The sequence below is a fragment of the Salvelinus namaycush genome, chromosome 22, assembly GCF_016432855.1.
Source record: "Salvelinus namaycush isolate Seneca chromosome 22, SaNama_1.0, whole genome shotgun sequence".
NCBI classification, from domain to species: Eukaryota; Metazoa; Chordata; class Actinopteri; order Salmoniformes; family Salmonidae; genus Salvelinus; species Salvelinus namaycush.
In genome coordinates, this window is record NC_052328.1 from 22,950,098 (window position 1) to 23,022,186 (window position 72,089).

Sequence of the window (72,089 nt, forward strand, 5' to 3'; positions counted from 1 at the left end):
CAAATGGAGCTGACATGGATAGACCACTTCCTAATTGGCCAATTGCTCAGCACTGTTTCTGGGGCTTGCTGGTTTAACAAGTGTGTATGTTTTCCTCTCTGTCCCCCATACAGCACATCAATGATCTGCTTTAAATTGACTCCTTTACTAGGGTAGATTCGAAAGATTTGCAGATATTAAGTACAAGGTCCCAGGTGACCCAAAGTGGTTAAGTGACCCAATGGGCAAAACTGATTGAATCAACGTTGTTTCCGCGTCAATTCAACAACAAAAATCTATGTAATGATGTTGAATCAACGTGGGAAACTGATTGGATTTGAAAAAAGTCATCTGTGTAAGGGAATTTTGTAATTTCTTCACCAAACTTTTAACCTAAATCCAAAGACATGGTGAAATGGTTAGTTGATTTCGCGTTGAATTCACATTAGTTGACAATTCAATCAAATGTAAATCAAAACTTGAAGGTGAAATGTCATCTGTGCCCAATGGGGATGGTGCAGAAATAAAACAATTGCACAATGAAATACATTTTTATCTATTACAGTACGACAAAACAACAAGCGCAAATGTGACCTGATCCATAATGTTGGATGAGCCATGCAAATGAGTGTGTAGAACTGGCTAAGCCAGGATCCTAAGCCAGGATGCTCTTTTATCAGTCAGCTTCTATCCCACCATGTGGCCCTTACTGCTATTTTAACCGTCAGCTTCTATCCCACCATGTGGCCCTTACTGCTATTTTAACCGTCAGCTTCTATCCCACCATGTGGCCCTTACTGCTATTTTAACCGTCAGCTTCTATCCCACCATGTGGCCCTTACTGCTATTTTAACCGTCAGCTTCTATCCCACCATGTGGCCCTTACTGCTATTTTAACCGTCAGCTTCTATCCCACCATGTGGCCCTTACTGCTATTTTAACAGTCAGCTTCTATCCCACCATGTGGCCCTTACTGCTATTTTAACCGTCAGCTTCTATCCCACCATGTGGCCCTTACTGCTATTTTAACCGTCAGCTTCTATCCCACCATGTGGCCCTTACTGCTATTTTAACCGTCAGCTTCTATCCCACCATGTGGCCCTTACTGCTATTTTAACCGTCAGCTTCTATCCCACCATGTGGCCCTTACTGCTATTTTAACCGTCAGCTTCTATCCCACCATGTGGCCCTTACTGCTATTTTAACAGTCAGCTTCTATCCCACCATGTGGCCCTTACTGCTATTTTAACAGTCAGCTTCTATCCCACCATGTGGCCCTTACTGCTATTTTAACCGTCAGCTTCTATCCCACCATGTGATTATCTGATAGCAGTGCAGAGACCTGGGATTCTGTGAGGGGGCTGGTGTCGAGTCCCACCCTCCAGCAAGTGGCTTTACCCATTGACCCCATCCCCAATAACCTCTGTATTGTCTCACGATGAGAGGTAAGGTTGTCAGTAGCCCCTGCAGGATACATACATAGAACAGGCCTACTGAAAAGGTTTACCTAAGATCTTAAGAAAGGAAAATGAGCTGCAATAAATGTCAATAACACTTACAATGTGTCCGAAAGCTGCAGTGTTTTGAGCTGTCTTTCAATATCAAGCCAGGTATGAATGTCAGTGTCAGAATTTCTAGTTTTAAAATTGTTCTGGAATTTCCAGGCTATTGTGATAAAATGTTTCAGTAATGTCTAATTCATTTTTAAAAGTCCTACTATTGGAATAAGATTCTAAACATGGAGCCAAGAAATGCATGGTCCATTCTGACAAACACACACACACACACACACATACACAGCCACACACCTTGCATGAGACACCTTGCTAATCTCTCCCCTGTGAACCGTTACTCATTAGTTCGACTGTCTTGTGACCTTCCCCGGTGACCCCAACTATCACCCTAAAAACGATGGGAATGCCCTCTGCCAAAATACCTATAGACTTCTGCGTAGAGCATGGCTTACTGGCCGACCAGTTCCAAGACAGATTGTTTGGGGTGCAAAATTTGTCAGGAGAATCCTGGGCCTTGGGCACTACTAATTACTTTCTAATGTAACAACGATTCTTTTGAAGAGCTGTTTTCTCGCTGACCAAATCTCTTTAAAAGCATCCCCGGGGCGTGATGGAGGCTGAACGGGAGTGCGCTGTGGCAGGCCGCACCAGGGCCAGAGGGGAAGCTCAGGTTACGCTCTGCCTGTCGTGATGCATCGTTCGTGGGACACCCAGGCTCCAGTCCCCCCCCCTATCCCCGTCCCTCCAGCCAGCCAGTGGAGCTACTGTATATAGAAACTCTGACACCAGTATGGAGGATGCACTCTGCACATGAAATCTAACACTCAACTAATGGTTACAAATGTGTTTCAAAGAGATCCCAGGTCTCCATATACACAAACTCACTCAGCTAAATGTGCATGTACACCCGCACCCGCACCCGCACACGCACACACACACACACACACACACACACACACACACACACACACACACACACACACACACACACACACACACACACACACACATTGGCAGACAAACAGGGATTTTATGATAGGTGTTGCTGAACTGGGGGTGCTTTCAGAGAGCCCTTCCTTAGAGAGATGAGGCAGAAGAAGAGCAGACAGTTTAACTGTCAGCTGTCAACTCTTCAATTAATACTGTAAATCAGTATCAAAACGGTGGCATGTAAACTAATTCATATTTGCTTCAGTTGTTGTAAACAGCAGATCAATGATGAGATAATTCTGGATTGTGTTACATCAAACGCAAATATAACCATGTTATAACACAAGGTACATTTCTGATTGACAATTACGCTGTTATGCCTACAAATCGAGGGACTAGAAATTACAGGTGGGTTTTGCTTTGACTGACACTCCACACGGATTTAAATTACCCCCTGCCTTCTTTTTCTCACCCCTCAAAGACAATGTATTCCCTTCTAGGGGACTGATCCCTAATTAGCTGTCAGGTGATAGTGTGCTACTCTGATTGTGTTCCCCAGTGCTGCAGGGTGTATGGTCAGCAGTCAGTCTCAGCCAGCAATGACAGATAGTCTTTTTGTGCACTACACCCCTGGAGGTAAAAGCGACCACTTAGTTGTTTTAAAGGTCACCCAACCCTCTGTATTAAAAAGACCGCAATATCAAATCTCATAACAAACAGATAAGAGCCAAGCAAAAACAAGGAGCACTTGAGGGTTTAAAAACTCTCGAACAATAACACTGAAATGAGGAAAGTCTTTCTCTTCAATGGGAAAATATTTAAATGATGTATTTGATCCTTCGGGAGGAAAAAAGGAGAATAAAATTGTTTGGCTTTGCTATACCTTGCTATGGTCAATAAATTATTTAGACAATTCAGTGATTATGACAAAAGCTAGCCAGACCCTATCAAAGCCCACCACATACATGTGAAACATATATTGTGTCATATATTTCCCAGTAATAGGAGTATCCACTAACTAAACAGGACAGGACAGGACGGAGAGGTGTTCTCCGATATGAAATATATGATATCTTCCTGTCTGTATTTCTCCAGACAGACAGTTACTGTGTCAGATAGTGTCAGGACCTCATCTGAAGGTCATGTCATCAGCAGGGTGTAAACGTTAGACCCTTTTGTGGTTTGGGCAACTGTACATGACCGCCCGCGGGAGCACTCTTTCCCCCTTTTTAATCGGCGTGTAACAGGATTGTGTAGAGCCAAACTGTCTGCGACACTTCAGCACTTAGAAACGGAGCCCCTCAGCAGCACCGGCCACAGCTGTGGTTGGAGTATCGTTCACCAGTTAGAAATGAACAACAAGAGGCCTGCTGGAGTAGACCAATACCTGCTTGTTTATATTTTCCCTCAGCGTGTTATTCAGATAAGGCATTGGACAGATGTGATTGTAAAACTATACAGAAATAATGTGTAAATTAATCTCCATATTATTTTCATAGCAGAATATAGATAAAGCAAAGAATTATGGATAAAGTCTGAGAGAATTATCATACCGATATCATTGTTTGTTACATTTGATTTCAAAATCAAATATACATAGAGTTTTTTTACAAAGCTGTTTTTTTTGGAAGGCATTTTTTTGGACCTTTTCATACGTCCAAAATAGAAATCTATTTCCAGTGATCAGGCTGCTTTTCACCCCTATGGTCAACATGCTGTATATGTCCTTTAAGTCATAAAATGTTGACCCTTTCCACTGGTAGAAAATCTCACAGCATCAAGGTATGAAGTAACATTTACAAAACAAACAAGCATGAAAAAACAACAACAGGCATCTCCCTGTCAGCCTAGTCGATCATTTAAGGGAGCCGGGAAAGCAAACTTAACAGTTCTAATGCCCCAGCCGAGAAACTTAATTTACCAATTTGCGGGAAGACAAGATGGCAGGAAACAAGCCAATTTGCCGTGTGTGCAGCGCACAACAAACCCGAGCCTCGCTCCCTGGCCTTATGAGAGGTAATTATCCCTAAAAAGGATGCCATTCTGTATTAAGATGAAGCTGCATCAAAATGAGAGAGGCAGCCTCATTACAAGTAATTATGAGGGAATTAGAAACATCATTTAACTAAACGAGCAAATAATGTCCAGGATATTGAAGAAGCTGCCTGCACTTCTGCCGACTGCTGCAAGTCCCATTACAAAAATTGTAGGTCTTTAATAGAATAATGACATGCTTTATCTTCCCTACTCCTCTCTGGGAGAGTGGGTCCTGGAGAGGGAGGGGGGAAAGGAGGAGAAGGATCTGAAACAACTGTTGCAGGGCTGTGGGCTCTTATGGATCACTCTGAGTGAATGTCATGAAGCCTTATAGATAATTCCCCTTTTAGACATACAAATGGAAAATGGAGAATAGAAAATGATTGTGCACAATGGCCATTATAGAATGCTGAATGTCTGAATGACTGATGGCCCTGCATCTTGACAAAGCGCTGTATTTTAACAGATTTTAACATTAATCCTTTAATTTACCTGAGACATTTCAGGAAATAATAGCCAATTTATGATCAACGTTGCTTGACAAAGAAACACTACACCTTTACCATGTAAACCTCTTGTTAAATAACAGGCCTATTTTCCAAAAGAAAATCCCTCATGTGTATTGTGCATCTAAGCATGGGCAAAATGGCAGATTTTTATTTTATTTGGAGAAGGGAGAGGGGCAAACACAATTTCCCTCCAGCCCCTACATTTCCAGTTGATATAAAACAGAATCATGAAAAATCACTTCTGGCTCAAGCTCTCCTTTTTAACAATTAGGCCATAAATACAGGGAGCTGGTAAAGGGCAGCGGATGACAGGCCTGCCTCAAAAACCTTGTTATGCCTTCTTCAAATTCATTTAAGGAGCAAAACAGGTCTTGAGAGTTGTCTGGCTTAATGCATTGCGATCGCTTTTAAAACTCTTGTCTGGAGGCAGCCTCATGGCCCTGTATCTCGTCAAGGTGCTATGTTTTATAACCTTTCCTTCCAATACTATATAAAGGCACACACGTCCCCTCTGTAAATCAAATGCTGGCTAATATGGGACTGAATGGGTTATGAAAGCAAATGAGGACTGAATTCCTGAATATTATTGCTTATGGTTGAAATCATATTGGTTGCAGAATGGAAAGGATGCATGGTATTTCACAGGGCCAGCCCTGGGCATAAGCGACATAAGTGGTCACATAGGGCTCCCTGGGGGCCCATGATCCATGACCCCCTAAATATATATATATATATATTTATGACATTGGTATTCTCTCAACCAGCTTCATGAGGTAGTCACCTGTAATGCATTTCAATTAACAGGTGAGCCTTGTTAAAAGTTAATTAGCTTATTTGAGCTGTTCTTGCCATAATGTGGACTTGGTCTTTTACCAAATAGGGCTATATTCTGTATACCACCCCTACCTTGTCACAACACAACTGTTTGGATCAAAAGCATTAAGGAAAGAAATTCCACAAATGTACTTAAAAAAAAACACACCTGTTAATTGAAATGTATTGCAGGTGACTACCTCATGAAGCTGGTTGAGAGAATGCCAAGAGTGTGGAAAACTCTCATTAAGGTAAAGGGTGGCTACTTTTTTTTTTTAAATGGTTACTACATGATTCCATATGTGTTATTTCATAGTGTTGATGTCTTCACTATTATTCTACTATGTAGAAAATAGTAAAATAAAGAAAAACCCTTGAATGAGTAGGTGTGTCCAAACCTTTGACTGGTACTGTATATATATATATATTCTTTAGGAACTCAGTCAGGGTCTCAATGTACGGTTGAGTTAGAAAAGTACAAGGTGCAATTTCTAAATTTGGTTGTGCATCCGCAATTTTCCTCTTGTTATATCAGTCACTGAAAGTCACTCAATTAGCCATTGTCAGCAAAAAAAAATGGATTGGTAAGTTAGTCTAGGCAGCTATGTAAACTTGTAGTATTCATGGCTGAATTACCAACCAGGCACGAAGGGCACATGCCCAGGGGCCCTGACCTCCAGGGGGCCCCCCATTGATTTTGTTCGTCACTCTCACTCAGCTATCATATTAACATGGCATAAGTCATGGCAAAATGTGAAGAATTTCAGGAAATTAGCTTTAAAACTGCACACGTTTGTCTTGATTGTTGATCCCCTGTGAACGAGAAGAAACATATTAGAGTTTGAGTCTGGAGCGTCAGCAATTCTTAGGTGCCGAAACCTTTTGTTGTATGTCTCCTGTTAATATAACTCTTTATGTTCATGCATTTTATGATCGATAGGTTTTGTTACACAGGGTATATGTTTAAGTAAAAAAAGTTAAGGCAAATCCAAACATATGCAAATATTTACCTTGTTTATCCTCCGTGATTGAAGAGGGGTACATCTTACTTCCTGGTTGGAGGTTTGATGGTCAAACAGTGGGTGCATTCCAGCGCATAGTTTATTGAGTGTTATGGGTAAGCTAAAGTATCTGTTTATCCCATGTTCTATTTATGCGTAAAGCATGTTGACCACCGTTATTGAAGTGTGCAGAATCAAATCCAATCCAATTGTATTGGTCGGGTACACATATTTTGCAGATGTTATCATGGGTGTAGGGAAATGCTTATGTTCGTAGTAGAGGCATTCATGGGACCAAAAAGTTGGACCGTTCCGAAATGGACCTGGGGTTTTCCCATTCGGACCTGATATGCATAAATTAATAAAAAAATATATAGATCGGACCTGAGGACAACGAGACCCGTTCCATATAGACCTGGTCAGCTCCAGACCCGGTATGATCCGATCTGAGTGAGGAAGCAGCAGAAAAGTCAATTTTTAAGCTACTTTGTTAGCCGGAGCTGATAAAGCGCGAGGGAGAGAAGGTAGAGAGAGGTGATGCTTTAGCAGAGGCCGTGCTGTGTGTGTAGGCTACTGTGAATGTGAGCGAGTGACACAGGTAACGGATAGGAGGGAGGGAGAGACGAGACACCGCAACCGACCCAGACCCGTGACATTATTTAGAATTCTGGATCCGAACCTCGGGTATTCAGGTGCAGGTGGATCCGTGAAGACCTCTAGTTCCTAGCTCCAACAGTGCAGTAATACCTAACAAGACAAAACAATACACACACATCAAATAAAAAATTAAGTAATTAAGACATAGAAATATTAGAACGAGCAATGGCAGAGTCTGGAATATAAATATATATCTGTATGTGATGGTGTGTATAGACCTCATGGACAGTATATGAATAGAAAAGGTGTGTTCAGCAGCAGTTATATAGGATAAGCCTTGACTAGAATACAGTATAGACATATAAAGTGGGTAAAACAAAACAGTATGTAAACATGATTAAAGTGACCAGTGTTCAATGACTCTGTACATAGGGCAGCAGTCGCTCATGTGCAGGGTTAACCGGATGGTAGCCGCTAGTAACAGTGGCTAATGTTCAGGGCAGGGTACTGGGTGTAATATACAGCACAGGTCAAAAGTTTGGACACACCTACTCATTCAAGGGTTTTCTTTATTTTTACTATTTTCTACATTGTAGAATAATAGTGAAGACATCAAAACTATGAAATAACACATATGGAATCATGTAGTAACCAACAAAGTGTTAAATCGAAATATATTTTAGATGATAAATTCTTCAAAGTAGCCACCTTTTGCCTTGATGACAGCTTTGCAGACTATTGGCACTGTACACCGAGTGCACAAAACATTAGACACACCTGCTATTTCCATGAATCCAGGTGAAAGCTATGAGCCCTTATGGATATCACTTGTTAAATCCACTTCAATCAGTGTAGATTAAGGAGAGGAGACAGGTTAAGAAGGATTTGTAAGCCTTGAGACAATTGAGACATGGATTGTGCATGTGTGCCATTCAGAGAGTGACAACTGTGGGAAGCATTGGATTCAAAATGGGCCAGCATCTCTGTGGAACACTTTCGACACCTTGTAGAGTCCATGCTCCGACAAATTGAGGCTGTTCTGATGGCAAAAAAGGGGGGTGAAACTCAATATTAGGAAAGTGTTCTTAATGTTTTGTACACTCAATGTATGTATGTTTATGATCTGAACATGTGTATATTGTAATTATTGCCTTTTCAATGTTCATTGATCATGGTGTGAAGTGTCCTTTTGTCATTGGTCAGATGCATGATGGGTATGCCTATTTAAACATTTTCTCTATGCCCCATGACAAAATGTGTTGAACTGCAGAAAATAAACTGTAAAACGTAAAAATGTCCGTTCTGCCATCAAGAGGGGGGCCACTCAAATGTTTTGGCGGCGGGGTGGAGGTCCCCCAACCAAATCTCACTTTTGATTTTTTGTTTAACCTTTATTTTACTAGGCAAGTCAGTTAAGAACAAATTCTTATTTACAATGACGTCCTACCCCGGCCAAACCCTAACCCGGACTACGCTGCGCCAATTGTGCGCCGCCCTATGGGACTCCCAATCACGGCTGGTTGTGATACAGCCTAGAATCGAACCAGGGTTTGTAGTGAAGCCTCTAGCACTGAGATGCAGTGCCTTAGATTGCTACGCCACTCGGGAGCTTAGGGCCTCCAAAAGGCTACAGCCGGCCCTGGTATTTCATTAGGAATGTAAACAGTAACAAATGTCAGTTTTGATGTTTGAGGTGGCACAAATGTTGTATATTAAAACCAACATAAAGTTATAATGATGGCATGACACTTTGTTACAACCATGTCAAACAAGGCATTGGTTTTGTTTGTATTTCAGAAAGTGCAGTCTAACTTTAACATAATTACACTAGAATGCAGTCATATGCCTTAACAAATTGTTTATAGTTTAGTATACATTTTAGGACTGGCACATGGAAAAAGCTGAGTCAAATGTAAACATTGGGAAACCTGTAGATAGTTTCCTCTAGGGCTGAAAGAAATATCTTGGGAATCCTTCAGCCCATCCTCTTCCCCCTCAACTCATATAGGCTCTACAATTACCATTATTCTTGCCATAAATTATACCACAAAGTGAATTGCACTTGCTTTTCACTTTACCAGGCAGGTTTGATGAATCCTAAGGCACAACACATCATCTCAACAAATCTTCACCGCAATGCCAGCCGCTGTCTCTTTGCCATTTAAACCACTTCAAATCATTTTCATTGCCCCACTATTAAAATGTGTAATTCATACCTGCCATTTGCGTGATACATAACACAAGCCGCTCTCACTCTCTTTCACTCTCTCTCTCTCTCTCTCTCACTCTCTCTCTCTCTCTCTCTCTCTCTCTCTCTCTCTCTCTCTCTCTCTCTCTCTCTCTCTCACCGCTCAGTCTCTCCAACCTTTTCTATCTCTCTCTCCTGTAAATCAAACAACCCCAGGTGACAGGTCATGCAGATTTCCCACAAGTCAGCAGTGCGCAAACATCCATCCAGGAGAGTGGTGTATTACCGTCAAACCTGATGGCATTATGTACGCTGTGAAACTAATAAACAGCTTCATTCACCCAACGCTATTGCTCCTTTTCATGAGCGTTCTGTCTCTTTCTCTCTTTTCTCTCCCTCTCCTATCTGTCACAAATTCATCCAGCTGCAACTCTCCGCCAGCATCAGAGTTAGCCATAAATCACTTCTGTTGTCTAACGCGATCCATTTGCCCAGAACACGGGGCGGCTGTTGCAGAAATTGGGTCAGGAATAATCTGCAGGGCAACAGAGCCTCTTGGGTAATGTAGCCATTAGCAGAGAGAGAGAGAGAGCGAGAGAGAGAGGGAGGGAGGGAGGGAGGGGGAGAGAGAGAGAGAGAGAGAGAGAGAGAGAGAGAGAGAGAGAGAGAGAGAGAGAGAGAGCGAGCGAGAGAGGGAGGGAGGGAGGGAGGGAGGGAGGGAGGGAGGGAGGGAGGGAGGGAGGGAGGGAGGGAGGGAGGGAGGGAGGGAGGGAGGGAGGGAGGGGGAGAGAGAGAGAGAGAGAGAGAGAGAGAGAGAGAGAGAGAGAGGGAGGGAGAGAGAGAGAGAGGGAGGGGGAGAGAGAGAGATCCCTTGTACGCTGTAAGCTATGACATCCAAGAAAAGCTGGCTGATGACACTGTTTTATCACTCCCCATCAACCACAGGGTGTGTGTGTGTGTGCCTTTTTTGATTGGGCTTATTAACGTAAAAGCAAGCAAGTACTGTAGCCTAATAATGTAGCCTAATACTGTAAGAGCAAGAAAAGATACAAAAGGTACCAAGAAGATAAAAATGACAGAGTTATTTTCAATGTGCTACATTAAAAAATACATGTTTTCACCCTCTAGTCTAAACACTCTAATCTGTTAAAAAAGTATTTTCACTGTAACCGATACAGTGGTGGCTCGCTTGAAAAAGAAAAAGCATCACACAACAACGCAGTGAGTCTTGAACTTTAACAACAGCACCACTTATTAAGTTTCCTCCAACAAGGCTAGAACTTCCTGTATTGCACACTTCAAGTGTCAGAATATACAACCTGGTCTCAGAGCGTTTCGTATAATTTTGTACATTTTTTTAACCTTTATTTAACTAGGCAAGTCAGTTAAGAACAAATTCTTATTTTCAATGATGGCCTAGGAACAGTGGGTTAACTGCCTGTTCAGGGGCAGAATGACAGATTTTTACCTTGTCAGCTCGGGGATTTGAACTTGCAAGCTTTCGGTTACTAGTCCAACACTCTAACCACTAGGCTACGCTGCCACCCCACATATACAGGACTCTCCATTTAGTATGATATGTTACGAATTACAGTTCGTAATATATGTTACAAATTAGCTAAACACACAATATGTTACGAATTTGCTAAACATATGATATGCTAAGAGCTGAGAGTCCACTAGACTAGGTGTTAGGGGTTAGGGTTAAGGTTAGGGTATGTTTAGGAGTTAGGTTAAAGGGTTAGGCTTAGGGGAAGGATTAACTAAAAGGGTTAAGGTTACGGTTAGGGGAAGAGTTAGCTAAAAGGGTTGAGGTTATGGTTTGGGGAAGAGTTAGCTAACATGCTAAGTAGTTGCAAAGTAGAAAAAAGTAGTAAGTAGTTGAAAAGTTGCTAATTAGCTAAAATGCTAAAGTTGTTCGTGATGAGATTCAAACTCGCAACCTTTGGGTTGCTAGACATTAATGTTATACACTGACCAACCATGCTATTTTCATGTTTTGCCTTAGGTAACCATCTTTCTTACGTAACCATACCAAACATAACATATCATACTAATTTGAGGGTCCTGGATTTACATTTACTATGTTATGTCTAGTTTATGAGACCAGGCTGGAATATCCACCATGGCTCTGATTGGCTGCTGATGGTGTGCATCTCTCTCCCTCCCCCTGCAATGTGTTTAGCAGGCCACTGAGTTGACCCTCTCGTAAGTACAAATGACACGTTTCACATTGGCTAATTTTCCAAAGAACTGTGATGACAGATGAAAATAAAGAGTATGTATGTCTTAGACAGGCAACATAAATAGAACCAAAGCGTTTGACACCATCTTATCATTATGTGCCCATGTTTGAGGAGAAGCAGCACATAAACCCATCTGCAGTAATGCTACAGTGGCAGGCTACACCTGAAACCACTTGTATACATAGATCATTTTGAAACTGTAAAGCGTTCATAACACTTTGTTGTTAATAACCCATGGTGTTAGTATTATTGTTAGCAGGCGAATGAGTACTTGTTACAACAGACCTATGAGGCTTAACGTACAGTATAACATTGTTCAAATTTGGCAAATATAAGTTGAATATGGAAAAACAGTGATCCTACATTGTTTTTAGGCTACCAGGCAACCTAGATGTTTTAAAGTTTTTAATGTATGAATTCTGGTCTACTGGAAGCTTTTGCCACAAGCTAGTAAAATGTTTCAGTATCGCTGTTCACCTTTAGAGGCCTAGTTAGTTGCAGAGTCATATGTTTATAAGAGAGTTTGGCCAGCTGGATGTCATGTTGATTGAAACGTCCATGGCAGAAAGTTTGACAGAAAACAGAACAAATAGTTTTTACTTAATAATCCTTGAGCTGCAGTGTGAATATATATATATATTTTTATCTAGCCTGACCATTGTACAATTAGGAAATACATTTTTCCATCCCTGATTTTCAAAGACTGGATTGAATGCCACAAGAACTAAATCAGGAAATGTACAATAAATCCAAACCCACGTTTCATTGATATAGAAAATTTATTGAATGAGTAGTTTACTTGGTAGGCCTATGATTACAATAAAAACAATGACATTTTCCCCAAATGGAAGCAACGAGATTGAACTTCCCTATCCCCAAATGTATAAACCCAATTTATTCTAGTAGCTTAACAGATGAAGGTAGTTGGACGTCTTGGACCTCAATATTTCATATTCACATTCAATTGAAAACGTTTTTTTTTTTATGCATCCAGAATTCGTTTGGGAAACATAGTCCACTTGATTACATCTGTATTGCAGTGGCGAAATTCACCAATTTAACGTGTTAAACGAGGGAGAACGCAAAATCAAGGTACAAAATAATGATTATACACATGGTGTATTTTATACATTTAGATACGTTTGTTGCTTCCTGTTAAACATACAGTTGCTGCATAATAAGAAATATATATTTTCAACAAATAAAGTGATATAATAGACATGAGTTATGCCAGACATTTATACGAATGTAGGCTACTGTAGTGTGTTAACGTGTTATGTTTGTGGACTCTCATCACAGGCATTAAGTCAATATTCAATCTTGTTATACAGATTGTACAATGGTAACCCTGGTAGGCTGCTGCCAGGGTAGTATAGTGGCGTTGGAAAAGCGATAGATCTTGGAACTGGTACCCGGAGCAGGGAGCTATCTCTAAAAACAAGCGGCATTCCGACCAGTGTCTGTGCGGAAGCGTGTGCCATGTTCGCGGCCTCCAGTTCCGCCGACAGTTGTCGCTTCCATTTGTTCCTGCGGTTTTGAAACCACGTCTTCACCTGAGTTTCTGTTAGCTGTAGACTAGATGCTAAACAGGCTCGCTCGGAGCTGCTCAAATACCTCTTCATATCAAACGTGGATTCGAGCTGGTACACCTGACTCCGCGAGAAGACTGTACGAGTCTTCTTCTTGGACGAGTTGCTCTGCTTGTCCGCACCGTCTGTCTGTCTCTCGGAAATAGGTGACATTGGATTGCATGGTCTCTCTTGTTCCTCTTTGTAATCCTGCAGCAGAGGCTGTGTCAGGTGCGGTCGCCGTGCAATCCCGTCACGGACTGAAATAAGTCCCGTTGTTGAACCTGCATTAAGGAAAAAGACCAGTATATATGTGTCGGAAAGAAAAGAAAATGTGTCAAAATATTTCAACAAACTGATTTCCCAATGTCCTCCTCGGTATCATCTGTAGCCTATCAAAATTGACAAATGATGTAGGCCTATCCTCAAGATAAAGCATCGCATAAAGATACTGGATGCCTTAGTCTATATTGCCTTTAGATCAGCTTGTCAATTTTGTGTCTCAAAATGTTGAATATGTCTCAAAGGTTTCACACTTATTTTTCAAATGCTTTGTGTTGGTCTACCCAAGTTGAGAACATCCCTGTTAAAACAATAACATTATTCGATACTCAGTACAAGAGTTCATTAAGTGTGAACTTTGACTCATTCATCGGCAGTGGAAAGGTTGTAAGTGTTCTTTTAAATAAACAATTTAATTTTGACTATGCCTGGTGCACAATATTAATTAAATCAGGTTACATTTAACGGTCAATTGACGAAATGCAGTCATTGTGAAAAAAAGGTTTAATCAATTAGCAGACTCGATTAAATTTGGAATGACGGGGGAAACATCCTGTTAATTATTTGACCTTTCCCCTGTTCGCGGATGTAGCAGTAAAACGACACATTAAACAAAGTGAAGTGATAGCCTACCCACTATCTGCAGTAACAAACATAGGCTATCTAAGTTTACAAGCTTAAACTGCAACACGTACTAGGCTACTTCTGCCGAAGGTTATCATAAATACGTTTATCATTAGTCCTAGCCTACTTTACACTATTGTTGACCTATTATTAGGCTACAATAATAGCCTAATAATACAAATAATAATAATAATTGGTCTAGGCCTAATACTAATAATGTCCCGTTAGATACAATACATCGATGTATACATTATGTAGCCTATTTCACCTTTTTACTTTGGAAGCCTATATTTTCGAATACAAAATGTCATCGAGGGAAATAAATACAAGCAAAATCTAAAAGCAACAAATAATTAGGCCTACATTTTACGCAAAACACAAATTACATTCAGTGATCTACTCACCTAAACATGAAAAATTTAGTGGTTGATGTCGGTTGCATGGCTCGCTGTGACCACGATCCGAACAGAAACAGTCTGCAGAGTCCTCCCCACCGCTGCACTCCTCTTCTGAAGACACCGACAGCGAGCGCTTCCTCGCCAGCTGCAGTCCCTTGGAACTCTCCTTCACCCCCGACCGTGGCTTCTCCGACGAAGTGCCCAATATCGACTGAATAGTGAAACTGGAAATTGGGGCCGACGAGCACTTGCTTCCGCTGTCTTCTGTGGTACTCATTCTCGATTCATAACAGTAAGATTAGGCTATATCTTAGTTTTTGTGTTATTTTTCTCGTATTGTTGGTCTGTGAATACTCACAACTCTTGCGTAAAATAGTTTGGAAATAGTATTTTTTAGAAAACCGTTTTTAGAAGTTGAGGGGCTTGGGTTGTTTTTTCCTGGAGCTCAGGGAACATGAATGTATTCCTGGTCTACATCCACGCGCTCTGGACTAAAGACAGTATTGTGGCGTTGCCTCATTTGCATGTAGGTAAGCTCTGCGTGGGCCAATCACACGCTCAAACTAAGCCCGGAAATTTCAAACTCATGTCAAGGTTCTGAGATAGGATGAAAGGAGCTAAGGACAAATAACTACAGGCTGTCGTTTATTCGAGCATATAGCCTACGTCCCTTTTTGAATCCGATAGTAAAGGTAGACAAACAGGCATAATGGAACAAGCACATCACAGATGTTAGGCTATTCATTTACTTCAAAAGGCTACATATACAACAAAATACGTTTTGGCATAAACATAATATTAATCGCCTTTTGTTTAGAAACTGGTGCAACATGTCTCTTATTAGGCTATATCAATTCAATTGGACGTTTTGATTGAAAATTGACAATATTTTAGGCAATGGATTTTGTGTAGGTAAAGGTTTCTAATTCACGAGTCTTATATTGTGTATTGTTGTGCTTTGTTTGTTTTGTTTTTGTGTGATATGTTGACAACTTGACATAGGCTTACCTAATATTTGGGGCTGACTACATTTTAAGTGGACAATAGACTGGAGAAATGGGAAACAGGTGCAACCATGTTTGTCGCCATTAGTCTTTCAATGAGGGAACATCAGTGATTTTTCTTTTCCTTTTTTTCAACCACAAGTATTGCATATTGTGTTGATGTAATTTTACAAATTAATATTTTCACATATATTGCAAGACAACATAATAACAAATTATTACACTATAGTAGACCCTTGTTATTTCACTGCAATACTTTTTGAAGTGAATGGAGATAATATATTCTACATGTTTTACATCGGCATGCAAATTGATTTGGTCATGACTCTCCCTAAGTCTATCTAATATAATACTCAACAATTTAAACCTTTTCACTTTATATAGTGTAAAATACTTGATTTGCGATATTCCCTCAAATAACAAACCTTTATCCCTAACACACTTAGCTCAAATGGTATAATAGCATACCATTGACACACCCTCAGGGGGGAATACAAACCATGTTATCTGTACAGTCAACTGTAGACACAAGTAGGGGCCTACTACACAATGACCTCATGGAAGAAATGGCATGTATTCTATTAGCCTTGTGGATGGTAAATTGGTCAGATAATCCAACATACATTCCTGGGTGTTGTTCCTGGAACTAATATGGAACCCTAACTATTTTATCCTGAAAATAATAAAGTCATTCCACGGCCATTATCTGCGATTAAGAATTAATTTGATCATTAGGCCTACTGCAGCTAATCTGCCTCGCGTGGAGTGGAGGCCTGCTAATTGATTGACTAATTGATTGGAGGGTGGGGGCGCGCCCCCGCTCCCCATCTCCCTCTCTCTCTCTGACGGTGTCTGGTGGGGCAGCTGCGGGGTTTGAGTTCGTGGTTCTAGCACATTATCCCTCGTTACTTCTTTCTAAGGGACCCTAGACACATAACAAATGGTCAGCTTTAATCATAATGTCAGGGCCCGAACCCTCGTGCTGCTCCGCCTCGGGATGGGATGACGACCCCGGCCTTTCTCCCTATTTTCTGTTCAATATTGTTTTGTATTGTGGTTTTGGTTAATCCTCTGATAGGAGGAAGGAGTAACGATGACGATGGTGATGATAGTGAAACCCATCTTGTGATTGTCAACACGAATTTAGCCCAACAGCAGTTAAACGATTTTAAGAATGCATGTGCCCATCAAGATATAGGCTACATTTAATGGGGTAATATATGAATGAGGGCAGTCACAGATTGCACTGGATTTAGGGTGACTACACATAAATGCGTGAAATCTCCCATTACAGTTAAATGGGACGATTTATACTGCTATTTTCAAACAAAGACCTTTGTCAGAAGCAGCAATGTCTGTTTAAGCTTTATTTATACCCTTATATCATTATCAAGAAATTATTACATAATTAATCCGACACTTGAATACCAATTAAACTCCAGATGTTGAAACAAATCTGAAGATATATTTTCATGATGGCCGATAGGCCTATATCAAAAGAAATTAGGCCTAAATGGCGTTATCATTAACTTTAAGCCTATACAATATATGCCAAACGGTAACGTGTCTGAAGATCCTGAATTTACCCCTCTGATTTGCAGAAAACATGTTCAGAAACAGCATGGCGCGGTCTAAATTCGTGCTCTATCACAATGATAGGTGTTGTATGGCAGCCCTACTGCAATAACAGAACAAGATTTTTACTATGAGAAAAAGGTCTTAGAAAGACAGATGAAGTTATGAGCAGCTTTGATCTAAGAATCAAGCTTCGATAAATATTAAACAAAGACCCCTACACGTGTGTATTATGATATATGACGTGTCCAACTCTAAAATAAGGAAATTACCAGAGAAAATGATATCAATAAATTTTGTAAGTATAAACGTTGATTATGTTTCGATTTTCATTCAAGGATCTGAGCCCTGCTCCTTTTTTCAAATCGCAGAGAGAGCGAGAGAGAGGGTGTGTGTGTGAGGGGGTGGTCGAAGCGGTCGTAAGAGCAAAGCAGAGCGCGAGCCCTGGAGGTGTACAATTTATGTAATCTGAGGTTGGAAATGAATTGGGTAATTTATTGGAAAACAGAAAGTCAAGAAGATTGGATCAGTATAGCCTATCCAAGGGCTCCTATCCATCAAGTTCCAATTAACAACCTCACCATTGAGTTTTAATGGCTTTCCAATTTACTGCCCTGATAGACTCATCAATTCCTCGGGGAGAAATTAAGAAAATCGACCGCCCCTTGGCGTTTCGGTGTCATTCTTCACAGCAACTATATGTCAAATTAAAAACACAATTAAAATTTAAACTGTTCCAATCAGACGGTGCCCCGCAACCTATGTTTCACTTAATAGAACTTTGATGAAAATCTGATGCTTGCATTCAATCACGAAAGCAAATGGGATACTATTGTAAAGAAGATTTCCGTTTCCTAAAAAATAAGTAAGTGTCAAGAATGTGTTGCATTATTGGTTCTGCGGTTTCTATAGGCCATAACAACATTAGATTCCCTAAAAACACGCCACTTCGATACAGCTACGACTTTTTCGTAGCAGGATAGCAGAACGTACGCAGCAGGTTAGGATAATTAACATAGCAGGTTAGGGGAAAGGGTAAGGGTTACAGAAAAGGGTTAGGGTTGTGGAAAATACTCTACTGCTACGAAAATCACTTGAATCGGAGTGGCGTGTTTGTAGGGAGTCCCATTACAATCCCATATATGTCTAAACTGATGTTTTAGTAAGATGATCAAATGTGCCCAATTTGGCAGAGCATTCATCCAAACTTGACAGCAAGCACTACACAAGACATCTCCTCATACATATCGGAGTTTAGTAGATGGATTTGAAGCATCCGCTTCTCACCTATAGGCGTAGCCTATGTAAGAACATATGAATTCATTTGCATAGGAAATGTGTATATATTTGAAATGATAAAAAGTATATTTATGTAATCTATGTATTGTTTATACATTACCACAAGCCTGCAAACAATTGAAAATATCGAATATATGTTAAGATCAATTAACGTTTGCCTAGGCCTATATGAAGTCAAGTAATTGCACCAAAATATCTCCACAGATTTTCGCATGAATCACATGCGGGAACAGATGCCCAGGGTTTCAGGAAAGGGCTGAAAATACTTCAACTGTTGTCACTTGATCAAAATTGTAGGCCTAACTGGCACTATAACATTTGATGGGCCCTGTTTAAAATCAGCACTCAACTTTCTATTTTAATGTAATATACTGAGCCGCCCGCGGTTATGTCCATTGCCCCGTTCCTGCAAATGTATTTTATCAAATTTTTGCTCTCGCCCCTTCTCCTTTGCATAAAGATGTTCTACAAATGGACATTATCGAGTGGCAATTTTTTTCAATTCATGCGCGCAAATCAAGGTCATGAGCGCAACCAAAACTGCCCGTGAACAATGCCCTTATTTGTAACAATATTTTACAGACGTTTGCTGATCAATATCAGCGCGGGGAAGAACACCATATCAATCTATTAGTTCTCTGTAATGGGTTCGTGATGAGTTTGCATGATATAATACGTCAATACATTAGTGATTATCAGACGATATTTGAATGCGCACTTTGTATAGTGGTGCGGTCATCATAGAGTAGCTACTGATTTGTTTTCGATAACTGCATTAGAGACAAAAGCAGAACACGACCTTTGAGGCAAAGAGTTGACTGGTTTCTACTCAGATGGAGGGAATGCTGAATAAAATGATAAAGTTATCTTCAACAGTAATTACATATAGTCAACTCTTTGCATTTTGATATTGATATTATTCCACCTAACATTAGATAATACATTTGTGAACTATGTCGCAACTTTATAGGCTAATGTTGTGTGTCATTTCAGCCAATTTATATCGTCCAAAATAAATATAGGAATGAGTGACTGACATTAAACAGGTGAAACACGATTTAACAAAGTACATTTCCTTATGGATTAAAAGGAAAACGTCAGTCCACAAAATATCGTTTGAGGGTTTGAGGGGGGAGTCTGCGTCAAGCTTTATCGTGCATAGCCTATAGGCTATCAAAACTTTTGAACTTCCTAAAACCTTTATGTGGGCCCATGGTGATCGAAATACTTTAGAAAACTTTTTCACAAGATACCAAAGGTTTTCTACTCAACAAAAAGGTAGCATATCTATTCGAGCATTTGCAATGCTCCACGTCAGAAACATTCCACAGGTGAATTGTAGGCATGAGCACTACGGAGACATTGGCATAGGTGTGTGAATATCTTTTATTTCACCTTAATTTAACCAGGTAGGCCAGTTGAGAACAAGTTCTCGTTTACAACTGCGACCTGGCATAGACATGTATGAGACCAAACTAAACACTTAGAAAATGAAACCGAATTGAGCAAACCCCAATTCTCTATCTATTGCTGATCCATGTGAAACTACATAGGAAAAATAAACAATACAACCATTAGGTGAGAGATGAAGGGCACATTTGGTGGGATAATTAGCCTACACCCGTCTAGTGCACCATTACCGAAGACGGTCATAAAGGCTGCATCCACAAGTAATATGAATATTGTTGCAAAATTTTAAAAAAATGTTTTTTTAAATTAAATGTTAAACATGAACCTATAAGGAGCTACGCATGCACACATGCATGCACTTACGCCGTACATACGCACGCACACACGCACATTTTAGAATAGCCTAGAATTAGGCAATTAATTTTTCTCTTTTGAATAGACCACATTGCCCCATAATTTCGTCAAGATGGTGGCAATTACGCATCTAATTGACCGAGCCATTTTTTATGTAAAACAACTTTTAAAGTGCATAACAGCAGGTTGATTACGCACCTGCTTATGTTCTTTATTCGTGTAATAATTGATGGGACTCCCAAAATAAGCGCGTGGTTTTCGGGTAGGCCTACCTGTATTTAGTTCTGCAGTCAATATGGATGACAAATACAATCTGCACTATTAAGTAATAATCATAGCAAATAAAAATGGGTTAGTGTGTGGGTTTAGCTAGTTTGTGAATCTGCGCCAATGTATATGCACAATGCATCATGCATAATGTTGATTCCTTCAAACTTCATCTATTGTCCTTATGCTACATGGTATAGGCCTACTCACCACCTCCAACGTGTTTGTTCCAAGGATAATTGTTTCAATATACTGTATATAATATGCCTGGCATCTCAACTGAAATAATCTAATTCAGTCAACAACTGCTATGGCAGTGTGTCTCCGAAGAGTGTAGGACACGTGGTCTGCTCGAGACCAGTAGCACTTGTAATTAGATAGGCCCAGTCAAGCCTCTGTAAAGGGAATTGACGACGAATATCCTCTTCTTTGTATATGCCAGGAGTATACTGATTTCATCTCACACACGACATCATGTTCATTTTGAAATTCGCAACAATTATATTGGGTCTATAATAAAGGTTTGTTTATTTGTTAAGGTATGCTATTTGTTTACATTATTCAACAATCAACCCTGTTCATGAAGACGTTTTGAAAGTCGACAATAGACTAATTTGTTTGGGAGACAAACTGGCAAAAATATAACATTTCAGAATTGATGCCCTAGGAATAGACTGTATACTACACCCAATTAGATTATTGAATACGCACTGATTCGACATATTTAAGAATGGAATAATCTCCATTTATTTCACAACAGAATTCAGCAATACAATATCAAAAAGTTGTTTTTTTCTGTACAAAGGAATAGCTTCAACAGGTAGCTCATTTCATTGACTCGATTAAATATATCCATATACATTTGTACACCATGTTATTGTTTCAAAAACACAAAAAGTAATGACATTCAATTCTTAATTGTGCTATAAGGACATTGTCGAGGAAGCAGAAATTAGAATCAGTACATCAAAAACAATAAGCCTATAAGCTACAATTATATTGTACATAAAACAGCGTATCTTGATTGTCCCCTTTTAAAGCGCTTTGAGTAAAGAGTGTTGAGCCCGTTCGATATTCGATATTCCTAAATGGCTGAGAAAAGAGAAAACACAATGAAAACATCAGTTGGGGTCAAATGCTACGACCCCATGCGCTAGAATGCTATCATAAGACGTTACATTCATTTGAAGGGGGGGCAGACTTCCTGAAATGTATTTTGGGGCAGTGTTAACTCCTTAATATTAATTTTTAATAAGAACAATATGCTATTGGCGTGAAATTATGCCAGACAAAATGTAAACTTCACCCTAATATAAAAATGCACAATATATCCTCTTTAACAGAAATTATAGGACTATTTTTTAAATTTGTATTTTCTTCTTTAGAAAAATATTGTTTTAGGTTGTCTTGTGTAATGTTCTGTAGGCCTACGAGTTAGGAATATAGATACCAACGTCTTGTTTTTCAAACAGGTCTGAGTAGTGGCACAGAGGTGACGATTGGGTGAGAGTAATAGAGATGGTGGGGGAAGGTGAGGAGCGACTGGCTCACAGGAACGTTGCCGGTTGCATTGCCAGTCTCTGAGGCAGAGTTCTCGTGGTAGAGGATGGGCACTCGCACTATCCTCTGTGCAGCGGCGTGGCTCAGATTGGCAGCCTCTAGTTCAGCGGCAAGCTGCCTCTTCCATTTATTTCTTCTGTTCTGGAACCAAATCTTTACCTGTGTCTCTGTCAGGTGCAATGACGCAGCCAATCCGGCCCTCTCGGTACTGCTCAAGTAGCGTTTCATGTCAAAGGTGGACTCAAGCTGAAACACCTGACTCCGAGAGAACACGGTGCGTGTTTTCTTTTTTCGACATGCTTTCTTTTCGTCACTGTCCTCGTTTTTCTTCCTGTCGTCTACCCCACTGTCTTTCTTTGTGTCCTCAGAATCACTCTCGTCTAGAACTATTTCATCACCACTTTTGTTGTCCTCGTCTTCTTTGCCGTCTGGATCGGATTTGAGCACCAGGTCTGGCGAGTCGCGGTCCGTGCCTGAGGTTGGAGAAGAGTCTCTTGCTCTTGCCTTCTCGGCAACTAAAATAACGACAGAAAATATATATGGGTTATAAAGGTGACTGCATGTTCAATGCCTCGTTGTTACTAGATATGCTTGAGCAAATAACAGTTGGCTATTATACCTTTGAGTTGAACATACCCTCGACGAGAAACTTACAATGATGACAAACAATGGCCTAACTGAATGCAATGCTTATCATAAGTGACATAAAATACAAGACCCCCTAAAATGAGGATATGGATGTAGTTCAAGAATGATTATCCTTGTTTGAATGTCCTTCAGCCCATAACATCCATAGCAATTTCCGCTATACAAATTACGCACACATTATACGTTCTGATTAATCATGTAAAAGGTAAAGAAAGAGAAGACAATCAGAAGTGCATGGGCTTACCTTCCGTTCTGTGTAGATGACTGGCTGCGCTGAGCGTGTAGGGATACCACCATGCTGAGGCTCGCTCCAGATAGTGCGCCGGTAAAGCAAACCTCTGTGTGGGTAACTCAAAGCGAGGAAAGTTAAAGTCCCCGACCTGGGATAGGGAAAAGCCCCCTTCAAACGCCGCCTTTGCCGAGGCGAAGATGGGCTTCGGTTTGGATGGTTTACTATCACAGTTAAGTAAGTTCTTAATGAAGAAGGGAGAGTCTTTCACCGGAGTGCACGTCTCTTGCGCCGTCTCGGGCATTGCTGCTTGGAGGTTGTGGTCCGAATGCCGTAGACCACAAATGTAAGTGTTAAAAGACTGGAATTAACAAAGTCTCACTTAGAAAGAGGGATATTATAAACTGGTAGGACTAACTGTCCTTCTGTGCGATGTTTTAAATGTGAAATATATTCTTGATTACGCAGCTGATCGAGAACGTAAAAAATAAAAACAGATCAGAAAAGCAAATAGTCTTCAGAGAGGACAAAATAATATCAGTATTGGATCCAAGTCTTGTGCGTTCCTTTGTCAAAATGCAACTGTGTCCACCGCGTCAGTCTGGCGCCGGATGCTAATGATGAAATAAAAATGTCATCCAAGTTAAATGCGGAAAGTATACGGCGATTGGGCACGTACAATGGCAAATGGGATTAAGGAAGAGATGGGAAGTAGAACGAGGGGGAGAGAGACGGGCAGAGAGAGAGAGCGAGGTAGAGAGAGAGTGGGGGTGTAGGCTACACGATAACAACGAAGTCCACCCTCACTTTGCGTTTTGGTTGTAGGCTGTTACGCCCTTGTGTTATTGGTCTTATAGAGTCAAATTAGGTAGCAAATGAGGACAGAGTTGTTAGCACAAAATGTTTGGCATAAACATCGATGAAAGTACAATAGGCAAATTACTTTCGTCGTTCACAGCCTATATCCAATACCAGCAGAGTAGGCCTATATCATATTTTGATGCACGGGTTTGGGGAGACGAAAACATTATGGTGAATTAGATGATTTTTTGTTTGTGGTCTGATTTATACTTATTGATAATATAACCTAGATTCCGGAAGAGCAATAATCATTTTCGGCATGCACTGTAAGCCTATGGATGTAAGTTTTTTACAATGGTCACCATTCCACAACTCAAACACCAACAAAATAGACGCTCATGTCCTCAGATGAAGAAAGGCCTACAACAAAGTAGGATATTGTGTATTAGGGCACATTTGGTAAAACAATTTGATTATTTCCCAGTAGACCTAGGCTAATAAATAAAATAAAAATACATTTTCCCATAATAGTCCACACGCAAACTAATATTGTGCAAAATATTTATATTTCCTTATAGGGCCTATTCCACTAATACAATTCATTCAACTAGGCTACGTTTCTATACTAGCTATTATAGTGTCACAGATTAAGAAACAAACCTTCGTCATTACAAAACAGACAAGATAATTTCCCTCCAGGTGTCATGTTTTGACACAATTTAGGATGAATAAGTTAAATTAATGAACTTTTCTCCCCATGGACTATTTGCCAAAATTCTATTGAAAAAGGTTGTAAATTATGTCCACATTATCACTTTTATAAAAGGTTTACAAAATATGGAATATATATTTAAATGTAGAAATAGCCTAATTAAAATAATGTTGCAATCAAATGATTGTGAATTGGATGTGAATGTTTAATCACTTGCCTAACTCCAAATGTAGTCAAGTTGTATATATTTGCATTGCTTATTGGGACACACAGGCTCGAGACGTTCAATAAAGGTAAACCATAAAACATTCAGTTTATGAATTTACCCCCTTAAATAGTCAAATGAAACCCAGCGGTTTACTAAAAAAAAAGGCATGCGTGTTTACTTTGTTTTATCAGAGATCTGAACACGTGCCAATTTTCTATGCCGATACATTTTGAAATGAATTCTGAAATGGTCTCAGAAACAGTCACTGTTGGCCAACTGTAAAATATGTCATTAATGAGAAATTGTAATCATATTTATTTTTATGGATTTCTAAAACATGCAGCTTTTTAAACTGTTTCTGTGACGAATATAGTCATCCATTTTTACCAAATCGATTTAGTTAATTCCTTCCTCAGTCTTTGTAAATGTGGTAAACCTATGTATATATTCACTCATTGAAATTAATTGACTTGTTAACGCATGTCCAGTGGTAGATGAATAACGAGAGGACAGCGTCCTCTGTGGGCAATGAAGGCTAAATGCAGGACCTTAATCACAGATGGAGACGAACAAGCACTAAAAGACTTCTCAGCATGGCTATAGGCATAGCCGCGGGAAGTAAGGGTGCTGCAGCACCCCCTGAAAAATCCGAGTTATTGGTCAATGTACCCTGTGTTGTAGGTATACAGGGCTGTTGCTTGTGTGACCATGCCAACCAACCATAGTCATGAATGGTATACATTACAGGATAAAGGCTGTATTGAGTGGCATGGAGATTATTTTTCCTGCATAGGTCTAAGGTGGTCTTACATAATTAACACATGCTCATTTAGGCCTAAATGACAGCTCAAGTGGAGATATCCTGTGTCTATGTAATTACCATCTCGTATTACTTGTTTTTGATCGCAGGTAGCCTACTTGATGCCATCCATGACCTGATAGAACATAAGCTAAGCCTATATATTTTCTATGCACACCTTTGAAACGGGTTGTGGAATACACAAACATTTTGTACAAAGATGTCAGAAGAAGACATAAATCTGCATGCAAAAAATGCAGCATAGGCCTATATATGGTATTTTCTAGAGCTTGATAAGGTATAGGCCTGTAGAAAACAATAGGCCTATTCTGTGTTATTGAATATGATATTGTTGGCATTGTTGCACACCTGTGGCCAAATGGGCATAGATAAAAGCACTTGGCTGAAGATAGGCTGATAAGTCTAAACCTGACCTCTCCCTTTCCTGAAAAGGGTTAGGCCTACAATACAATTTCACATATTTTATTGCAACAAAGGTATGTGGAATACAATGTCAGCAATGTTGCTGATATAGGGCATACATACCATCAGGACTTTAGTTGAGGAAATCCAAAACCCAACTAAGGCATATTACGTGTTAGGCAAAATAAGCCCCTTTCTCCGCAGCCTGGACTCAGGGGTAGGTGTAACATAGTAAATGTAAATCCGGGACACTTAATTAGTATGATATGTATTAATTTGTGGATGTCCATCATCCATTTAGTATGATATTTTATGATTTACAATTCATATGATATGTTACAAATGGCAATTCAAATTGGAATTTGTAGCATATGTTAAGAATTTGCGAAACGTAGGATATGTTACAAATTCCAATTTGTTGTGGCTAACATTAGCTAGGATAGGAGTTAGGGTTAGGGGTTAAGGTTAGGGTTATTGTTAGAAGTTAGGTTGAACATTTAAGTGTGGTTTAGGGCTGGGGAATGGTTTGCTAACATGCTAAGGTACAAAGTAGTTCAAAAGTAGTAAGTAGTTGAGATTCTAACACACAACCTTTGGGTTGCTAGACATTGGTAAAAAAAATAATAAGGCCCTTTCTCGGCAATCTGGACTCAGGGGTAGACGTAGCATAGTAAATGTAAATCCGGGACATGCAAATTAGTATGATATGTTACAAAATGCAATTTGTACAATATGTTACGCATTTGCAAAACGTATATGTTATAAATTCCAATTCGTTGTCGCTAAAGTTAGCTAGGCTAGGGGTTAAGGTTAGAGTTAAGGTTAGGAGTTTAGGTTAAAAGGTTAGGGGAAGGGTTAGCTAGCATGCAAAGTATTCTGAACAAAAATCTAAATGCAACAATTTTACTGAGTTATAGTTCATATAAGGAAATCAATCAATTTAAATAAATTCATTAGGACCTAATCTATGGATTTCACATGACTGGGCATGGGCGCACCCACTGTGGAGCCATGCCCAGCCAAGCAGAATTAGTTTTTTCCCACAAAAGGACTTTGTTACAGACAGAAATACTCCTCAGTTTCATCAGCTGTCCGGGTGGCTTGTCTCAGACGATCCTGTAGGTAAAAAAAACGGATGTGGAGGTCCTGGACTGGCTTGGTTACACGTGGTCTGCGGATTGTGAGGCCGGTTGGATGTACTGCCAAATTCTCTAAAATGACGTTGGAGGCGGCTTATGGTAGAGAAATTAACATTACATTCTCTGCCAACAGCTCTGGTGGAATTTCCTGCTGTCAGCATGCCAATTGCACGCTCCCTCAAAACTTGAGACATCTGTGGCATTGTGTTGTGTGACAAAACTGCACATTTTAAAGTGGCCTTTTATTGTCCCCAGTACAAGGTGCATTGTGTAATGATCATGCTGTTTAAACATCTTGATATGCCACACCTGTCAGGTGGATCGATTATCTCGGCAAAGGAGAAATGGTCACTAACAGGGATGTAAACACATTTGTGCACAGAATTTGAGAGAAATAAGCTTTTTGTGCTTACAGAACATTTCTGAGATCTTTTATTTCAGCTCATGAAACCAACACTTTACATGTTACGTTTATATTTTTGTTCAGTATAGTTGCAAAGTAGCTAAAAAGTAGTTGCAAAGTTGGTAATTAGCTCAAATGCAAAAGTTGTCTGTGATGAGATTCGATTAGTCTATGAGACAAGGTTGTTCTCGGTGGAAGAACAGGTCCGCCAAAATAGTAGACCAACCCTTTGGCCTTTCCACTGCTGTTTCTTCGCTGCTCGTGTCCCCTTTAACATGTAGGCTACCACTTTTCAATTGATTTGGTTCAAATTCAATCAACCTATTATTTTTCAGATTGCTTTTGTGTGGGCAGCTTTAATAGGCCTACACACACGCAACACTAGCCCCTCATCTGGCATCTAGGCCTATTAGGCTACCTATCTGGAACCTATCCTATTTTGGTGAATGGTTTGTTTACTTTAGTTACATTGTTTTTAACTTTACATCTGCCTATAATAATAAGAATAATGGCAAACCCATAGGCCTAGCCTACTTGAGTTAGAATCTGATATGCTGGTGGTGGCCTCTAGTCAACTACTACAGGCAGGTATTCAATCAATTGCAGATCGTGCCATATAGCAATTTTGGACGGGTCCGCGCTATCTGAGATTTTACAAAACCACATTTACTTGAAGAACAGTGCAGATGATGGTTTGTAATGTTTGTGCCATCATTCTGTTACCAAACTTTGCATCTGCACTGTTCTTTATGTAAATGTGTTTTTGTAAACTTTTCAGTGGAAAGGCATATCATCAGGATAATGAGAATTTAGTACGCTATTTAGGCAAGTGAAGTTAAGGCTTTGTCTGCATCATTAACATAAAAGGTGCATCTTTGTACAATCAAATCAAAGGTTGATTATAATTAGGAAAAGTATGTTGAGAAAAAATATGCACAGTAGGGCTATGCATAAACGGTATAGGCTTTTGAATAACCCTTAAATCTATTTTGATGCTCCTCCGGTAGGCTACTCAGAGTTTTATATTATTTATTTCAAAGCGCCTGGATATTGATTATTTCACAAGGAAAATGACAAATGGCAGCAGGGAATGACACGGTCAGCAGGTTCTATTAGAGAAATGATAGTATTGCTCATGGTTTGTTAAAAGGTCCAGTTTAGATACTTTATAGGTTTACATCCATCATCGTCTAATGACCTATATGATGAAAAACAGGCGCTCCGGTGACGACGGCCCTGTGCAGCTAACTTCGCTTTGTAATTGCCCCCATATTAAATATAGATTTTTGTTTTGATATCTTGTGAGAATTCCTTTCTTCGGGTCAAGATTGTGATAAAAGACATAGATTTAGAGGGGGGAAAACAAGAAACAATAGGTAGCCTATATAAAGATGGTGGCTTCTCCAAAAATGGTAGGCCCTCAGTACTGTTGTAAGCTACTGTTAGCATTTTGTCGACTGAATCCTTAAGTAAATGCAAGTCAATACGGAGTTTATTCAACCATTTTAATTACACTTTTGATGAGGATGATGATAGGTATCTTGACTGTTTTGCAAACTGTAGGGCTCATGGCTCTGTAACTACTACCTAAACTAAAAATAAAACAAGGCACAGCATCAGAGAAGACTCAAAGTAAGAATGGGACACTGCTGTATCACATTCTCCATTTAGATAAATGCAATGCTTAAATCCAGCCAATCTCAGTGACCTTCACTAGTTTAATGGTTCGTTCAAACAGGCAAGGCCGTTAAAAGCCAGAGGGACACGTGATGGTCAGGTTGCATTGACCGTTACTACTGAGATCATGTGCAGTTGAATATCTTTAACTTTATTGAACGACTGGGATGAAGGTGCTTAGAAACGTTTCTAAAAGCACATGATCTCAGTAGTAACGGTCAATGTAACCTGAATATCACGTGTCCCTCTGGCTTTTAATGGCCTTGCCCGTTTGAATGAACCATTAAACTAGTGAAGGTCACTGAGATTGGCTGGATTTAAGCATTGCATTTAACTTCTAAAGGGTGGCCCCTCGATGACCCGGGAAGCCTTAATTGGGATTGTGCAGGTATTGATTGGTGAGTGGTCAACGAGGCCTGAGTTATAGCCTGATTAAGAGAAAGGTGTCTACTGCTTTCATCTGCCCCCTGCACCAGGCTACAAACAATGGAGTAAGCTGGGAACTCAATGTCATTCAGAAAGTTGAGGAGGCTCTTACCATGCATTAGGATGATTGGAACTCTAGTGATGAAAAAATGTAAACAGGAAATTACATAGGTTGCCCAGTCAATGTAAAGTTAATCTATTGTACTGAACCTTAGCTTTGCTCTCCTTATGGATGCTGTGGTGCGTGGCTGAGGTGAATTTATTGGCGATTTGTAACGTTGTGGCCTTGTTCCCTGCCGACAAAGCTTGTGGTGGATGTTGAGGTCCTGAGATCATTTGGTGTTCTCAGACTCAAAGACATTTCAAGTAATTCAAGTTGTAGTTCTATGAGGTAACTGTGGGGAATCATATTGTAAATAAGAATAACACTTTTCAAAAACTATAGGTATACTAAGGTAATATAGAGGGGTATGGGCTTAGCCGGGCATTCCACCCCTTTATCTGTCCTTCACTCTCTTTCTCACGTCCTCTTTCCATTTATCGCTTCTCCACAGAGATGATGACCTCTATGGGTTTCTGATGGACACAGTCAGAACGATGTAGTCCTATTTCACCATTATGAGCCGCTCTGACAGAACCCTGCAGGCTCCCAGGCTTTCCGTCCTCCTCCTCCACCCCCCCAAAATGCCTCGAATCGCCACTGAGCCCTGGCTTTTACCCGCCCGCACTCAACCTGCCTCGACGTGTCATTACAACCCAGTAATCTGGTGCGGGCAACAGAAAGGTTCTCATCAGTGTCAGGCTGAGATATAGATATGGGCCGAGTAACAAATGGCCAAATGCACAGGCAGCAGAGCAGCCCATCAATAAAGCAATTTCTAGTGTCATAACAGCTGCGCTTTTCCTAAAGCCAACCTTTCAAAAACTTTTCCCTCTGCAAATCGCTGCAGCCCCACCATTAGACTCCTGGCTTGTGAATTTAATGGATTCCGTACAAATAATATTCTACCATAATGGAAAAGGTTGAAGTCACTGAAGACAGATGAAGTCATAAACACGTATAATTGAGAATCAAAGACCGATACATTTTAAACTGCTATCCATTTTCTCTTTTTAGATGATGATCTATGTCGTGGCGGTGGCTGGAAAATGGAAGAGATTATGGGGGGAAATTATAACAATACATTTTCTAAACATACACCTTGATTATGCTTCGATTTTTTGGGTGCGAGACGAAGGCTGGGATTGCTGATAGCTTGCTGGCTAAATGGCATCATAAAATAGGTTCCCTGCTCTTTTCCCTCCCAAGCACAGGCATGCCTGGAGGTGTGATTTTCTCCCTCTAAATGGGGGAAATGAATTGTGTAATTTATTGCAAACTCGAGCACAGTGAGATAAGATCAGCATATCCCATCAAAGGAACAAGAATCAATCAGCTTCTAGTTAACAGCTTGAAACGCATAAACCACAGCACCTAATGGCTTTCCAATCTAACAGATTGATAGACTTATCTGCTCCTAGGGGATGAATTAAGAAAATCGGGTACTTTCACACAGGCACTGACACTTTTGACAGGACCCTTTTCCCCCCTGCTTCCAGGCTTACTCCCCATCTTTAGTTTTAAACAAAGAGATATGCGTAACCGAAAGTTACGAGGAGTCTATTTTTGAGACAGCACTCCATACCTGATTTGTTATTCAGATGAGCCGCGACTGGAAGTGTGTCAGATGTGGGGAATGGTTTCATTTTAATGGGCTGATTATCGCGGGTCATTTGGAACTGTGAAATCGAGGGAGCTATTCAAAGCCACTTAACAAAGTCTAAATGTGACCCAAGCGACCTATTCAACCGAGTGTGTAGTAAAAAAAAGAGGCCCCATTTGGTTCAGTTCTCTTTAGTCACACCAAGGATTCGTTAGTGTATTGATCAAGTGAAAAATCAGCCAAAAGACAGACCACTTCAGAATAAGAGACATTGCATGGGGCACTTAGCAAGCGTGTAATTAGCCTTTTAGTCATTGTGAAGAATTTCTAAGAAGAGTCTTAGCAACTAGCTCATTATGGGCAATCAATTTACTAACATTAGTAACACTAGTGCACACTTTCTGATCTATCTGACCACAGTTAACTGACATACAGGACATTCAATAGTCACCTGCTACAGAGCTTATTTGTGCAGGACTTGACATAGAGAACCAATGACACATGTACTCAATGTCACTATGTACCGAGGGCTAGATTCACTGGGCTAGATTATCTCTCTTTTGCACTGCATAATGAAGAAGCTGTTGGTATCAAGGATGTGATCCCGGGGAGTATAGGAAAGTGTTATTTTAGACTCACAGAAGTAGAGGACCTGAGCTGAGTAGTAGGGCCATGACGGGAGTGGGTATGAGTCCACACACTCAAGACAGTGACTCAGGACAGTTCACTACAAATAAGTGGCAGTAGCCCATAAAACATGTGACTGCACTTCACATTCAAATGGAACCAGATCTTCTTATTTGCACTAATTTGAAGAGGTGGAGTCAATATTGTCTAAATACAACTCTAGAATTAGATTCAATTCATGAATTGGAGTGGTTTATTTAAGTGATAATGCCAGAGAATATATTGGCAAAGGTGTTGTTAGGCCCGACACGAAGTTGAGGGCCAGGCAAACCGTGCCAATATATCCTCCAAGGAATGGCTTCGAGGGCATTATCACTTGTATACAACTAGTTAACAACATATTCAAATAATGATTGACATATTTTCATTAAAACATTTATTTTGATGAATTTATTCATACTATTTCATCCTTCCACAAGATATAGTCCCGACACAAATCCAGAGTTGCTACCCAAACCGGCTGATCGTTGGTTCTATCGGTTTGGTTGCTAGAGACGTGACCCAGTCAGTTTTTTTGTTCTGTATCTATGGACGCAACCCAGTCGTTCTAAATGTTCCATTGCCATACTGGCTGGCAACATTCTTATCCCCTGCTTGCTAGCTAGCCAACTATGGCTAACTTACAGTCACATCAAAAAGTGCAGCCAGAATAACTGCAAAGTAGCTGCATTTGCATTTGTGACTCGTTTCAGGAAAATAGACATATGTCGCGGGTCACTACTTCACAGGAGAGCCATTTGATCTAAATGCATTTTTTGGCAGAAATGCCTGCTGGAACATGTGAACTTGCATGTGCCTTAATAACAAACTTGTATGCCATCTGTAAATACAAATACAATTGTTAAATTACGAGCCTAGTCGGTTTAACCACAGAAAAAGCCAGCAACCTTCCCGCTAGCCATGATTGGCTGAGATAATGAGTGGGCTGGACATACCAAGAGATGAGTTCGGATTGGTCTGCCATATAGCACCCTTCTGTCTATTTGAGCTGGTTAGTATGTGTAGGTAATCCTTTCTTACGCTGCTTTAAAAAATATATATTGCGTAGAACTGCATAAATGTTGCTCTCCACTTTCTGGTGGACCGAGTTTTGAAATCAGTGGAATTAGAGTATGATAGCTAAGGAGATGGAGAAAACACCTGTGTCCGGATTACATCTTCAAACTAAGGGAAACCATGGTATCCGTTACAGGGAGAAGCATCCATCCATGATGTATACGGGTAAGATAGTCTAGCTAACTACATTTTCAGATATTACATGTTTCTAATTTTGACAGAAAGTCATTTTCATTTCAAGTTAAAATGTACTGTTAGCTAGCTAGCTAACGTTAGCTGGCTGGCTCGCTAGCTAACATTATATATATGATCTTATTATTCGTATTTCAGAGACATTTTATTTGCTAGTTATAGCCTAATGTTAGCTAGCTAACATTGAACCTGGTTGGTTAGCTACCTGCAGATTCATGCAGGCTAGTAATGTCAGGAATTTCTCTGGTCCCCACTGTTGCAGTGATGATGCAAGTGGCGTTATACTGTCTCTAGAGAGACAGACAGCAAGGTTAATACAACTCTTCGCTGTTGAAAACTAAATGTTAGTCTAAAAGAAATGTCAGATAATGTCCAGATGCTTTTTATAGTGGGGATCAAGTTTATAAAGTGCCTGGGTGGGGCTGATGAGACAGTGGATTGCGCAGTCAGATGGAACAGAGTAAATAGGCATTTTAAGGTCATAGATTAAGCAGGTGGTAACTTGTGGAATAGACACCGGCTGGAGTGCTGTTTTAACCAATCAGCATTCAGGGTTAGAGCCACCCGTTGTATTACATTTATTATACCACAGCATTGTTGAATACTCGTTTCTGATTGGCTAGAAGGGTATTCTAGAATGAATATTAAAACGAGATAACGGGACAGTTGGAAAAGATATCGGGACAGTTGGAAAATATATTGGGACACCTTGCAATAATGACACAATATGCACCTACACATGCATACCGTACTTGCTACAAAGTTACAGAAAGCTAAACCAACAACTTCACAAACTGAAATTGGATACATTGTAAACGCAGGTCCAACGAGGAAAAAAACATAGCTAACTAGCAAGCTGCTCCTGAGTGGCGCAGCGGTCTAAGGCACTGCTTCTTAGTGCTAGAAGGGTCACTACAGACCCTGGTTAGATTCCAGGCTGTATCACAACCGGCTGTGATTGGGAGTCTCATAGGGCGGCGCACAATTGGCACAGCGTTGTCTGGGTTTGTCCGGGGTAGGCTGTCATTGTAAATAAGAATTTGTTCTTAACTGACTTGCCTAGTAAAATAAAGGTTACATATATTTTTGAAATGACCTAATGTGGTGAGTAATGTGATGAACATGAATTTCTCTGGTCCCTACTGCTACTGCTGCAGTCATGATGCAAGTGGCGCTATACTGTCAAATCCTCCCACATTTCTAGTTTGTCCAGCTGTTTTCAGCAACTGATATTTTTAAATTTGGTTGTCATATTGGCAGGTTTGCTAGCAACAAACTATTTAGCTAGCTTCTAGCCTACTGTTTGATGTGCAATGCCATATCCTCGTAATTAACAGTCAGTGTTGACGAGCGTCCACACAATAATGCAATTTTTTTTAGCTATGCCAGGCAAAATCAGGCATTATCAGCTCATTTTTATGGATGTATCCAAATTAATGTAAATAAAAAACAGCTAACGTACTTTGCTGTTATTCTGGCTGCAGAGGTTGTGACTGTGTTAGCTAGCTTATATAAATCTAAATATCAACAAAAAAAGGTTATTTCTACCAGTAAATGTGTGCTTAGTATTGTTTTCTTTGGCAACTGTGGTATAAGCTGGATAAACAACTTAAATAAACGCAACGGAATAAACGGTGCTGTTATTCTGGCTGCAGAGGTCGTGACTGTATAGCCATAGCTAGTTGGCTAGCTAGCTAGCAGCAAGCAAGAGATAAGAACGTTGCTACTGAGCATGGCAACGGAACATAAAGAACAAACGACTGTGTTGCGTCCGTAAATATCAAACTAAGCTAATGAACGACTGGGTCACGTCTCTAGCAACCAAAAGATAAGAAAGTATGAATTGCCTAAAAAATTAAAATATCAAAGATTATTATTATTATTTTTTACCAGTAAAATGTGTGATTCATATTGTTTTCTTTGGCAACTGTAGAAGCGGGATAAACGCCTCCATTCTGAACATTACCTTGGAAAAATGAACTGCAAAATGACTCGGCTCCGCCTCGTCCTGCTGCGTCGTCCATTATTTACAAGGTAACGTACAGAACGTCAGCGTTTAACCCTTACTTATTAATCAATTATTGATAGATTAGTCAGAAGTTAGTTATTTAAACAGAAAATACATAACTAGCAAAACTAGGTGGTTTGAGCCCTGAATGCTGATTGGCTGACAGCCTTGGTATATCAGACCGTATACCACAGGTATGACAAAACATTTATTTTTACTGCTCTAATTACATTGGTAACCAGTTTATAATAGCAATATATATTGGCCATATGCCCCCCATTCCTTATTGCTTAAATATAGATCTCCCTCTACTGTCACCAGTAATGAAGGAAAGAGGACAATACAGAACATGGTTTCTCTGTCCAGATCTGTCTGCACTTGTAAGATATCCAGACAAAATGTGTCTGACTACCTCCGGAGGTGGGCAGGATGATCTGATCACCATTAGATCACAATGTATATTTTGAGTGTGTACACCTATCTAAAAATGTGTGCACAGTCAGAATGTGGAAAAGATCAGGACGCAAATTAGAATCAGGTATAAACGAGTCTAAAGAGTGCTATTACAGGCAGCTGATTAGCATGAGGCCTTTGCCTCTTCCAGCAGCTGTCAGGACTGCCTAATGATGGGAAACTTGAGTAGAGACAAAACACACACACACACACACACACACACACACACACACACACACACACACACACACACACACACACACACACACACACACACACACACACACACACACACACACACACACACACACACACACACACACACACACTTGGATTATACTGAAATTACAAAATGTTTAGTGTCTAACCAGTCACCTTCATCTTCACCTTCTTATGCTGTATATACATTTTTTCTACTTCAATCCTGTGTCCAATCCTTAATTATGCATACATAAAAATAAAAAAAATCTTTACAATAGGGAATGCATTTCAAATATTATTCATCTTTCAAAATCATTCTCTTTATTAATCATGCATTCCCACCGTAACTTCATTCTTACAACCAATTCACCACAAAGTCCTTAGGCAGCGGGGAAAAGTAACTATTTGATAGTCATAAATAACTATTCTGGCTCAGAAGGATCCCAAAACGACCAAACAGACACACACGTCATCCACACACAGTATGACTGCCCCTCCCTCTCTCTCAGTTCATTAATATGAACATAAATCTTTGGGAAAAGGCATTACAGTAATAGGGGATCTTCTGAAAAATCCAGCATAACTTCAAGAGAAGGAAAAAGATGCTGTCTGTTTTAGGCTACAAGTCGTGTGGCGGCAAAAACCATACATCCTGGTACTTATCCCTTTTCTGTCTTTTGTCTGCCTTTTACTTCCTCTGTCATTTCTTTCCCCTCTCTTGTTTCTGAGTAGGTGTGTTATTAGTGGTGCTCCTACTAACCAGTCAAAATGGAGCATTGATTATTTGTAAAAACATAAGCAAATCAAATCAACATTGCACAAGAAGAACAGATGAGGTCCTGCCTACCTGCACACACACAGGAAAATGGGGGCAGTTATTGACCAATTGATTTTGTATGGGCGCCATTATTCCCCCCCTGGAAAGACCTTGACTGTAACGTTAACCCCTCCCTCCATCCCACCACCATCACCACCACTAGCACCTAATTATGTTCTCAATCTCCCCACCCCAGAGTGGAATCCATTCCCAGGCCCCAGAATGTAACTTTTCCATCAGCAGCGTTATATATTTGGCTTTCTATTTCACTTTAATAGCGAAAAAATTGGTTACATATTCTTTTACAACCCCCCGACACCATTAGAAGCCTGTTGTCATTTGGATTATTTATGAAAAACTATTTCATGCTTACTTACATTTCCCGCTTATTTTTCCCCCAGTGCGACCTGCAGCAGATTCGGTTTATTTCGAAAGCCTTAAAGCCAATTCTTTATGTCCATAGGTCGCCCCTCTCGATTAAGTCGGGATTTAAATGCTGCTGTGGGGGAGAGCTATGGAGAGGGAGACAGAAAGATGGAGGTTGCAGTAAGAGTAAGGTAAGAGAGGGATGGAAGGGACACTTAAGAGCATGGGTACAGGACAGGAGCCACAGGATAGATAGAGAGTGAGAAAGAGTAGTGAGAGAGGGGAATGAAGGAAGGGTAGGATGAGGGCAGTAACAGAAATACATTGAAGAGGGGATATTTCGAGAGGACAAAAAGAAGAATAGGAGGATGGTGGCGGGTCAACAGAGAGAGGTCAAAGAAGAGGGAAAGGTTATGAGGAAAAATAACGTGAAACGAAAGTAACAAGTGAGTAGAAAATAAAGGCATACAGCTACTGTGAAAGCTAAGACAGTAGGCAAACAGAGAAGGGATAATACCAACAATGGGACGCAGGAAATGATGGGGCACATTACAATACAAAGAACACATGCTGAGGAAACACTGGGATAGATTTACAGTGACTTTTACATTTCAGTTACCAGGTTTCCTTTGTAAAAATGTATCCTCATATTATTGTCAATATGGGGGGAAAAAACTGATCACCACAAATATATCAAAATAAACAGCCTCAGTCATGTCTTGAAGTTAATGGTAGGGCCAGACAAAACAGTGTACACACTCCCCTGCAGAGGATGCATCTACACATACACTATACAAACAAACGTGTGTGGACACCCCTTCAAATTAGTGGATTCGGTTATTTCAGTCACACCAGTTGCTGACAGCTGTATAAAATCGAGCACACAGCCATGAAATCTCCATAGACAAACATTGGCAGTAGAATAGCCAGTACTGAAGAGCTCAGTGACTTCCAACGTGGCACCATCATAGGATGCCACCTTTCCAACAAGTCAGTTCGTCAAATTTCTGCCCTGCTAGAGCTGCCCCGGTCAATTGTAAGTGCTGTTATTGTGAAATGGAAAAGTCTAGGAGCAACAACGGCTCACAGAACGGAACTGCCGCGTGCTGAAGCGCGTAAAAATCTTCTGTCCTCGGTTGCAACACTCACTACCGAGTTCCAAACTGTCTCTGGAAGCAACGTCAGCAGTACTGTTTGTCGGGAGCTTCATGAAATTAGTTTCCATGGCCGAGCAGCCGCATACCAGCCTAAGATCACAATGTGCAATGCCAAACGTCGGCTGGAGTGGTGTAAAGCTCACCGCCATTGGACTCTGGAGCAGTGGAAATGCGTTCTCTGGAGTGATGAATCACGCTTCTCCATCTGGCAGTCCGACGGACGGATCTGGGTTTGGCGGATGCCAGGAAAACGCTACCTGCCCAAATGCATAGTGCCAACTGTAAAGTTTGGTGGAGGAGGAATAATGGCCTGTGGCTGTTTTTCATGGTTTGGTCTAGGCCCCTTAGTTCCAGTGAAGGGAAATCTTAATGCTACAGCATACAATGACATTCTAGACGATTCTGTGCTTCCAACTTTGTGGCAACAGTTTGGGGAAGGCCCTTTCCTGTTTCAGCAGTACAATGGCCCCGTGCATAAAGCGAGGTCCATACAGAAATGGTTTGTCGAACTTGTCTCGCCTGCACAGAGCCCTGACCTCAACCCCATCGAACACTTTTGGGATGAATTGCTCGAGCAGGTGTGTCCACATACTTTTGGTCATGTAGTGTATAATCCTATACTGTATGTGATGAATCTCAACACCCCACACACAGACACAGACACACGCACGCACGCACGCACGCACGCACGCACGCACGCACGCACGCACGCACGCACGCACGCACGCACGCACACACACACACACACACACACACACACACACACACACACACACACACACACACACACACACACACACACACACGCTCAGGGTTTGGTCTGTGTTTTATACAGTGACCCTAATAAACTGTGGTGTGGCGCGGCAGGTTTGTCACTGTCACAGGTAAATGATGTAATTAATGAGCGCGTATGGGAGCGGATAGGGGCCGGGGCGTTAGCTTTTAAACACCTCTCCAGCTCACTGGGTTTGGGGAGGCCCAGCTGGACACAGCCAGGGGATCGATCAGAGGTCAGGGGTACCATTATGCTCCAGGCTGCTCCCATCATCGCCTGGCTAACGATGCCTGCAGCAGCCTGGGCAGGGGCTGAGACTAGGGCTGGGGCTAAGCCTGGGTTAGGTTTGAGGCTTGGGCCTGACGTTAGAGTTAGTTATTCCGGGTTATGTGGTCGGTATGTGAAAAACTGCTGGTCCTGTAGGAGTGTTGACGGTTTTTATGTGTTTTAAAAATCACAGCATGACTGTGTCGACTGGATAAAGGCCTTGGGCAAACTTCATGAGTCATTGGATAGAATGGGACAGAGAGCAGCAGGGGAGCATGGGAAATCATTCCAGTCCAGATTGGCTTTGATCAATACACTCAAAGGGCAGAGCCCTCATTAATCTACAACTTCCCTTACATTAGGAACACTGTCCAATTCAGACTACTCTTTCTTTACCTACCCTGACTCATTGACCACTCCATTCAATCCATTTAGTGATCCCCACAAAACTGTTAATTTAAAGCACACATCACATGTGAGAGATGATAGCAACACTTTACATTTGTCCAGGGTGTCTCTGGCGAAATAACTTATGTAGTGTAGTTATCTTGTACCAGGTAGGGAGCTAAGTGAATAGTGTATAATCAGTGCAGGCTATACTAACCATAACGGTGACTTGTTTCATGTTACTTCCGTAGGTTATATTACCATAGTAACACAACAATACATCAATGTACACCCATTTAAAAAAATCTTAATTCATCAGTGTTGTATCATTGAAAAAATACTTTGTCCATTATATATGACCAAGAAACTAGGATTTGTTTGATGAATCCATTGGATTCAAAGGGATAGAATGAGTCCCCTTTTGTTTTGAGCAGTGTAGCTGACATGTTGCAAGCTGCTGCTTCACGAATGACCAGAAACCTGCAGAGCATTGGTGTTTAAGGATGTGCCAGTGGATACACTATATTACCCTCCTATGGACAGGCTAATCCATTACAATCCTTCTTGCAGTGCGAGTGAAATGCTCATATTAGGGCAACTGTGCGTTCAGAGGCATCATTCAGGACAATGAGCTATAGCCACAGAGTGACAAGCTAGAAAAATGCCCCCACTTTTCAGGCTGTACAAATGATGTTTGGCCACGATAACTCACAACTGGACACTTAATTTCATGTCGGGTGCGAGCTGGCCAGTCAAAAGCTATGATACCATCTTCTTTATTTGTGGCCCATGGTTTTGGTAGTCAGGCTCTCAAATATATACTGCTAAAATGCCTCTTCAGTCAAAAATATTGGTCTATTCTTTATCTGACTTGACTGGGTCTGGATGGCAACCTGTTTCTGATGTGATAAACCTTTAAGAGTCATGTGATCAGGCACCAGGACATCAGTCCATACGACATTATGAGTATTAGGCTATGCAAGAGAATAGAAGTGACCAGTAGTGGTCCTCTGTGGCTCCTCGCCAAAGCCAGATAGTCAAATGAATTGATTGCCAATTTATCATTGAAGAATTGGTCTCTTAAAGGAATAATCACTCGCCTATGAAGAAGAAATGGCTTTGAATACATTTACAGAATGACAGTCTTTCAAGAGTAATTGTACAATATGTCACTGGTGACAGTCTATTTGATTGTTTTCAATATTTCAGTCCTTAGAAAAATCAGACAGAGCCGAACTGGGCTGTCACGGGTGAAGTGTGAATTCTTCTAGTGGGGCCTTTAATGCGGTAATAAGGCAGTCACAAGAACATTCAGACTTCATAAGGTGACAGCGGCTTTATCGTGCATCGCCTCATAAAGTCACATCATCTCTGTTCACCGCTATTATTAAATGTCTGTTTAACGCATGTCTGTGTTGCTGTGTCTGTGATGGGTGTTACAGACATAAACGCCTTCCTGTTGAAACACAAGGAGCATAGTCAGGTTTACATGATGCATAATAGTGTATAAAGGATACAAGGGTGTGGCTGTTTAGATGACACAAAAAATAAGCCCTTTTACTGTCATAGAAGTGTCACATTTCTCTTTTTGCTCATTTCCCCTCCCAAAGCCTTGGCAGCTTTGGTAAAGCTCAGGTCAATAAAATGTCTGTCTGTCCACTGAGTTGCCTCATCTATCAGAAGTTGAAGGTTTGTCTTCGTCGAAAATACAATTTAGTGAGGACTGAGGAGAGAGAATTTTATTTGGCACATGGAGGAAATGAATCAAGTAAATTGATTTTATGGTGTGCCTAAATAAAATATAATCTGTCCTGTTTGCAGATGTAGACAGCTCCAAACCTCACTCAACAAGGGCTACCCAGTAGCTTTGTGAAAGACCACTTGTCCCCTGCATAATTGGGGGGGGGGGGGGGGGGGGCTTGTTTGCCCATGTAAAGTGTGATCCAGATAATAGCATTCTCATCAAAGGCGGCAATTATATTCATTACAGTGGTGCAAGGCACTCCTGCAACAAAATTAAGCGGTGAAGGAAAAGAATAGCTTAATATATACCTCCTTTATCCTATTCCCCACCTCTTCACTCTTTTTCAAATGGTCCACTCAGAGCCAGAGATCTCAAGAAAGGAATAGTCTCACTAGAAGAAGAAATCCTGTCAAAGTCCCCCTTCACCTTTCTGCCATAGTGACGGCTCTGGCTATCGTTACTATGGCTGCACTTGTCAGGGATTAAAAAGCCTTTCTTTGAGGCTAATGTCCAATGCAGCTTTTACAAGAGCCCAACATATGACTGAAGTCTTAGAAAACTGTTTAGGGGCCTTCTCCAAATTAAATTCCAATTTATTTCAGGAGGGAATTCATTGTTTAATGTTCTACACAACCACAAACAGCACATAAACCAAGTCGGTGAGATGAGAAGGAAGTCTTCTCATCCAGCCATTTTAAATGTGAATTAGGGCAAGTGGATAACTCTTCAACCTCTTCAAAGGCAGGTGTTGACCATAGGTCTAGGCCTGTTTCATCCTGCCTATGCATGAGTAACAGTGGCCTGGCACACAATGCTATAAACTACATTATCGGGTTTGTCTGCATGCAGATCATCCACTAAACAATAAGTATTCCTGGAGCACATGAAGTCATTACCATTTAATTTTCCAATGTTACCAAGTGCCTGGTTTATGTATTAATGGCTGTAAATGTCAACCTGGACATCAGTGTAGACCTGCTCTAAACCTAATTAATACACACTGCCCTTTACCATACAGCCTACTACATCATAGTGGGCATATCATTAATGTGAAATGAACAAGCATTTGGCTAATCATTCTTCCTGGGAATGAGACATGTGCTCCCCTAAGTCAAACTTTGGGAGGGGTCTTTATTGAACCATTCTCCTACTTGTTTAAAATGCAATTTTGTACTGTTATAGTGGTAAATATGAAAATAAACTCTTATTCCAAATGAAACCAGTGACAGTTGGTTAAGGTTCTTTCAACCGCAGTCATCTCTCTACCCCGCCTGTTCGCCTCTGTCTGTCTTGAGCTTTCGCTAGTAAACTTTCAATATTATCATCTGGGCCCTATCAGTTTCCAGCGCTGATGAGCTCGGGAAAAGACACAGCTGTATCTGCCTCCCATATTTGAGCGCCTTTTCAGGTGTCCCGACATTACTTTTTACAAAAAAAAGGTACATTTGTCAGCAAGAGGAAACAGTTAATTCAGGCTACAGGCTACAATCACAGAATGTCATTGTGTCATTGCACTTCATGTGTTTGTAACAGATGTCTTTCCATTCAACAAATGGCGGGTTCACTGCGCACTTTTTGGATGCTGGAATTATTTTGGAGTGGAAGAACGTGCACACTCGTAACCTACGTTTTGAAGTGATTTATTTAACAATCGGATGAAAACATCATGACTGGTTATGTTCATGCCACATTAAAAGGTACTACATGTTTAACTTTAAAATACATGTCTTTACTATTAGGCCCATATTTTTTCGCACAAATAGCAAGTCCTGTGAAAAAATAGACTCCGGAATATCATGGTAGCCTATATTTGCACTCTGCAAATATACATATTTAACCTTATAATTTGTTACATATTTTAGGGAAAACATCTATAGTAACTGCAGTAGGTTCACGCCCATCGTCCCTTATAGCCTGTTGCAGCCAGATGGCGCTATTAGCCTATTCCTTATGTTTGTCATTGCCATTGACGTCATGCGTTAAGTTGCACAGCCGGTAATACACTAGCGTCCCCCAGCGACTGGTTCGCACACAAAACGTCCTCCATTCAGGCTGCAAAGGCTTCCGTTTCCTACTTAACTCGATTTAATGGCCCGCCGACCTAAACAAAAATGGGGAAAATATGCATACTGTCTTAATAAAACAAAATGTTACACCATTATGCTAGAGTGGATAATGCTACTTCCTTATTTTGTGAACTATGTTCAGCTAGGCGTACAAAACAGACTGCTGCATGCGCTGTGCAACAAAATCCGGAAATTATGGTGGGAAATTGGGTTTTATTAAGATATTACGGATAGTTCACCCATTTTTCTAGGTCGACTGGCCATTAAATCGAGTTGAAGAGAACACCGACACATTTGCAGCCTGAATAGAGGATGTTGCATGTACAAACCGGTCGCCTGGGAAAACCAGTGTTTTACTGGCTGTGCAGCTTAATGCAGGACATCTATGGCAATGACAAACGACATAAGGAATAATAGCACCATCTGTTGACAGCAGGACGACGTCTCTTTAAAAAAATACTGCTAAATGCATTCCCGGATTGTTTGTTAATTAACTCGAGCTGTCGTGTATAAGTTAAGTTGCCTATTTATTCATGTTCAGATAAGCGCTTGTATTTGTAGCCTATAAGTTACTATGCATAGTGCTTCTTTAAATTCATGCTCAATTTGTCAAAAAACAACAGGTGTACCGTAACTAAACAGCTTGAGAGTCTAGAGTAGTGTTGGGTACCTGTGTAGTGCGCACTCATTGTGTGGGTTAATCCATTCTGAAATGTCAGTAACATAGTAGCCTATGTTTTGTGCTAGTTAAAATGTATTATACTATTTCCAAATACAATTATTTGTTTATGTAAAATAAATGTATATTGTAGGCCTATCTCGTTTTGAGGTGTAATTTTGTTTCATATGTGGATGCACCCGTCGTTGGTATCTAGCCTAAGCTTACTATGGGACCCCCTGTTTCTGGACATTTGCTCTTGTTAGTCGAGAGGGCTGGTCGTATAAAGACAACTTCCTGTTCATTTAGTTCTCAGGTATTATATTAATACCTACCTAATAATATGATGATGATAATAATAATAGTAGTAGTAGATGAGTTGTGTGAGTCTTTCTGCAGTTTTTGCAGTGTTTGGGTGTTTTGCCCAATAGCCATTAGGTTGCTACAGTAAGTAGCCTAGCAATAAGCAAGTAGGCTAAATAAAGTCTACATTGTATCCTTTTAGTACACTACAGTGTTCTTGCCAACTTGAAAAATTTTTTTGAAACGAAAACTATTTTTGCCTTGAATTTCTGAATACATTTGTAAATAGCTTAGCTAATATCTTCAACATCCCTTTTGTACTGTGGGACTACAACATTGTAAAATAAAACTGCCATTTTTGACCAACCTACAAAGCCTGTTGTCTAAGTAGGCTACTCCAAAGCCACAACTAACTATGCTACCGGGTCTCTTTTGATTAGGCCTATCTGGAAAAAATGTCAATATGGAAGAACTAAAAATGACACGCTGCAAAAACAAAAACATTTATGACTAAACAAATGAACACACCCTAAAACAAAACTGTAATTGATCTTTTCCAACTGACAAATGACTGTCAGTGTGTACATTTTTTAAAGCCATCTGCCCCCATTAGAAACCTGATCATAATGAAATTGCAATAAAATAACATTAGTGTTGACAAGCCATTAGAAGGTGATGTAATTGTCTGCTCTCTGGGTAATAGTTTAACCCAGTGAGATGGACTGTCATGTCTACCTTGGGCCCACGTCCCCTGGGACTGCTATTGTCAGTTGACTTGGAGAAGTCTGTCCACTGTACAGGCGCAGACCTATTACCAGACCTCTCATGTATACGTTTTGAATTTCAATACACCTAATATCAACGAATGTCTTCACTAGTTTTTTATAGTGGAAGTTGATCTCAAGTTATAACCTTGTGTTAATGTATATGTCAAATGAGTGGATGGATGCATGCTGGACAGTTGGCTGACTTATGGACAATATATGCCATCTAGTGTACATAGACTGAAGTGGAATGTAAAACAACAATGGAACTGTGACTGGATGTTTTCATCCATTTTATTTCTTAATCCGCTAATGGTAGTGCTGCGAGGGATAGACTTCAGATTTCATTGTAGGATTTCATTCTAAGTGGTCCCTTGGTTCAACTTTAACAGGTCCCAGTGGAGTGTATGACAAAGTTGTGGAGGTCAACTTTCTCTCACACACACACACCTTACAGTAGTCATGTAACTCTCATTGCAATGTAGTTCACGGTGTACATTACTTGCTGTACTGCTCTTGTAACATCACAAGGTAATGTGCCATTGAAAGGATACAATGGCCTCAATCATACCGGTCATTTAACACCCTTTTCTCAATGGTTTTCTTACAACTTGACACAAATGGAGCAATGAGATCTTGTCCAAACTTCTTAACTGTTTAATTATTGATAGTGATGAAACATAAATGAGTCAATCTAGCTATTTAAAGTGATGTAATTGATATGGCTTAGATTTAGCACTTTGGATGTAATTATAGGCCTGGGTTTGGAAGTGTGGGTGGTTTTATCACCTAATGTTATGGGTACAAAATCATCAACATTTTTTATTTGGTGGACACTTACATATTTAGGCAATTGTTTCCATAATTAAATGACAAAGTAATGCAATGAATGCAAATTAATGCATTCAAAAATCAATCTTATGCTTATCAACATTGACTGTATGAGTGACTGAATAAAAAAAAGAAAAAAATGGTTGAAAACTGCCTATGTGGAAATGTCAGTCAGAAACATCTATTACACTGTCAGAATTGACTACAGGATGATTTTGGTCATAGTCAGTATCATCCAAAACTGAGATTTGCGATATGGAACGGAGGATAAGTAAAATTTTTCCTTGGGTTGGGTTTATTTAAATCCTGCCCACAGCTGGCAGCACTCAAGTAATCATCAGTTCGAAGCGCAGCTGCACATGACCCAATCGTAATGCCCAACAAACATGGGTGTCGACCTTACACTGACCGTGGTAAATTTGGTGTGACTATTTAGGGACTTTCAGCACAATATTTGTTCATGTCAATAGCTCCAAATTTCAATAACTTTACCTCAAACTAACTATATAGCGCATTCGGAAAGTATTCAAACCCCTTGATTTTTTTTCACATTTTGTGTAAGAATGCTGTTCATTGACTGTAGCTCAGCATTCAACACCATAGTACCCTCCAAGCTCATCATTAAGCCCAAGACCCTGGGTCTGAACCCCGCCCTGTGCGATTGGGTCCTGGACTTCCTGACGGGCCGCCCCCAGGTGGTAAAGGTAGGAAACAACGTCTCCACTTCACTGATCCTCAACACTGGGGCCCCACAAGGGTGTGTGCACAGCCCCCTCCTGTACTTCCTGTTCACCCATGACCCTCACAAACTTTTACAGATGCACAATTGAGAGCATCCTGTCGGGCTGTTTCAACGCCTGGTACGGCAACTGCACCGCCCACAACTACAGGGCTCTCCAGAGGTTGGTGCGGTCCGCACAACGCATCACCGGGGAATACTTGCTAATGCACTGTACGTACCTATATCTCCTTATTAAAAAACAAGTCATCTTACTTACAGGTCTTCATGTTCGCTTGAGAACCTTGAGGATCTCGAAATGGAGTCAGTCGGCAGTGGTGAGCGCTCTGAAGGTGAGCCAGTCCAGGATCTAGTGGGCCTACCTGCGGGGACAGGTGTGGTAGAGACTTCCAACATTTGTCCTGAGAATCCTACCAGACATGATTTTGAACTGGTAGGAGTGAGATTTTTGGATAAACTGGATTCCTGCTTTTTGGCTGACCCATACAATACGTTGTGTCAGGCTGGGTAAAGGACAAACTGGGAATGGTTACATTTATGAAAGTTTTTAGAAGTGGAATTGTTTAGATTTTTTGTGTATCTGCCTCCCAGAGGAAGCAGGCACTTCGAGTCATGTGACTCGAGAATCAACCTGTGGTGTACTTTGCTCTCCGGAGCAGGGCACCGCTAAAAGGGTCGATCAGTGGGGTAGTGTGATTCCCGCCATTTGGTGAGACATAGACCCGGTAGCAATGGCGAGACTGAGAATACCCTCTCTGTCTTGTTGGGCGTTCACACAGAGTTTCTACCTGATAAGATCAGGTTAGGTTATATTTGTAATTCTGTGAGGGCCTATGTTCCGAAGCTGCTTCAGTGCTTTAGGTACCAAGGATTCGGACATGTTGCAGCTGGGTGTAGAAGGGAGATCCCACGATGTCAGAAATGTGTACAGTAGGGATAGAGAAAGCACTGTGGGAGTGCCCATGAAGCTGGGAATCCAAAGTGCCCTCTGAGAGAGAGAGACAGGCTGAGATTGCCAGAGTTTGAGTGGGGCAATATTTGGGTGTGAGAGATTTGAGTGCAGTTAATCAACAGAGAAGGGGTCTGAGAGAAGGGGTTCCATCCTCCCAGGCTGACGGCCTGGTGTAGGATCATTTAGGGCCAAAGTAGTGGCATGGGGTTTTGGGGGGAGGTGTATAGGTGCAGGTTTAGAGGTGCAATTTAAGTTTTTATCATTCCCGTTTTTTTGGTGGTGACCAAAATGTGCAGTACGCAACAGAACGTCTAGTCTGACGGAAAGCCCCATGAAGAACAAGAAGAAGAAGGTGTTGAGCTTCCTAGCTACTAGGCTAGGCTACATCCAGACAAGACCAGGTTAAACTGTTTCAAGGTATCTAGAAGGGCGAGTGACTGTAACTGTGTAGACTGTACTGTTTTGGCAGAGTGAATGTATAAACGCTTCCCACACGCTTTCCACAAACACACACACAAGAAAACCTGGTCTTAGAGCATTTAGTATTATTCTGTACTTAAATCCAAGATAATCGATTTAGTATAAAGATATGATATAGTATAAAGTTTAAAGATATGTTTGGTATGGTTACTTAAGGTAAAAAAAGGAGGGTGGTTGTGCATATAACAAGAATGTCTAGCAACCCAAAGGTTGTGAGTTCAAATCTCTTCACAGACAACTTTAGCATTTTAGCTAATTAGCAGATTTTCAACTACTTAGTACTTTTTAGCTACTTTGCAACTACTTAGCATGTTAGCTAACCCTAACCTTAACCCTTTTAGCCAACCATTCCCCTAACCATTTAACCTAACTCCTAAACTTAACGCTAACCTTAATGCTAACCCTGACCCAGCTAACATTAGAATTCGTAACATATCTTACTTTTAGCAAATTCAGAACATATGGTACGTTTTGCAAATGAGTGACATAATACGAATTGTAATTTGTAACATATTATACAAATTTGGTGATCGACATCCACAAATTAATATATACCAAACGAAACGTAACATATACTAAATCAAATGAAATGTTATTGGTCACATACACATATTTATCAAATGTTATTGTGGGTGTAGCGAAATGCTTCTGTTCCTAGCTCCAACAGTGCAGTAATATCTAACAATTCACAACAATACACATGAATCTAAAGTAAAAGAATGGAGTTAAGAAATATTTAAATATTAGGACGAGTAATGTCGGATTGGCATTGACTAAAATACAGTAGAATAAAATAAAGTATATACATATGTAATCAGTAAAGCAGTATGTAAACATTATTAAAGTGACTAGTGTTCCATTATTAAAGTGACCAGTGATTCCATGTCTATGTATATGGGGCAGCAGCCTGGAAGGTGCAGGGTTGAGTAACCGGATGGTAGCCGGCTAGTGATGGCTATTTAACAGTCTGGTGGCCTTGAGATAGAAAATGTTTTTCAGTCTCTCGGTCCCAGCTAGCTTTGATGCACCTGTACTGACCTCACTTTCTGGATGGTACCAGGGTGAACAGGCCATGGCTCGGGTGGTTGATGTCTTTGATGATCTTTTTGGCCTTCCTGTGACATAGGGTGCTGTAGGTGTCCTGGAGGGCAGGCAGTGTGCGCCCGGTGATGCGTTGAGCAGACCGCACCACCCTCTGGAGAGCCCTGCGTTTGCAGGCAGTGCAGTTGCCGTACCAGGCGGTAATACAGTCCGACAGGATGCTCTCAATTGTGCATCTATAAAAAATGTTGAGGGTCTTAGGGGCCAAGACACATTTCTTCAGCCTGCTGAGGTTGAAGAAATGGGGCCATACGGGCCCTCACATCCTCCCCGTAGGCTGTCTCGTCATTGTTGGTAATCAGGCCTACAACTGTTGTGTCGTCTGCAAACTTGATGATTCAGTTGGAGGCATGCGTGGACACGCAGTCATGGGTGAACAGGGAGTATAGGAGGTGGCTGAGCACGCACCCTTGTGGGGCCCCTGTGTTGAGGATCAGCGTAGTGGAGGTGTTGTGTCCTACCTACACCACCTGGGGGCGGCACGTCAGGTAGTCCAGGACCCAGTTGCATAGGGTGGAATTCAGGCCCAGGGCACCGAGCTTAATGATGATTTTGGAGGGGACTATGGTGTTAAAGGCTGAGCTATAGTCAATGAACATGAATCTTACATAGGTATTCCTCTTGTCCAGATGGGATAGGGCAGTGTGTAGTGAGATGGCAATTGCATCGTCTGTGGATCTATTGGGGCAGTATGAAAATTGAAGTGGGTCTAGGGTGTCAGGTAAGGTAGAGGTGATATGATCCTTAACTAGCCTCTCAAAGCACTTCATGATGACAGAAGTGAGTGCTATGGGGCGATAGTAATTTAGATAAGTGAAATATGCTTTCTTGGGTACAAGAAAGACATCTTGAAGAAAGTGGGGATAGGGAGGGATTCAATATGTCAGTAAACACTCCAGCCAGCTGGTCTGTGCATGCTCTGAGGACACAGCTAGGGATGCCGCCTGGGCCGGCAGCCTTGCAAGTTTTAACTCGTGTCTGAGCAGTTGAATTGCAACTCCACTTTGTCTATGTACTGATGCTTTGCCTGTTTGATTGCCTTACGGAGGGAATAACTACACTGTATTCGACCATATTCCCAGTCACCTTGCCATGGTTAAATGTGGTGGTTCGCACTTTCAGTTTTGTGCAAATTCTGCCATCTATCCACGGTTTCTGATTTGGGTAGGTTTTAATAGTCACAGTGGGAACAACATCCGCTATACACTTCCTGATGAACTCAGTCACCGTGTCAGCATATACATCAATGCTTTTCTCAGAGGCTACCCGGAACATATCCCAGTCCGCTTCATCAAAATAATCTTGAAGCATGGATTCCGATTGGTCAGACCAGCGCTGAATAGACCTTAGCACTGGTATTTCCTGTTTGAGTTTCTGCCTATAGGAAGGGAGGAGCAAAATGGGTCATGATCTGATTTGCCAAAGGGAGGGTGGGGGAGGGCCTTGTAGACATCCCAGAAGTTGGAGTAGCAGTGATCGAGTGTTTTAGCAGTACCAGTACTACAGTCAATGTGTTGATAGAACTTCAGTAGCGTTTTCCTCAAAGTTGCTTACTTAAAATCCCCGCTACAATAAATGGATATGTGGTTTCTAGTTTGCACAAGTCCAGTGTAGTTCCTTGAGGGCCGTCGTGGTATCGGCTTGAGGGGGAATATACACGGCTGTGACTATAAACAAAGATAATTTTCTTGGTGAGGTAATACGGTCGCATTTGATTGTGAGGTATTCTAGGTCGAGTGAACAAAAGGACTTGAGTTTCTGTACGTTATCACAATCACACCATGAGTAGTTAATCATGAAACATATACCCCGCCTTTCTTTTTCCCGGAGAGTTGTTTATTCCTGTCTGCGCGATGTACTGAGAAACCCAGCTGGCTGTATGGACCGGGACAGTATATCCGGACAGAGCCATGATTCCGTGAAACAGAGTATGTTACAGTCCCTGATGTCTCTCTGGAAGGAGATCCTCGCCCTGAGCCCATCTACTTTATTGTCCAGAGACCGAACATTAGTGAGTAATATATTCTGAAGCGGTGGATGGTGTGCACGCCTCCTGAGTTGGACTAGAAGTCCACTATGAATACCTCTTCTTCGCAGGCAGCGACGTCTTGGAGCAGCCTCTGGGATAAGTTAAATTGCCCTGGGGAGTACAAACAAAGGATCCAATTCGGGAAAGTCTTATTCCTGGTCGTAATGCTGGTGAGTTACCGCCACTCTGATATCCAAAAGTTATTTCTGTCTGTATGTAATAACACAAACAACTTTCTGGGCTAATAATCATGTGGCACCATCATGCGGAGTGTCTCGGATGAAATTGTAAAGACCCTGGGTTTATAAGCAGGGATATCGACTCTGCCGTTTGAGCATGCTTTTGCGGCACAGTCGATAGTGCGCTGGACACTGACGTGATCTTCCTGTCTGGGTTGGCGCCCCCCCCCCCCTTGGGTTGTGCCGTGGCGGAGATCTTTGTGGGCTATACTCGGCCTTGTCTCAGAATGGTAAGTTGGTGGTTGAAGTTTTCTCTCTAGTGGTGTGGGGGCTGTGCTTTGGCAAAGTGGGTGGGGTTATATCCTTCCTGTTTGGCCCTGTCCGGGGGTATCATCGGATGGGGCCACAGTGTCTCCTGACCCCTCCTGTCTCAGCCTCCAGTATTTATGCTGCAGTAGTTTATGTGTCGGGGGGCTAGGGTCAGTTTGTTATATCTGGAGTACTTCTCCTGTCTTATCCGGTGTCCTGTGTGAATTTAAGTATGCTCTCTCTAATTCTCTCTTTCTCTCTCTCGGAGGACCTGAGCCCTAGGACCATGCCTCAGGACTACCTGGCATGATGACTCCTTGCTGTCCCCAGTCCACCTGGCCGTGCTGCTGCTCCAGTTTCAACTGTTCTGCCTGCGGCTATGGAACCCTGACCTGTTCATCGGACATGCTACCTGTCCCAGACCTGCTGTTTTCAACTCTCTAGAGACAGCAGGAGCGGTAGAGATACTCTTAATGATTGGCTATGAAAAGCCAACTGACATTTACTCCTGAGGTGCTGACTTGCTGCACCCTCGACAACTACTGTGATTATTATTATTTGACCATGCTGGTCATTAATTAACATTTGAACATCTTGGCCATGTTCTGTTATAATCTCCACCCGGCACAGCCAGAAGAGGACTGGCCACCCCTCATAGCCTGGTTCCTCTCTAGGTTTCTTCCTAGGTTTAGGCCTTTCTAGGGAGTTTTTCCTAGCCACCGTGCTTCTACACCTGCATTGCTTGCTGTTTGGGGTTTTAGGCTGGGTTTCTGTACAGCACTTTGAGATATCAGCTGATGTAAGAAGGGCTATATAAATACATTTGATTTGATTTGACTTCGGGCTAGAATGTCAAGGGTTCCAGACCTGCTCCCTGCCTGTTTCATTACATTGGTGTCAGAAGTGATCGGACCTTGCATCCACGACAGTGCGTGTGCTTGGTCAGTGAGCGTGTTCCTATAAGAGGACGTGCTCTTTGAAAGGAGGGAGTAGTGTAATGACCCTGGGTTTTTCAGCTTGGATATCGACTCCACCGCTTGAGCATGCTTTTGCGGCCCAGTCGATAGCGCGCTGGATTTAGGGCTAGAAGGTCGAGGGTTCGAGACCTGCTCCCTGCTGTTTCATTAAAAAATGTTCTGAGACCGGGTTGCAACAAGAGACACAGCCTCCAAGACCCAAATATTGTTCTCAGTCGCAAACCGAGGCTAAATAAGTCAGTTCAGACCCGTTAGGGTGATTCATTACAGGTGACTATTATTTCGCACCGACAAAAATATATATATATGTATTTAGTATCTAGTTAGTTAGTGTAGTCTACTTGTATTGATTAGATCTTGAGAAAGAATTAAACTCACCCTACAGTTCTACCACAGATTTTTTTTAAAGATGTAGGCTACTAGTTACAGCAGTTTACACGTAGGAACAGTTCTTCGTGAAATTATTGCACATCAGGCGGGAGGAATTTCGCAGATGCACTGGATGAACTTTCACCCCCACAAACGGATTCATTGTTTTGATTCAGCTAGCGTTGCATTGTATATTTATGTGCTAAGAGACCACCCGATTGATAGCTTCCATAGGAACAGCCGTAGTTGTGTGATGCCTATGTAGCTAGACGGAACCGTTGTTCTGTGCGAAAGACGAACAAAAACAATGTCTCTGGAACGATATTATAGCCTAGCTAGCGAGCTGGCTAACCTGACCGTTCGCAACAACAACATGGGAACGCTATTACAACGGATCTGATCAATCATTTGTCGCCACTGGTCAATTAACGTTACTTAGTACAGACAAATTCATGCTTACTTACACTTTGCTAACATTTTGAAAAGGTAAGTTGGTTCGCCAGCTAACTTGACTAGCTACGAAAGTTAGCTCCTTGGTTACTTGGTTACGATCAGCTGTTCCAGCAATCAATGTTGGATGATGTTCCAGCAATCAATGTTGGATGCTCTCACAATGATCGATGACATTGGTTAGCTAAAAGGAACTGCTAAATAATACGTTATGTCGATATGTTGTCATGTTTTTGACAATATTGATAATAATTCATAATGTGTTGTGATGGATACAGTTTTATTAACGTTATTTCACCTGAAACAGTCACTAACTTCCAATGGGCGAGGAAAAGCCAGAGACGTTGGACTTCGTCAAAGACTTCCAAGAGTATCTCAGCCAGCAGACTCAACATGTGAACATGATCTCAGGCTCTGTCAGTGGCGTCAAAGAGGTGGACGACTTACCAGCAGGTAGGCCTAGCCAAGAATGTCCAAATAACTCTGTTAGTTTGAGGTAGACTGGCTCTGGCACTCTAAAGAGCCAAATACACACAAAAAATAATTTGCGATACAGTTCTAGGAACATAAAGCCCTTTACTTTCATATCACATCCAGGCTTTATCACAGTTGCAGCCAACAGTATTTTTCAGTTATAACACATTTCTGATGGCCTTCCGTTACACACACAGGTGGTCACTTCTATCTTCCCTCTTCCATTAACACGCTCTGTAACATGGAGATAAGGCCTTGTGGAAGCCCTAACCCTATACATTTTTTAATTACTAATATTTCTTACTGATATGAAAGATACGTTCCTTATGTTTCCAAAACTGTACCGTAAGCGATGTGTGTTCCCGTTCAGACCGAGCGTCAGGGCTCTTAACAAAAGTCCCCCGGGAAGAAGGTAGCTTTATGAACAGGCGCGAAAGGTAGTTAGCGTCTATGAATGGTGTAAGGTAGGCCTAACTATGGCATCAACACGCAGACCATAATTTGACTATCCAAACTGTTATATCCATGACTCTATCATTCTAAAATCCATTAATGCTAGTGAATGTAATTATTTCTCTATAATAGATATTTCCCTTGAAACTGTGTGTTGTGATTATTCCTGTACCTGTGCAGACTGCAGTCAGAATGGGCTGGACCACCCCTCAGCAGATATGTCCCTTGACGACGGCTCAGGGATGCTGGTGGATGGCTTCGAGAGAACATATGATGGCAAACTCAAGTGCCGTTACTGTAACTATGCCACCAGAGGCACAGCACGATTAATTGAGCACATCCGCATTCACACAGGTGAGCTTGAATGGACCCGATAACACCATGCACATGCTACCATTTGATATAGGACTAGATTCATCACTAGTTGAGCATTTTCCCTTATACAAAGCTGGCACCCTTTATTTTCATTAGGCCTAGTTAGAGTAATCAATGACAAAAAGCTAAGAACATTAACATTTCATCCTAAGACCTTATTCTTCCTTCTAATTCTTTATCTCCCTCTTTCCTCTTCTCAAACAGGAGAGAAACCCCACAGATGCCACCTGTGCCCCTTCGCCTCTGCTTATTTGCGCCATCTAGAGGCACACATGCGCTCCCACACAGGAGAGAAGCCTTACAAGTGTGAGCTGTGCTCCTTCCGCTGCAGTGACCGTAGCAACCTGTCACACCACCGCCGCCGCCGGCACAAGCTCTTACCAATGAAGGGCGCTCGCTCCTCTCTCTCCCACAAGAAGATGCTGAGCGTCTTGCAGAAGAAGACCAGCCTGGGGTACGGTCGCCGGCTCCTCATCAACTTCAGCCCCCCCTCCATGGTGGTGCACAAGGCCGAGCACCTGGATGACTACTCCCACGAGCTGCCCCACCTGCGCCAGGAGACATACGACAACCAGGGCGCTGGTGGAGATGGTAGCTCAATGGACGACCACCACAATCATCACCACAACCTGGTCATGGAAAACCCCCTCAACCAACTCTCGACCCTGGCCGGCCAGCTGGCCAGCCTGCCCTCAGAGGCTGAAGTCCAGACCCAGCAGCCTCCCATGTCTCCAGGTGCAGAGTCCTGTGTGGACGAGAAGCCCTTCCTCATCCAGCAGCCTCACCCAGCCACTGCTGCTGTGTCAGCCAGCACTGCCCACGCCTCTTCCTCCTCCATCACCCCAGAGCCCAGGCCCCCACCACACAGCAACTGCAGCCCCGGGGCTGATCCCTGCAGTGAGCACAGTGGGCGCACCAGTACCCCCAGCATCACCAACAGCCAGCCCAGCACACCAGCCCCGGGCCTGCCCTCTCTGCATCAAGACCCCCAGATGCTGCACCACTGCCAGCACTGTGACATCTACTTTCCTGATAACATCCTGTACACCATCCACATGGGCTGCCACGGCTATGAGAACCCCTTCCAGTGCAACATCTGTGGCCACAGGTGCAGGAGCAAGTACGACTTTGCCTGCCATTTTGCCAGGGGGCAGCATAAGCAGTGACTTGTTGCCGGGTCAGTGACTGGAGAGAATGAATGGAGGTTGTTTTTATTTAATTCCATGATGGTGATTTTATTTATTGCTGTTGAACTTTCTGAAACTGGCCTTGATGTAGCCTCTGCAAATTCCATGTAGTGAATTTGATTTTATAGGGGGATAATAACATATTTGACAGTGCCCATGCATTTGTAGCTAGAGTGTAGGGATGGAGTGGTTTAGAGGTACAACTCACTTGACCTGTTTGATCATGAACATTCCTCATGTGGGTTTTTGACATGAACACTATTTTCAGCCTTACGAACATAGTTCTAGATGATGCTAACCCCTTTGTGAGAGTGCTCTTTAGTGGCTGTAACCATACCGACTAAACCATTTCAGAGTGAAAGACCACCATTCATGCCTCCCAACAGTGCCTGCGATATTCACAATCTCTTTACCTGTACTGAAATGGACACATCTTATATGTTGAGATGTTTTTGCGTTCGTTTTCTTCAGATGAGGGTGTCCTCTTGTCATTTGTGATGGATCGGTAGACAGTGCCCTACTTTAACCACCGGTAGATAGCCTAGCGGTTAGAGCGTTGGGCCAGTAACTGAATGGTCGCAGGTTTGAATGCCAGGCCGACAAGGAGAAAAATCTGTGCCCTTGAGCAAGGCACTTAACCCTAATTTGCTCCAGGGACACCGTACTACTATGGCGGACCTTGTACAACAAAACATTTCACTGCACCTCTCCGGTGTATGTGACAATAAGTGCTTTTCTTATTTTAGCATCTTTTTGTTATTTGGGTGTTGCATAGAATAAAGCCTAACCTATACATCATGTTATATTCTGACCTTTAAATAACATATGTCATTGCGAGATCTAACACCTTTACTGTCAAAGCAGTATCACCATATCTCTCTTCTCCTTTGTCATGTCTATTGAGTTCAGAATTGCCAAGTAGCACCAGAGATGCCATGTTTTAGCATACATGCTATGCCTTAGGATTCCTCCTGTCCTGCATTAATCAAGGCATTGCATATTGTGGATCTCAATGCTTTTTTTGATATTGGTTAAGTGTTCTATTCTACATTTTCTGGCCTGATGGGTGTTGTCAATGACGTTGACATTATGGTGAAGTGAAGATTACTGCCTTAGCAGGGTTGTTTTACATTGGATACTGTTGTCTGTTGCATAGCAACATTTGTGAAGAAAATAGTTACTGTTTCTAGGACTAGTTGCATGTCAACATGCTTACAGGCATCCAATGTTGGAGGAGTTATGTAAAGGGGAAGTTCACAGAAGAAGAAACACTTGGAAGGGAATTTGTTTGTGTTGTGTCTTATATGGGACAGGTGAATGTTGAAGTGTTTTGGCGGTCAAATCATTTTATGTGAGAGGAAACATTAACACATTTCTGAGTAAAGTGTTTTCTAACAGATTGTTTCTTTTTCTCAACTATCTTTTGTCCTTTTTCTTGGTGTCTCTGAATTAACATTGTCAGAATACAAAATGTCACATATTTGATCTTTTTCAATGCTAGCACATGGAATAAGATGTTCAGACACCAATAATTGTCTTTTGAGAATGCTTTTAATCATTTTGCCAAAGTAGCAAAGACATACATGATTGTGTACAGTAGCAGTGAATATACTATTTTCTCAGGTGAAATGAATTGATAGTTTTAATGATTATAGTTTGAGGCTGGTCAGCTTAGTCTTACGCTTCCACCTTAGCCTGGAACTCTTCCTTATCAGACACTTTCTCATCTGGCTTCTCCAGATCTGAGGAAAGGAAGACCTGTTTATGTCGACATTGTGTCTGAACCAGAGCGATAACATACATACAATTCAGAAGACTATGACAGTGCTCCAAATTGTTTGAGATTTTTCAACAGCCTAAAGCAAACATCAGCAGCAAATATTAGCCCATACAGATCTGTGCCCAGGTTAGTATGTCCCATGTATGTCTAGAGAAATCCTGACTTCATGGCCCTACTAGGAGTTGACTTCTGACCTTTGAGCTGGATGGGTCCTAGGACCAGGGTGTGGCTCTCCTGGGAGGGTCCCTTGCCTTGCGGCTGTCTCGGCGGCAGCGGGAGTTGTAGTCGGTGGCTTAACAAATGGTGACCTTACACTGCAGGTACACAAACTCGTGGGCTCACAGGAACTTGAAGGCCTGGAAGGTGAAGCGGGTGTCGCCACTGGTACCAAAGGTGTAGCTGCGGGTGCATCAGAAACAAACTTTTATTTTATCAAGATCCTTGAAGAATAAGCACTTGTTGATAAAGTATAGGACCCAGAATGTTTCCTTCTCCACAATATCTCATGGCTCTGCAGGTCAGCAGTCTGTTTCTTACCCGTTGCGCACCAGGTCGTAGCATCTGGTTTGGAAGTCATGATGGGAGGGAGAGGACACACGCTGCTGTCGGACCTCCTCAGATGGACCTGGATGTACAAGTTCTGGTTGAGGGTAATTTCGTATGGAGTCTGGGCGATCTGGGTGTAGAAGTTGCTGCTGGTAAAGAGGGCCATTGTGCCATATAATCTGCCCATGCCTGTGATGGTACTATTATCCCCATCATGCTTGGTCTTGTACATAATCTAGAACATGGTGTCCTGCTCCATACGACATACCACTCGCAGCATGAAATGAGAAAGGTGTGTGACCTCGCCTGAGTCGGACCGGTAGGCACGGATGGCGTTGGTGTAATCTACTCTCCCATTCTCAAACTGTTTAGAGTGTGAGGCAAAAAAAAGTTATTGGACAAGAAATAGAAAGTGATTGGAAAATGTAGATGCTAGTCGATGTAACTATATCCACTGTTCATTAAACATTTGCAGCACCATAGATAGAGCTCTATGTAGATTTTTACATACCAAACATAGTAGTAATCGCTTTGCTTTTGGTGAATTCATTTACCGTTTGTTGGGTCCCACAGGTGTTGATCGGGAAGCTGAGCACCACCTGCTAGCTGTTGACCTGAGGTGCTGGTCGTTCAGGAACAAGTTATAGGCGTCGTAGCCCATTGAGTTCGGGTTGGATCTTTGAATCACTATGTTCATGTTGTCTGAGGAGCAGTCCATTCGACCTGAAACACAACAACATAAATAAAATCAACCTAAGTTCCTAAGCTTTAATATCGATGTCAGAATACCTGAGATAAATGTGTTCGATCAACTGCATGTGAGGGAGCTGCTGAACATGGCCCTGAATCCCCTGCTGACCTCTGAGTAGTCGGAGGGGAAGACAACCGTCATGTAGTTAGAGTGGTAGGCATCCAAAGAGGTGCCATTGTTGAAGTCAGATTGTGCGTATCAGACGAGTACACAGATGACCCATCGTACACGGAGATTTAATAACAGTAGCAGCAGTTCTCCAACCTGAACCAACAAAGAGCATACATTTACTGTGTAGGGGACTTTGAAATAGATGTCAATGTGAACTTCATTTCAAGATCTGTCTTCATGCACATTCAGAATGATTGAAATCCATTAGATTGTTCTTGAAAGGGAACTGTCAAGCTGAAGCTTTTTCAAATCTTTTACATTAAGATTAAACAAATGAGGTTAATCACAGGAACCATTTCTGAAGAGGAATCTTCACTCACTCCAGGTCAGTAAACGACAGGAAGATCCTTAGGCCAGATGGGGCTGATAGATCCCATACACAGTAGGTGTTGTCATGGGAATATTCTGGATAGTAGGGACTGGAGATGAAACCAGAGCCATGCAGATTTCCTCCACAGGTGGGGCGAGTCCCTGAGACTTGGGAAGAGCAATGAAACACAAAATCCATTTAAATGACTTCAAGAGAGATCCCTCTTGACACCATATGTGATTTACTATAGATCGTCTACAGTAAATCACATATGGTGTCAAAGGTTTATGTAGTTGCACATTGATCTTTACTTGTGTTCTGTCATTCTACAGCTTATTGAGTCAACTTTTTTAATGGATGTTATGGGAAGTTGAAATAGCTGATGTGGCTGGAATATCTGGTGTGGTGGTGGGGCAGTACGCTGTGTGAAGGAAAACATAAGAATGAGAAATATCCAAACCAAACTGGAGTAAATGCAACGGTGCTTAAAGTAATTTAGGGGGTGTGTGACTGGTACTACTGTATTCATTTTTTAAGATTGTTCAAAGCTAAACTTCAACTGCATATTAACTGGATGTATGATTCAATATTATTTTCAGATTATCTGGTACATATTTTACATAGGCCTACTTAGAGTGGATGCGCAACCCAAGTCTTGGTAGCAGGGGTTAGTATTTGTGCCCCGAATGTATTTTTTTTCTGCAAACTTTGCAGTGTGCTCTTTCACGGAGAATCAAAGGACTCATCCAATCTACTGTCTGTCTCAGACACTTACACTTACTGCTGTAGTCATGGCAACAGTTTCCATAGTGTTGACAGGAGCAACTTCCAAAATTGTAACCACAGTTGTACCTACAGGAAGCCCCTGCAGGACAGAAAGTAATTTCCTTACTAAGTTAGTTATAATAACACCACACTACTCAAAGTTACTGTAAATCCAGTTAACTTTTTATTTGTCGGACCAAGGCTTTGTACATGAACAAAGCATTTGATTATTTATGATTTATTTTTTATGTTACATTATATTACATTCTCCAAAAAGCTTTGAAATATGAAAAATGATTTAAGTGAATTTTGTTGAACTACGCTAGTTGTACAGCAACATTCTGAAACAGCTGAAGAAATGCCTCCGGTTGCTACATCCACTGTTACAATATTATTTTCTGATTATTTTTGGATTACCTGGGACTTTGCATATTTATTTTAGAATTGAAGAGCAACCCAAGTCTTGGTGGCAGATACAGTATTTTTATTCTTACCCAGAATTTAGCCACATTCAAATAAAAAAATCAAATCAAATACTGCAAATCAAATCCTTTCCAACTTTGTAGTATGCTTTCTCACAGAGAATACCTGAACCTTCTGATCTACTGTATTTGACTCATACTCGTGTAGTCATAGCAACAGCTGCCATAGTATTGACAGGAGCTGGAGCATGAACAGCTTCCAAAATTGTAACCACAGTTGTACCTACAGGAAGCCTGAGCTGTATGACAGAAAGCAATTTAGAAACTATAATATCACTTGTGAGGCCAAATGTTTAAAACATGCACATTTTACTATTGATATGGTCAGCATTTTCAACACGGGTCGCCAAACTATATGCTGGCAAAGCTGAAAGTTTTACAGGTTTCAGTTTTGGGAGAGAAATACTTGTGGTTGCAGATATTTTGGTTTGAGCATCGGTGTTGGATTCTGCGGTTGTGCCAGGACTGTACTCTATACAAAGTAGATCAAATGGTACAGAAGCTAACATTTTAACGGAGGAAGAGCACTCACTGTTACAATATTGTGGATGTTGATAGTCCTGGCAACAGTCTCCCCTGTATTCACAGGAAGACGAGCAGGACCAGTTGCTGACCTGATAGCCACAGATGTATCTACAAGAACCTTCACTGATTATAATACAGCAATTATAACAAGCTTCTAAAATGAACAGACCATTAGTATGCATGTACTGTATATCAGTATCAGTTCATGAGTTAAAGAGAAGGCATTTTATATGGCCTGATCATTTTTGATATTTGCATTTCTCATCTCTGACATCCTATGCAATGAATGTCTTTATGAATGTTTCCCTCATTTCAGTGCCTTACCCACTGCATGATACTCTACCGGAATTCCCTTGTATGTTGAGGAGCTGTCACTTTTGAATTGCACAGTTGTTGAATTTCCAGTGGAGTAAAAAGTTGAGCTCTGTCCTCCACACAGCTTCCCCAGCAGTCGGTAGTTGATGGAAGGGCCATCGTAGACAGAGATGACATCATACTAACAGTTGAAGTCACCTTCAAGACTATGGTCAAAGACAGGAAAGATGAATGGAATACCATGATGGTGACTAGTTTAGACCTTCCCCATAGGCTATTAATTGATACATTACCTACTTTATGATAACTACTTGATGCACTAACACTCACACTTGTCTCTTCTTACAACACTGACTATATTTGTCTCATCTTACAAACACAGACTATATTTGTCTCATCTTACAAACACAGACTATATTTGTCTCATCTTACAAACACTGACTATATTTGTCTCATCTTACAAACACTGACTATATTTGTCTCATCTTACAAACACTGACTATATTTGTCTCATCTTACAAACACTGACTATATTTGTCTCATCTTACAAACACTGACTATATTTGTCTCATCTTACAAACACTGACTATAATTGTCTCATCTTACAAACACTGACTATAATTGTCTCTTACAAACACTGACTATATTTGTCTCATCTTACAAACACTGACTATATTTGTCTCATCTTACAAACACTGACTATATTTGTCTCTTCTTACAAACACTGACTATATTTGTCTCATCTTACACACACTGACTATATTTGTCTCATCTTACAAACACTGACTATATTTGTCTCTTCTTACACACACTGACTATATTTGTCTCATCTTACACACACTGACTATATTTGTCTCTTCTTACAAACACTGACTATATTTGTCTCATCTTACACACACTGACTATATTTGTCTCTTCTTACAAGCACTGACTAAATTTGTCTCTTCTTACCAACATTGACTATGCTCATTGCTACTTTATTTTCAGAAAAAGGTACTTACTATGACTGAAATGTGGTTGTCTCACCTAGCTATCTTAAAACAATTCACTTCTGCTCTGTAGGCCAAATTGACGCGCGTTGTGTTTTGCGCACATTCTCTATCAGCCTGTTCTAAAGTAATGGTTCGTCACTAATTTACATGAATTCTGTTTGCGGGAAGTCATTAAATATGTTCACCATGTGAACTGGCTACTTTATGGCCACGAGCCAAGGTGGTACATTTCTCACACATTGAGCATTAAATGATTTTTCACATTCAGCTTTCAAGGACTTTGTGGGTGCTATAAGGATGTTTGAAGGCATGCCTTTGGGTATATAAGCTGTACAGTTTTGTAAATGTGGCATCGTCAAGGGGAAGGTGAAACATGGAGATTGCTACCACTCTTGTTCTTTGCTCTGTGATAGCCACACATGGAGCTCAAGGCAATGTATTCATTCTACTGTGTCTGTTTTTATTGGTTGGTGTCTATTTTCGTAAGTCTTGTTTGTGTGTAACTATGGTTATAATTATAGAGTTGTAGTAGCACATCCAGTGGCTATTTCTGTCAAAGACTGCTAAATAGTCTTACTCAAGTGCTCGTACTTACTCGTTTCAGGTTACTGGACCACATTTGGTAAGTGTTGTTGATGAGCTGATTTCTTCTCCCAAATAACATCCAGTAGTTGGTACTTTTTTAGTGTGTGCAATTTTAATAAAAATGTCAGATTTATTCCGACATTTCAGATTTACAGTGTCTAAGAAAGTCTATACCCCTCTTGGATTTCTTCACATTTTATTGTCTTACAGAGTTGGTTTAAAATTGATTTAATTGTTTGTTTTTTTGTCAACGATCTACACAAAATACCCTGTAATGTCAAAGTGGAAGAAAAATTATATATATTTTTAAAGATGAATGAAAATGAAAACACTAATATATGTTGATTAGATAAGTATCCATCCCCCTGAGACATTACATGTTAGAATCACCATTGGCAGCACTAGAAATACCTAGTTAAGCTGTAGCTGGCCCAGAACAGAGAGGCACGTCTTGCTCTTCATTGTAATCAGAGGGCTGATATGAATACCATGCATGACAGTCTCTGTTGTCTGAGAGTTGGGGAAAGACTGACTGTGTCTTCTTGATTTTATAAGAGACATTAACGTGCTGGAAATTCAAAATTGTTTCCATAATGAACTGACACACGTCACTGACACACACACACTTACCCCACCACAGTCCCCAGGTGCAGAACAAATTCAAGGAAACGTACAGTATTATACGGAGCCATAAGTACATGGAACTCCCTTCCATCTTATATAGCGCAAGTGAACAGCAAATCTGGTTTAAAAAAAACAAGTAAAGCAACACCTCATGGCACAACGCCTCTCCCCCATGTGACCTACCTGTTGTGTTTATATATTGACATGTATGTGTACCTGATAGATGTGCACACGCACACACACACACTACATGCTAATGTTTTTAAACATATGTAAATTGTAAAGTATTTTTTGTCTGTAATGTCTTTTTCGTTATTATGTGTCGGAACCCCAGTAAGACTAGCTGTCACCATTGGCGTTGGCTAATAATTAATTTAAAAAAAATGTAATTCCTCACAGCCATTGAACACTGTAGGTTTATTAAATCACCAATGGCCACATGGTGACATCCCTAAGCAGTTTCCTTCCAGTCCTGCAGCTCAATTTAGAAGGACGACTACATATTTTATGTGTCTGGATTGTTTAATACATCATTCCCAGCACAATGATTAACTTGACCATGCTTAAATATATATCTAATGTCTGATTTGTTATTATTACCCATCTACCAATCACTGCCCATCTTTATGAGGCTTTAAAAACACCCCCTGGTCTTTGTAGTTGGATCTGTACTTGTAATTTCAATACTTGACTGAAGGAACTTACAGATGTATGTATGTACTGTATGTACTGTATGTACTGTATGTACTGTATGTATGTATGTATGTATGTATGTATGTATGTATGTATGTATGTATGTATGTATGTATGTATGTATGTATGTATGGGGGACAGAGGAAGGGGTAGTCGTTCAAAAATGTAGTGAGTCCATGTAACTTATTATGTGATTTGTTAAGCCAAGTTTTACTTCTGAACTATTTTTGGCTTGCCTAAACAAATACTTGATGAATACTTATGCAACGACTATATTTTAGTTATTTCATTTTTATTAATTTGTAAACATTTGTAAAATGTTCTTTTCATGTTCATTATGGAGTATTTTGAGTAGACCAATTTAAATCTAATTCAATCCCACTTTAACACAACAAAATGTGAAAAAAGTTCAAGGGTGTAGATTTTCTATCAACATTGTATTTGCACTGACCATAAGTGTGCAGAGGTTTCATTCTTTGGACTCTTTGGACACCTATTGCAACATCTGATATGAGATCATCTGTAGCTGGCTAAGATTCTGTGGGAAATAGAAATGTCATGAGGCTACACCCAAAATAGCTGATAAAACAACGTATCTAAACATCAATGCGTAAAGACCAACCCTGTCCAGTCCTGTTTGGATAAATGTGTTGCGCTATTCAGAGATGCAATTTAAAGCCTATTCTGTAAATTAACCTGTTTCTGTTTTTAGTGTGTGCATTAGGGCCTAAGTGTCATTTTTATTTGTACTGTGCATTCATTGTAATTGGTACACACATTCAGATACTCAGCTTGTTCGTGTGGTGACATTTTTAGCGATGGGAGAGATTCTCTGAATATTTATTTGTACGGCTGTGGACAGGTCGAGGTTAAGGTTTTTGGGACAGTAGCCTATTATGCCCAGTCTTAAATCATTGCATAACAAAATCTGTCTGTAATGATGGAGAGTATAACAACTTGTGTCGTAACGGGAGGTCCAAGGTAGGTTGGATTAACTTGCATACAGGGAGGGATAAGGGAATCTGATCACAATTAGGACACAGTGGGAAGATAAGAGACACGTTTTATTACCATGTGTAGACTAGGGTTCTTCACGGGTCCACCAGAACCCGATTACCCCGGGCAGACCCAAATTTGATTGTCATGGATTGCGGGTATGTGTAATTATAATTATAAACCGAGTGGTTTGAGCCCTGAATGCTGATTGGCTGAAAGCCCTGGTATCAGACCCTGTACGGATACCACGGGTATGACAAACAAAAATGTATTTTTACTGTTCTAATTATGTTAGTAACCAGTTTCTAATAAGAATAAGTCACCTCATGGATTTGTGGTATATGGCCAATATACCAGGGCTAAGGGCTGAATCCGTGCTTAAATATACTGTGGACCTGAACACTACCGCTACAGTAGAGAGTGAGAGAAAATGGTCTCATTTATGCTGCTGCTCAGGCTTTCCATGAGAGTGGCACATGTTGCTTGTTGTGGTTGTCAGCCAGGCCAATCACAAGTCATTAAAGCGGCACTGACGTCTGTCTCTGTGTGTGCTGTGGCGAGCACGTTAGCTAGGTGATCAATGGAAGATGGAATTAAAATTACTGAATAAAAATAAAAATTTGAAGGACATACTACAATGACCAAGAGCCAACAGGTAGGCTGCTACTTAATACTTTGAATGAAGGTGTTGTTGTAATTGTGTAGCCTCATATGTAGCGGCAGGGTAGCCTAGTGGTTAGAGTGTTGGACTAGTAACCGAAAGGTTGCAAGATCAAATCCCTGAATCCCCGAATCTGTCGTTCTTCCCCTGAACAGGCAGTTAACCCACTGTTCCTAGGCTGTCATTGAAAATAAGAATTTGTTCTTAACTGACTTGCCTAGTTCAATAAAGGTAAACAAAATGATTTTTTTTTTAATTAGCCAACTCAGCTAGCTAGGAGTCAATAGAAAAAATAAAAACTATTTCTCTTACCTCCTTGCTTCCCTAAATTGTCTTTTTTTATTGTCTTTTACAGAATGGGGGGGCATAGAGTAGCCAATGATGAGCTTCAGCGTAGTCACATGACACGGACCTCCTCCTTTTCCCACGCACATAGCTAGCTAAGAGCTAGTTATTCAAATGTTCCACAAATTGTTCTCATAAAACAATCATTTATTTTTCTATATAAAAGGGAAACTCAATCTCGGGTTAGTTAAGAGTTGATATTCAACATTAAATCACATTTTCCTAGAATTTGTTTTAAGGAAATGTATCAAATGTGTTTGTTGCCAAGGAGAAACACTGAGCGATAGTGAAACTGCAATTCAAGGAGGGACCTGGAAGTCATATGCAAGAGAGTGAAATCATAATTTTCTGTAATTTTCAAGTAATATTGGCATGAGAAAGATGATTGAAACAATTTTTTTGTAAAGATAATATACGGTCAAACAATTTTATTTCTATATGCATGAACAATTATGTTTAATATTTCTGATATTTATAATATTCATCATGTAAAAATAACATGGCTGGAATTATTTATTTTTTTCAAAAAAACATAACATAATTTCATGAAGTGTGAAAGAATAAAACAATACAATTATAATTCAAACACTGAATTTCTATTAGAAAACATTTTTTTTATGACAGTAGTTGCAGAGTATTACTGTTGTTGCACAGTGTTTCCATATGGCATCATACCATAAAATAACACTAAAATAATATTTTTCAACACATTATTCTACATATTTTTATTTGAGGCCATTTGAAGTGGGAACAAATACTTATGCATTTTTTTGCATGGTTCTATCATAATGTGTGCAGTAAAGGGTGATTTGACAAAAAATCCATCACTTCCATTGACTGTTCACTAACGTGGCTAAAGTTAGCTGAAGATTGTTGTGGCTGTTTTTAAGTTACTGTAGTTTCACAAAATCTTTCTGATGACTGCAAATCTTATGGGTATCTCACTGAGAAAATAATCATTCTTCACTGTGAGCACATTTGGGACTCAGCTTCACCTGGGATTTGAACTCCCAATCTCTTTGTTGACAGCAACCTGGCCTTCCTGCTATGGCGTCAGGTCAGTGGGCATGACAGAGATTGGCCACACTAAGTTACTTTGAATTTTAGAATAACTTGCTTTCAACCAGCTGACAGTAGGGTCGGTCCATATGAATTCAATCACTTTTTGACTCCACCCCTTTGGATTTGAACAACATTTTCCATACATGTTTGCCCATGGTAGAAGTGATCAGACATCACTTTTTGGACCTGAAAAAAAAAACATTCAGGAGGTGCTCAAAGTCAACCAATGTTTCATACCCAACCCTACCATGAGACATCCATCTCTTCATCACTGAAAAAGATAAACAGTTAAGTTTGATATCATTTGGAAGCTTACAAACAAGGTTATCAAACTATTTGATAATTTCTTGAAAAAATTGGGTTTTAATTTAAATGATCTTCACATAATTTGTAGCTAACCCTTGTCGAATGTCAACTTGAATGGGAATGTACACTGAGTATACAAAACATTAGGAACACCTTCCAAATATTGAGCTGCAACCCCTTTTGCCCTCAAAACAGCCTCAATTCGAAGAAAAAAACTATTCACAGATGGATAAATTGGTGCCATGAAGAGATGCACCTGATTGGCAATGAGGTTCAGATATCCTCTGGCATTCAAACGTTGCTCCACTTTTATCAAGGGGCCCAATTGTGTGCCATGAAAACACACCCACACCACCACACCACTAGAACCAGCCTGCAATGTTGAAACACAGCATGATGGATGCATGTACTCATGTGTTTTTCTCCATACCCTAGTCCTCCCATCAGCATGATACGACAAGAACAGGGATTCATCAGACCTGGCAATGTTTTTCCAATTCTCCAGTGTCTAGGGTTTTCGTTCCTTAGCCCAAAGCAGCTGCCACAGTTTCTTGTTTTTTTGTGTCAGCCTCCTTTGTCCTATTTCATCAATTACCTTTTTTTTCCGACCAATGGCCTGCCATTGGCTGGATGTCCTTTGGGTAGTGGGCCATTTTTGATACATAAGGGAAACGGTTGACTGTGAAAACCCCAGCAGCGTTGCAGTTCTAGAAACACTCTAACCAGTACGCCTGGCAGCTACTACCATACGCTGTTCAAAGGCACTTATAGTGCATTTGGAAAATATTCAGACCCCTTGACCTTTTCCACATTTTGTTACGTTACAGCCTCATTCTAAAATTGTTAAATAGCTTTTTCCCCCTCATCAATCTACACACAATACCCCATAATGACAAAGCAAAAACAGTTATTTTGAAATGTTTGCAAATGTACAGTTGAAGTCGGAAGTTTACATACTCTTAGGTTGGAGTCATTAAAACTCGTTTTTCAACCACTCCACAAATTTCTTGTTAACAAACTATAGTTTTGACAAGTCGTTTAGGACATGTACTTTGTGCGTGACACAAGTCATTTTTCCAACAATTGTTTACAGACAGATTATTTCACTTATAATTCACTATATCACAATATCAGTGGGTCAGAAGTTTACATACACTAAGTTGACTGTGCCTTTAAACAGCTTGGAAAATTCAAGAAAATTATGTCATGGCTTTAGAAGCTTCTGATAGGCTAATTGACATACTTTGAGTCAATTGGAGGTGTACCTGTGGATGTATTTCAAGGCCTACCTTCAAACTCAGTGCCTCTTTGTACATCATGGGGAAATCAAAAGAAATCAGCCAAGACCTCAGAAAATAAATTATAGACCTCCAACAAGCATGGTTCATCATTGGGAGCAATTTCCAAACGCCTGAAGGTATCACGTTCATCTGTCAAAACAATAGTACGCAATATAAACCCCATGGGACCACGCAGCCGTCATACCACTCAGGAAGGAGACGCGTTCTGTCTCCTAGAAATGAACGTACTTTGGTGCAAAAAGTGCAAATCAATCCAAGAACAACAGCAACGGACCTTGTGAAGATGCTGGAGGAAACAGGTACAAAGGTATCTACTGTATATCCACAGTAAAACGAGTCCTATATTGACATAACCTGAAAGGCCACTCAGCAAGGAAGAAACCATTGCCCTAAACCCAGCATAAAAAAGCCAGACTACAGTTTGCAACTGCACATGGGGAGAAAGATTGTATTTTTTGGAGAAATGTCCACTGGTCTGATGAAACAAAAATAGATTTGTTTGGCCATAATGACCATCATTATGTTTATCAAATCGATTACCTAACGTTTAATTGATTACGTGATTGAATTATTAACCTGGGGCACCACGGAGATGTTTATTTAAGGAGTTCCGTCTTCCGAATGAACTCTTAGAGACCTAAAGAGCTCTTACATTTCAGTCATCAATCAGTCATTAATTATTCTTTACCTTCTATCAGTCTCATATGAATGTCTTAAATTCTTGGTTATCTGCACAAACCATAGTTTCCATAATGAATCAGCAATTTACAAAATTGGCTTAATTATTTATTTCCTAACTAAATAAATAATCACACAGTGTCACGGTCGTCTTGAGGTGAGAGAGTGGACCAAGGCGCAGCGTGAGAAAAATACATCTTCTTTTATTAGACGAAGATGAACCACGAACTAAACACTTACAAACTAAACAAAACAACAAACAACCGTGAAGCTAATGACGTAAGTGCATACACAAGCATCAAACGTACAACATAGACAATTACCCACATTAACCTAATGCCTATGGCTGCCTTAAATATGGCTCCCAATCAGAGACAATGAATGACAGCTGTCTCTGATTGAGAACCCTTCAGGCAACCATAGACTTACCTAGACAACTACACTAGACACTGGCCCATACACATACAACACCCCTAGACACTACAAAAACACATACATTCCCCATGTCACACCCTGACCTAACTAAAATAATAAAGAAAACAAAGATAACTAAGGCCAGGGCGTGACAGTACCCCCCCCCCCCCCCCCCCCCAAAGATGCGGACTCCGGCCGCAAAACCTGACACAGAAAGGGGAGGGTCCGGGGTGGACCCCATCATGGCGGCGGCTCGGGTGCGGGACGTGGCCCCCACTCCACCATTGTCAATACCCGCTTTGGTAGCCTCCTCCAAATGGCCACCCTCCAAATTAACCCCACTGGATTAAGGGGCAGCACCGGACTAAGGGGCAGCACCGGACTAAGGGGCAGCACCGGACTAAGGGGCAGCACCGGACTAAGGGGCAGCACCGGACTAAGGGGCAGCACCGGACTTAGGGGCAGCACCGGACTAAGGGGCAACACCGGAATGAGGGGCAACACCGGAATGAGGGGCAGCTCCGGACTGAGGGGCGGATCCTGGCTGGATGACGGCTCTGGCGGATCCTGGCTGGATGACGGCTCTGGCGGATCCTGGCTGGATGACGGCTCTGGCGGATCCTGGCTGGATGACGGCTCTGGCGGATCCTGGCTGGCTGACGGCTCTGGCTGGTCATGGCTGGCTGACGGCTCTGGCTGGTCATGGCTGGCTGACGGCTCTGGCTGGTCATGGCTGGCTGACGGCTCTGGCTGGTCATGGCTGGCTGACGGCTCTAGCGGCTCCTCATGGCTGGCTGACGGCTCTAGCGGCTCCTGTCTGGCGGACGGCTCTAGCGGCTCCTGTCTGGCGGACGGCTCTGAAGGCTCATGGCAGACGGGCGGCTTTGCAGGCTCAGTACAGACGGGCGGCTTTGAAGGCTCAGTACAGACGGGCAGTTCATGCGGCGCTTGGCAGACGGACAGTTCAGACGGCGTTGGGCAGACGGGCAGTTCAGGCGCCGTTGGGCAGACGGGCAGTTCAGACGGCGTTGGGCAGACGGGCAGTTCAGGCGCCGCTGGGCAGACGGGCAGTTCAGGCGCCGCTGGGCAGATGGCAGACTCTGGCCGGCTGAGACGCACTGTAGGCCTGGTGCGTGGTACCGGAACTGGAGGTACCGGGCTAAGGACACGCACCATCAGGCTAGTGCGGGGAACAACAACAGGGCACACTGGACTCTCAAGGCGTACTATAGGCCTGGTGCGTGGTACCGGAACTGGTGGTACCGGGCTGAGGGCACGCACATCAGGGCTAGTACGGGGAGAAGGAACAGTGCGTACAGGGCTCTGGAGACGCACAGGAGGCTTGATGCGTGGTGCCGGAACTGGAGGCACTGGGCTGGAGACACGCACCACAGGGAGAGTGCGTGGAGGAGGAACAGGGCTCTGGAGACGCACAGGAAGCCTGGTGCGTGGTGTAGGCACTGGTGGTACTGGGCTGAGAGCACGCACCTCAGGGCGAGTGCGGGGAGAAGGAACAGTGCATACTGGACCCTGGAGACGCACATTAGGCCTAGTGCGTGGTTCCGGAACTGGTGGTACCGGGCTGGGGACACACATCTCAGGGCTAGTGCGGGGAGCAGCAACAGGACGCACAGGACTCTGGAGACGCACAGGAGGCT

The 72,089-nt window shown here is 41.4% G+C and overlaps 3 protein-coding genes and 1 pseudogene across 3 annotated transcripts; 1 reads left to right on the forward strand and 3 right to left on the reverse strand.

Annotated features, from left to right (window-relative positions):
• Nucleotides 1–13,121: 13,121 nt before the first annotated feature.
• On the reverse strand, nt 13,122–14,963 carry LOC120017441 (homeobox protein HMX2-like). The gene is made up of 2 exons (XM_038960188.1): nt 14,693–14,963; nt 13,122–13,666 (listed from the first exon to the last, which is right to left on the reverse strand). Exons 1-2 carry the CDS (start codon nt 14,961–14,963, stop codon nt 13,122–13,124), a joined length of 816 nt encoding a protein of 271 aa, XP_038816116.1.
• A 7,096-nt stretch (nt 14,964–22,059) lies between these two features.
• LOC120017442 (homeobox protein HMX3-like) lies at nt 22,060–23,336 on the reverse strand. Its single transcript, XM_038960189.1, has 2 exons — nt 23,048–23,336; nt 22,060–22,670 (listed from the first exon to the last, which is right to left on the reverse strand). Exons 1-2 carry the CDS (start codon nt 23,334–23,336, stop codon nt 22,060–22,062), a joined length of 900 nt encoding a protein of 299 aa, XP_038816117.1.
• Nucleotides 23,337–53,333: 29,997 nt separating this feature from the next.
• On the forward strand, nt 53,334–57,641 carry LOC120017674 (zinc finger protein Pegasus-like). Its single transcript, XM_038960595.1, has 4 exons — nt 53,334–53,676; nt 53,948–54,093; nt 54,748–54,921; nt 55,147–57,641. Exons 2-4 carry the CDS (start codon nt 53,961–53,963, stop codon nt 56,106–56,108), a joined length of 1,269 nt encoding a protein of 422 aa, XP_038816523.1. The 5' UTR covers nt 53,334–53,676; nt 53,948–53,960; the 3' UTR covers nt 56,109–57,641.
• Nucleotides 57,642–57,806: 165 nt separating this feature from the next.
• LOC120017796 lies at nt 57,807–58,621 on the reverse strand (annotated as a pseudogene).
• Between the last annotated feature and the right edge of the window lie 13,468 nt (nt 58,622–72,089).

Bases quoted from the DNA above. Each gene is read 5' to 3' on its own strand.
- LOC120017442 (XM_038960189.1), bottom strand. From the start codon at position 23,336: ATGCCCGAGACGGCGCAAGAGACGTGCACTCCGGTGAAAGACTCTCCC. The intron at 22,671-23,047 runs GTAAGCCCATGC...TCGTTATTTTAG, and splicing joins TCATCTACACAGAACGGAAG to TTGCCGAGAAGGCAAGAGCA.
- LOC120017441 (XM_038960188.1), bottom strand. From the start codon at position 14,963: ATGAGTACCACAGAAGACAGCGGAAGCAAGTGCTCGTCGGCCCCAATT. The intron at 13,667-14,692 runs GTGAGTAGATCA...TCCTTAATGCAG, and splicing joins ACTAAATTTTTCATGTTTAG to GTTCAACAACGGGACTTATT.
- LOC120017674 (XM_038960595.1), top strand. From the start codon at position 53,961: ATGGGCGAGGAAAAGCCAGAGACGTTGGACTTCGTCAAAGACTTCCAA. The intron at 54,094-54,747 runs GTAGGCCTAGCC...GTACCTGTGCAG, and splicing joins GGTGGACGACTTACCAGCAG to ACTGCAGTCAGAATGGGCTG. The intron at 54,922-55,146 runs GTGAGCTTGAAT...CTTCTCAAACAG, and splicing joins GCACATCCGCATTCACACAG to GAGAGAAACCCCACAGATGC.